The sequence below is a fragment of the Callorhinchus milii genome, unplaced genomic scaffold, assembly GCF_018977255.1.
Source record: "Callorhinchus milii isolate IMCB2004 unplaced genomic scaffold, IMCB_Cmil_1.0 Scaffold1, whole genome shotgun sequence".
In the NCBI taxonomy this organism is placed as follows: Eukaryota; Metazoa; Chordata; class Chondrichthyes; order Chimaeriformes; family Callorhinchidae; genus Callorhinchus; species Callorhinchus milii.
This window is the reverse complement of record NW_024704742.1, coordinates 116,127,738-116,194,916: the sequence shown is the minus strand read 5'-3', so window position 1 is coordinate 116,194,916 and position 67,179 is coordinate 116,127,738. Positions and strand designations below refer to the sequence as shown.

The 67,179-nt window shown below is 40.5% G+C and overlaps 1 protein-coding gene across 1 annotated transcript; it reads right to left on the bottom strand.

Annotated features, from left to right (window-relative positions):
- Positions 1-13,279: 13,279 nt before the first annotated feature.
- Positions 13,280-39,703, bottom strand: LOC103182718 (rho guanine nucleotide exchange factor 28-like). Its single transcript, XM_007899813.2, has 8 exons — positions 39,677-39,703; positions 39,456-39,469; positions 37,885-37,928; positions 25,084-25,377; positions 23,969-24,152; positions 18,618-18,807; positions 16,297-16,384; positions 13,280-13,395 (listed from the first exon to the last, which is right to left on the bottom strand). The coding sequence occupies exons 1-8, from the start codon at positions 39,701-39,703 to the stop codon at positions 13,280-13,282; spliced, it is 957 nt and encodes a 318-aa protein (XP_007898004.2).
- Between the last annotated feature and the right edge of the window lie 27,476 nt (positions 39,704-67,179).

The window sequence follows — 67,179 nt, the reverse complement described above, 5'->3', positions numbered from 1 at the left end:
CTCTGGTGAGATATTCTGTTGATTCTACAAGACAGAGAATGATCCCTGGAATCTAAGTTATCCTTGCAATTAATTTTAAATTTCTGCCTCAAACAACAAATATGTATTTGTATTTTTCCGGTGGCATGATCTCACTTTCCTCTGAAGTTATCATAACATAGAGGTAACACGTGCATTGTGATCTGGATCTTATCATGGGTACATTTCTATCTCGTTCGGTGCAAAACTTATTTAAACACCGAATCACACAAACACCGGGTGTGTTTTCAATTTCTAATTAAAGAGATTAGGTACCTACAATCCAGGTCATGCACAGAATATGGTGGATATAGGATGCGACACAATCCACCCCTCTGTGTCGAATACTCCATATAATCAGTGTTCTGTCTTAAGTGCTGTTCCTGAATCTAAACTTTCCATTCACTTTTCCCCTTAACAAGTTCAACATGTGAACCTTTTTTGCAGAGTTTGTGACCAAATTAAACATATTACTGTTCTAGGGTTTAGTTCATTTGCATTTCTTCCTGTCTTCTCCCTGCCAGTGGACAAGTATCTGAATCTGCTCAGCTTGCAATTTTTTCCACCATTCAAAACACAGCTTGTTGCTATGATGGGAGTTATGGTTGGGTGGGTATTCAGCAAAGATGAGATCAAATGAAACAAGATGAGCCAAATGGCAAGGTAAGCTGTAAATTTCTAAATTGGCTGTAGTGTCTTCTTCATCCAAACCAATCTTGTGATCTTATAATTGTTTACATCATAAAGGCCAAAGTATCTGTTTGCTTCAATTTGAACCACATTTCTTTCCTCATTCACCCTCAATGATTGACATACAATTCTCCAGCTGTCACTTTTTAGGAAAGTTCTATTCGCTAATGATCACACCGTGATTTCCTGGGCCTCCTTTCCACAGAAAGCTATTCAGCAGAAGAAAATACCGCTCCTCTGATCCATGTAGCACTTTTGTTGACAGGGAAAAGATTTATTTGGCTCCAGTCAGTAAATTTTGCCAAGCTCTCACAGTCCACTGAAATAATAATCCTTGATATAACTAGCGTCTTTCATATCAGGATGCATCTCAAAGAACTTCACAGGATTTACTGTAAAGTGTATTGACTGCGTGTTTTGTGGACAAACACAGCGGCCAATTTGTGCACAGCCATGTCCCACAAACAGCCAGGAAGTGAATGACTAATTTTATTTGGAGGGGAATTATTGGCCAGAACACCAAAAGAAACTCCTTTCTTTTTTCGAGTAGTGTCATAGCATCTTTAGAAGGAACAGTTGGGCTTCCAATAGTAAACATTATAAAGGTGAATTACAGCAACGTACAAAACTCCTGTTCATAATTCATAGCCTGAACACACTGCACACTTACTAAATGTTTAACTCTGGTACTCGAATTCCACTGTGAATCTTAATTTAGGTTTAATGGAAAATGCTAGCAGAGGACAATTAGTTCAAGCTCCAGGCTGACAAGCAGTTTATAGACAATAGGCTTATTGAAAATGTACATAAAAGTACATCATTTACAATCCAGGGGATGTCCTTTATTTTTGCACTCTAGAATATATCAAATAGATCAGAACTGAGATGAACCATTAAATAGATCAGATATGACAGAGGCCTTTCCTGCAATTTTCAGAACCCTTTGACCCTTGCCCTCTCCCTCTCTTTTTTTCACTCTCATGCACTCAGAATAGGACAATTAGCTTCATCATCCTTAAAACAGACTGAAGCACAGGCCCTGAGGCCAAAGCCAGCAGTTGCTGGAGAAAATGCACCTCTAGATCCCAGAGCATATCCTATTTCCGAGACACGATTTTCCCTCCAATCGGACGGGGCATAAACATTCATTTGAACTATCAGCCTTTTTGAGTAAATAAACGATTTGGTTGTTTTGCTCCATTTGCATTAAACCATATTATGCTATCCCCAACTCACAGTTCAATCCAACTGAACTATCCACTTGACCACTGAATGAACACAGTGGATTTCATTTTGACAGAGACAGTCTGAGCCACTGAAGCTGTATTATTCACATTTAACATGCCAAAACTCAAGTGTAGCCTCCCCTCAAACCTTACCATTAAAATAATCCAGAAAGAAACGAAACCATTACAATTTTGCCATACTAACAGTTTCACCACCAGTCAGTTCAGTTACAGCTCTGTGATTGAAAAAAAAGAACTTTTTAAATAAGGAATTAATGGAGAATTTCCATTGTCCTACAAAAATAAAATGGATTGAAAATGATGTCAAATAAATGCTGAGTATCTAAATGCAAGACATGAGAAAAATCGTGGAGTCCTGTAGCTCAGTGGTTAGAGCACTCGCTTTGCAAGCGAGAGACCCGAGTTCAATTCCAGGCACAGGGCGAAACCCTGGGCAAGTTTCCTTACTCCACACAGAGCCTAATAATAATCCCTCCAAAACAAAACAATAATAAATTGGTCATTTTCAATCTACGACTGTTTGTAGGACATTGCTGTGCGCAATTGGCTGCCGCGTTCGCCCACAAATATACAGTCAATTTACTTTACAGTGTGTTCTGTGAAGCACTTTGGGACGTCCTCCCGACGTGAAAAGCGCTATATCAAATGCAAGGATTATTATTATTATTATATGTTTTCAAGTGAAGCTCAGTATTGATACAACAGTACGAGGTTCTGAAACATACAACAAAAAATACACAAAACATACAGTCAATTCACATGACAGTATATTCTGTGAAGCTTTTTGAGATGCCTCAAAGACGTGATAAGGCGCTATATCAAATGAAAGGATTATTATTATCATTATTAACTTAGTTTAGCTGAAGAGCTCACATGCCTGGGTATCACCAGGTCTCGATCCCACCATCAAATGTACTCACTCGATGGCCCCCACTTCCTATTGCTAGCTGTGAATGCTGCACCAGAAGAAAGAAGGTAAGAAAGAACCCTTAAAGTTAGAAGAAAGTAGAACGAACCGTTCTGAATCGGTAGAAAATGGTTCAAGAAAAATTATAAAACAGAAGGGAGAAAAATAAAGAAAAGGTAAAAGAAAGAAAAGTGAGAAGGCCGGCATAGGTGCTGTGTTTATTTTACTTATGCTTTATTTTAGTGGGTTAGATTTAATACTTCAACAACAGCAACAACTTGCATTGATATAGCTTCCCTCACAGAGGCAAATGCACTAACTACTAAGCTACAGGACTCCACGATTCAACAATACTTCAATAATACTTCAATAATGCTTCAAAATACTTCAATAATACAGCTATTCCAGCGCTTGAGAAGCTTTCTTACTGTAATGCTATGGTTTATTTCAGGTGTCACAGTGAGTTTAATATGTACAAAACCTGTCCCAGGGTTCAGTAGACTAGGTAGCATTCAAAGGATTAAGATATACAGTACAGTATACAGTAATCCAATTAAGCAAAATGTATGCGTTCTGACAAAGGGTAGTGGACCTGAAACGTTGATTCACTTTCCTTTCTCCATAGATGCTGCCTGACCTGCTGAGTGTTCCCAGCGACTTCTGTTTTTGTTTAAGCAAAATGTATCACCAATAACTAACTAATCCTATAGGAAGATTCAAGATTTGGTGGAAAATGTAAGAGTTTTGTAATAACAATTTAAGGTCCTGATTGAACAGTTCAAGTAGTACTTTAGTAGTGATTCATGGTTCACTGTTGGTTCTCTCTCCCTTCAGTCTCACTATGTACATTAGTAGCTATCTTATAATGGACTGCAATATGCTTATATGAGTCGGGAGTCCTGTAGCTCAGTGGTTAGAGCACTTGCCTCGCAAGCAAGAGACCTGGGTTCGATTCCCAGCTGGGAGAAACACTGAGCAAGTTTCCTTACTCCACATGCCTAATAATAATCCTTCAAGNAAAAAACAATAATAATAATAATAATCCTTACATTTGATATAGCGCTTTTCACGTCGGGACGACGTCCCAAAGCGCTTCACAGAACACACTGTAAAGTGAATTGACTGTATATTTGTGGGCAAACGCGGCAGCCAATTGCGCACAGCAATGTCCCACAAACAGCCGTGGATTGAAAATGACCAATTTATTATTGTTTTTGGTTTTGGAGGGATTATTGGTGGTGTGTGGAGTAAGGAAACTTGCCCAAGGTTTCGCCCTGCCTGGAATTGAACTCAGGTCTCTCACTTGCAAATCGAGTGCTCTAACCACTGAGCTACAGGACTCCACATAATAAATTAGTCACTTCAATCTACGACTGTTTGTGGGACACTGCTGTGCGCATTTGGCTGCCGCATTTCACCCACAACTATACAGTCAATTCACTTTACAATATATTCTGTGAAGCGCTTTGAAACGTCTAGAAGACGTGAAAAGCGCTATATCAAATACAAGGATTATTATTATTATTATGAGGGTAAAAGGGTCAATTGCATTTCCAGCCATAGTCTCAGTATCGTTAAAATAGTGTCCCTAATAAGATTAGTATCTCTGATAAATATAGTAACAAACTTTGTCACATTGTGTTCTTTGCTGCAATTTTGAAAAATATTAATAGTTATTCTGGTCCAAACTGGTTATTTATTTACCTCAGTTACAAAGCATTCCAGTCAATCATATTTCTCAGTCTGTTATTTAAGGTGGGCAATATTGGGCAATCCCCTTTCTGGGAGGTTATAATAATAATAATCCTTGCATTTGATAAAACGCCTTATGGCTTCGAGATGTTTCAAAGCGCTTCACAGAATATACTGTAAAGTAAATTCACTGAGTATATTAATAATAATAATAATCCTTGCATTTGATATAGCGCTTTTCACGTCGGGAGGACGTCCCAAAGCGCTTCACAGAACACACTGTAAAGTGAAGTGACTGTATATTTGTGGGCGAACGCGGCAGCCAATTGCACACAGCAATGTCCCACAAACAGTCGTAGATTGAAAATGACCAATTTATTATTGTTTTTGGGTTTAGAGGGATTATTATTAGGCTCTGTGTGGAGTAAGGAAACTTGCCCAAGGTTTCGCCCTGACCTGCCTGGAATTGAACTCAGGTCTCTCCCTTGCAAAGCGAGTGCTCTAACCACTGAGCTACAGGACTCCACACCCATATTGTGGGTGAAACAGCCAATTGTGCACAGCAGTATCCCACAAACAGTCAGGGATTGAAGTGACCAATTTATTATATTATTATTACAGGAAATTTGGTGTAATATCAGCGGTTCCATTTAGCAAAGGCAGAGTTTCTGGAAGTATTGAGAATGTAGTATGCAGTGATTCAGAACTAGTTTAATTGGTTCTCAATTTGGTCCACCAGGGATGTGATACAATTCAGACACGAATGGCCTTCTTCTGTGCTGTTACATTTCTAAAGGTCAATGGTTTCTAAGCAATGCCCAGGTTTATTAAAACTGATCTTTTCCAATTTAAACCATACAGTGCTCTGGTCAGGCCACGTTTGGATTACTACATACAGTTCTGGACAACAACAACAACAACTTACATTTATGTAGCTCAATTTCACACAACAACAAGATTGCATTTATAGAGGGCCTTTCACATTAGGAGGACATCCTAAGGGGCTGGACAGTTGCGTCGGGACCCGATCAGGGGAGAAATGGTCAGGGTGAAGGGAGGGAAGGGAGGGAGCGAGGAGGGGGTAGAGAGTCGAGAGGGGAGGTGAAGGCACGGTTGAAGAGAAAGGTCTTGAGACCGGCCTTGAAGGAGGAAAGGGAGGAAGCAAGGCGAAGGCACTGGGGGATGGTAGGGCCGATGGTAGGGCGGTTGCGGCAGAGGATGTGGAGCAGACCGGAGCCAGAGGAACGGAGGGTACGGGCAGGTAGGTAGGGGGATAGTAGGTCGGAGAGGTAGGAGGGAGCGAGGCCGTGAATGGCCTTGTAGGTGAGGATGAGGATCTTGAATTCGATCCTCTGGGGGATGGGGAGCCAGTGGAGGCGAGCGAGGGTGGGAGTGATGTGGTCCCGAAGCCTGGTGCGGGACAGTACACGAGCTGCAGAGTTCTGAATGACCTGCAGCTTGTGGAGGGAGGTGGCGGGAAGGCCGGCGAGGAGAGAGTTCCCATAGTCCAGCCTTGAGGTGATAAAGGCGTGGACCAGAGTTTCAGCAGCGTGAGGGGTGAGGTAGTGCCGTAGTCTGGCGATGTTCCGGAGGTGGTGGAAGGCAGTGCCAGCTGTGGCGCGGATGTGGGGAAGAAAGGACAGCTCAGGGTCGAACAGAACCCCGAGGTTCCTGACTGGCTTTGAGAGGTGGAGAGTGCAGCCTTGGATGCTGATGCTGTCAGCGCCTGAGGTGCGGAGGCGCTGACGCGAGCCAATCAGGAGGGCCTCAGTTTTGCGCACGTTGAGCTGAAGAAAGTTGTCTCTCGTCCAGGATTCGATGTCGGACAGGCAGGCTGTCAGGACATCGGTGGTCGTGGAGTTGAGGGTAGAGGAGGAAAGGTAGAGTTGGGTGTCATCCGCATACATGTGGAAGTTAACCCCATGTCTGCGGATGATGTCACCAAGGGGGAGCGTATAGAGGGTGAAGAGGAGGGGACCGAGGACAGAGCCCTGAGGGACACCGCACGACACAGTGCGGGGGCGGGAGGAAAAGCCGTTTGCAGAGACAAAATGAAGACAGTGGGAGAGGTAGGACCTAACCCACTCAAGGACAGGGCCTTGAAGGTTGAGGTGGGAGGACAAGCAGTGGAGGAGGATAGCGTGGTCGACCGTATCGAATGCGGCCGATAGGTCGAGGAGGACAAGGAGGCAGAGGGAGCCCTGGTCGCAGATGGTCAAGATGTCATTAGTGACCGTGACCAGGGCAGTTTCTGTGCTATGGGCAGCACGGAAACCCGACTGGAGGGGTTCAAGAAGTGAGTGGGTGGAGAGGAAAGAGCGCAGCTGGGAGGCGACGACTCTTTCGAGAACCTTGGACAGGAAGGGGAGGTTGGAGATGGGCCGGTAGCTTGATAGCTGCGACGCATCAAGGGAGGGTTTTTTCAGTATGGGAGTGATGGTGGCAGTTTTGAGGGGAATGGAAACAGAGCCAGAGGAGAGGGACAGGTTAATGGTGTCTGTGAGAAGTGGGGCAAGGAGGTGGAGCTGGGAGATAAGGAGTGGTGTGGGGATGGGGTCCAGGGAGCAGGTGGTGGGTTTCAAGGACAGGATGAGTTTGGTGACAGAAGGTGGGGAAACGGGTTTGAAGGTGTGTAGGGGAGGATGGGTAGGAGTCGGGAGTGTGGGAGGGAAGGGGTGGTGGGTGGGTGGAAGTTAGAGGGGTAGTGACCGCGGAGCGGTTTCCCTTGATTTTGGATTCAAGGAAATCCAGCATCTCCTGAAGGTTGGAGGAGATGACACTGCGCGGGGTGGCGGGGTGGACGGAGGATTCGGGATGTCGGAGAGAATAAAAGCCTGGGGTTGTTCTTCGCTCCAGGATTATCCTGATGTAGAAAGATGACTTGGCCGAGGCTAGAGTGGAGCGGTAGGTTTTGAGGAGGTCCAGCCAGATTTGCCGGTGGACCGTTAGGCCAGATTTGAGGCAGGTGCGTTCAGCGGCCCACACCTGGCTCTTCAGTGAGTGGAGGTGGGTGGTGAACCAGGGGGAGGAGCGAGAGTAAGAGACAGTATGGGAGGTGATGGGAGCAAGAGTGTCGAGTGTGGAGGAGAGGGTGTTGTGGAGGAGGGTGAGAGCAGAAGAGGAGTCAGTGGGGGATGAAGGCCAGAGGGAGAGGAGTTCAGAGGACTCCAAGGCAGCGGTTAGGGATTGTGGGGGTAACTTCTTCCAGGGGCAGTAGAAGATGGTGGTGGGTCTGGTGGAGGTAGGGAGGCGGGTGGACGTGGTGAAGGAGATGAAGTGGTGATCGGAGATGGCCTTATCGGTAATGGTGACATCCGAGACACTGAAGCCCCGGGTGTCTCAGGGGTAGCGTCCGGGTCAGTTGGCCAGGGCAGCTCACTTGTGTCACATTTCTGGCCACTGTGACACAAGTGAGGTGGCTTGGCTTAAACCCAGTGCAGAGGAGAACAATGAGGCTGATCTCTAGTGTTAGAGGGACGAGCTAAGAGGACTACTAAATAGCCTCGGAAAGAGATATTTTAGAGAACTTTACAGAAGTATAGAAAATGCTAAAAGTGATGCAGAAAATAAATAGATTAATACTTTGAGAGGACAGAGGGCACAGGTTCAGTGAAGGGGAACTTTAGGACTGACACCAGTAATCAACAACTGGAACAGGTTACCAGGAACGATGGTGACTAAGACACTGCAATTTTAAGAAAAAGGTTTATGCTGGGGGGAAATCACAAGTGGACATTGCTGGAAGTTGCGAGGCGAGAAAGAAATTACATCCTCTCTAGATTCATAAATCCAACAAAGCAGATATTATGTATACAGGTTTGTGTTTTGTATCAATGTTATTGAAGCTTAAATGATGATCTTTCAGAGTCCAAGGGAAAGACTTACGTTGAGTAGCTTTATATCCCTAGCATGGAGGGGGGTGATGGGAGGTGTTCGGGACTGCTATTGGGTGAAATATTTAAAAAATGTCAAGTAAAAACTGGTTCATTATTTCCTTTAGTTACAGAATGTTCCTGTTAATTAAAGACAAAGTGTTGGTAATTCCAGTTTCGCAATCACGTAGCTCCTCATGGTGGGAGGATCATATAGGTCATCGCTGTCGTCTCTGAAGCAATGTTGCTGACATCACCAGGTTTGTTAGACTATTAATGACTTATAACACATGATTTAAGGTTTCTCACTTCGATGGTCATTCTAGATTAGAAACACGTTTAGTTAACGAAAAAATATCAAAACTACAAAACGGAACTATCCGTACACAAAATCACAAAAGTCAGTTATGCAGAAATACAGTATTATATCAAATGCAAACTCAAAAACATCCTGCACTTATTTAGCACCTTTCATACAGGAAAACATCTAAAGATTATTGGCAGATAAGGATTGGTGGCCCAAGCAAGTGCCTCTTTCCTGTGCTGTATCTCACAAGTCACCAGGGCTATCCTGACTCCCAGTTATTTGGTAGGTCTCCAGACTGTCATGCTCCAATCAGTTAGGAAGACATCTATCTGGAGAATCAGGAACCTGACTCCTCTCGACTTGTGAGACATACTATATTAAAATCAGCCGTGCCTCTCTGTCAGCTACTCAAACTCATTCTTTCCTATTATCTCAATCCTACAGATTTCCTTCTTTACGTCCTCTTACATTCTCTTCTTATGGTCAGCGGGTGTCTGACACGTGCGGAAACCCATCGCTATGCTTAAGTGTATCCAAACAAGAACATTCTACATCTTTTTCAATCCAAGACATGCAGAGTTTCCACATGTATAGAGAATTACGATAAAATGCTCTTCAATATCCCTGTCTGGTTGATTGCTCTTCCTTACCTGAATCTAGTGAGGTTGGATCATCTTCATCCACTGAAAAATCTGCTTCATCTGAAGCACAAATACTCAGCAACTAAAGAAAGGGGAAAATGGAGATGAAATTAGTTATATAAAAGATGATAGCAGGTCTTCTTAATCCATGGCACTGAGTGCCTTTAAGCGCTCTGAGATGCTATCCTGCGTGAGGGTGCCATATAAGTGCAAGTTGTTGCTGCTGTTGTCTTAATCATCACTGTGCTGAATCATCTTGGACCGAAAGTAATTAAAACTCTGCCCGAAATATCACAACGTTGAGTCCGATTCTACAGCCTTAGTCTCTTGAACGCCCTTTCTCGATCCCCTGCCCAATCGCCTTTCCATCAACTCATTCCCATCACCACCTGTCTCAACCCCTCTCTATCATTATTCAAGTTCCGCATTAAAACCTACACCTTTGACCATATGCGATGGGGTAAGGAGTCGGTGGAGACACAATTCTAAAATTGTGAACCCGAAGTACAGTATTGACTTTCAGCACAATTTCATATACTGCAGAGTATATACTACAGCAAATGGGAATTATTCTATGCACAAAACAGTTGACCTTAAATAGGATTTACCATATCAGTATTGATCTCAAATGCGGTTTATTCCAATGGTCACATTAATATGAGCAACTTGTATGGGCGAGTTTTCCTTTCAGTTTTTTTTTACCTTTCGCTTTGTTGATTACATCTAAAAACATTCTGACAAACAAAGGCCAAAGCAGCGCAACCCTGTATTTAAGGAAATCCTGGCTTCACATCTGACCTGAATTACTTGCGAGTTTCAGTGTTCTTGTCCTAATTGTCCTAATTACACCTTATCACCATTGATCCCCAGCTATGCTACAAACTGGGCTGCTTACTTTATTAGTTTATGTATTCTGAATAATTAAAGTCTGGACAAATCCCTTATCGTTTCATTAGTCAATTGCATCTTGTAAAGTGCTCCAGTGGCAACATCAGTGGTGGGATCAGAAAAATTGCTCACAATGTAAATGTTTCCTCCAGTCGTTCCATCGTATGGCAAGCACACTTGTGCGTCCCTGATTCGAACACTAGTTCTGATCAGAGCCAAAGTTTTGTACCTCTGGATGCTTGAACAGGGGAAAATGATTACCCCTTTATACAGCAAAGACCTATTACACGGCAGTGGATGGAGTCCATAAAATCTAAATATATTTTAAAGCATTAGAAGCTCAGTTAAAGAAATCCAAATGAATCGTTAATAGCCTGAAGAATAAGGCTATATATTGGACAAACACAAACATTAAGTAAATGGGCATCTCACCCATCAAGTTGAGAAAATTCACTGTAGCTAAGCCACACCGAATTGAAATGACCCAAGCTCGATTACAAATCTATACTGAGATAGCTAGAGTGATAATGCACAATTATCTTCAGTATGCTTAGGGTAGGGAGGGGAAGAATAATGATTCTCACTTAAAGGTGTGGATGAGAACAGGATCAGGCTTAGCTGTCTTGTCCCTTTAGTCACAAAGACTGCAAACACTTACTGTCTACATTTATCTATGGCAAATTCCCAATTAGGTAGGTATTAGAGGATGATCAGTCAAACCTACTGCATTGGACTGCCCAGTGCCTGTCCGAATGCCCCGACTCTGCCCCACCATTGCCAGATGACCTTTCAAACACTTTGCTCTTTCTCTCTGGAACTCCCCGCCTCTCCCTCTTGCCTTTCAAAACCTACCTCTTCAACTACGTCATTGGTTATCTCCCTTTTACATCACTCCTTTGCATGGTTTCCCACTCAGGTTTGGTAAAGTACTTTGAGATGTTTGCTTATGTGAAAGGTGCTATACAAGTCCAAATTGTCATTAAAAGACAATAACCCAGCCAGAAGGCAGTGTCTTCCAGCAAGTGGGTAGAAAATTAAAGGGAGAAAAACAAAATCATTTAAAAACTGCTATACTTGTGTCATTAGACAGAATCAGTAAAAAAGATAAAACTTAACTGCCCACAAAATATACAGTCAATCCACTTTACAGCATATTCTGTGAAGTGCTTTGAGACGTCTCAAAGACATGATAAGTCGCTATATCAAATGCAAGGATTATTATTATTATCATTATTAACTGGGGTCACAGGAAAGTTATTACCTCTGCACAGGCTTCCATGTCTGTATTTCCTGATAGTGCATCAGTTCCACTGGTTGAGATCTCTTGACAAGCTCCTGAGCAAGAAAAAAAATTGTAACTACTTGACAACACAAGGTTTAGTCACCGCCTTCTGTGGAGCTTGGTCAGTTTTTCTGCACATGGAGATTTTGCTGACTTTTTTTTAAAAAAACAATAGTTGCAATAGTTTCTGGTGCAATGTTATCAATGCGTACATAGAAAATGTGGAACGCAGCACAATACAGCCTTGAATAAATTACAGCACAAGTTATTTCAATCAATTTAACCTGTTCCTGTACAGACATTATAGGAGTATTGTTACTTTCAATATGTCGACTGGAATGAAACATGCTTCTCCAAATGGTTTTGAATTTATCATTGCTTGGTGACTTCTGAATTGAACTCGAAACCTACTGCATTCACTCAGAATGCACATAGAATAAGCACTTCGGGGAGTCTTCGACTTGCAGTTTGACTGCACCTTTTTCACCCAACGCAATGATGACAATTTTAATTATAAGCATCTCCAATCTCTGATTATCCCTCAGATTCAGCAGTTCACTGAGTCTAAAAATGGCAACTTCTTTTTTCTACGCGGATGAAGGAATTTGCTGATTACGTCATTAAGATTGAACTTTGATTTATAATCATTGGTCACTCCCCCATTGATTGACCTGCAGCAATGCTGAGGCATTCACAATAGGAGACCGACCACATGTTCAAATCACTGAACTGAGTAGTTGTTTCAACCAGCAAGGCAGGAGATAGAAACTATTGTGTCAATTTGGACTTAGCAACCCTGGGTTAAAAAGGGGAAAAAATCAGACGGAGTTCCTACTCTTGGATCGCTATCCAAATACTCTGAAAGAGAGGTGCATGTTTGAGGACACGATCACAGTTTGCCTGTGATGCCCACTGCAGTCAACAAAACTGGCAACTGTTTGTTAAACTCAACACTCTCTCACTTGGGCAAAATGCCAAAGAGCACCCAATGCCTATGTTACTGCATCCCATTGGATGACAAGTGAGGGGGCAGGGAAAGAAGGTGAGGGGCCAGGGGAGTTAGGGATATTCTGAACCTTGGCTCTGTAAATTGTAATTCAGATTATAAATACTCCAAAAACGTTGCACTGAGCTAGACTGAAACACAATTTTAGTTGAAAAAGCAAGCACATTGTAAATGATACAGTACATCCTTCATATTAAACATTTCAAAAGAACTGGATGATCGCAAATCAGTGAACCCCACAAGCTGGCTAAACCATCTGTAAAGCAATCTGTTAAAGCAAAGTTACAAAGAGTCAGACTGATCAGTTTATACCCTCACACAGACTACACTGAGCCTGTTGCTATGGAAATCATGAATGAGGATATAAGAAACATTAAACAATGTTTTGAAATAACTGTAAACTAGATCAAGCCCACTGAGTAGAGAACCAACGCACTTCATTTGTGAACAATGGCTGATTTAGAACAGCCAAATAACCTCTGATGATTGAGCTTCTCTGTATGTACACAAGGTAAGTGCAGACCTAGAAGACTCAAGTGCATCGCTTGCAGGTAAAATATTATCTGAGGATTCAGGCACAATGATTCTGCAATGTGATCCAATCTGTAGCTTGCTTGAAATGTGACACTATTTAGTTCAATGTACAAGTTTGTGAAAAAGACCCATTTTAACAAGAGTTCCCCATTCGGGGAAGACTGTTATAGTTTTTAATCCATCTCTTGCTCCAAGTCAGGACTTGAGCTCCTGGGCCAGACTCATACTCCGACACTCCAAATACAGGGCAAGCGATGGATTATCGGAGGTTCCGTCCTTCGGATAAGATGTTAAACCGACATCTTCATTGCCTATTAAGATGGATGCTGAAGATCTCAGGAAATTACTAGAAAAGAAAAGGGGTTTCTTCCAGTGTCCTGGCCAACAATCTCCTAGATAAAATTGGTCATTCACTTCACAGGCAGTTGTGGATCATTGCTGTGGGCAAATTAGCCGCCAAATGCACTTAAAGAATGCAGTCACTACACTTTATAGAAAACCCTGTGAAATGCTTTGATATTTTCACCTTATAGGTGCAATAAAAGAGACAAGGATTATTATTATTATCAGCAGTAGTAATGTATAAAACACACATCCCATTTACTTTACCCTAATGTCAGCTTCTCGCATGTGCATTGCAATGGAGTCACCCAGAGCATCTGAGACACACCAACCTCAGCAGTACTGCTGACAGCAATATAAATATATCTGTCCGAGCTGGTGACAGGTGTGAGTTCAGATAAGAGATACAGGGTAACCATTTATCCCATCTAGCCTGCTCACCCATTACATTATTTCAAATCAATTTATTTTTCTGATCTGATTTCTCTGTCTTTCTCAATCAATACCCCTTTTTCTCTCTTTCTCATAAAACAACAATTTATTCTGCATCTAATACCTTCTGGGACAGTACATTCTCCTATTCACATAATCCTCTGTCTGAAGAAAGGCTTTCTGGATTAACTTTTAACTCATTTAGCTCTAATTTAAAGAGTATGATTGCCAGTGAGTCTAATGGCCTTAACGCAGTTGTGGCCAATCTTTTTTTTCAGCCAACAAAATAAATTCTCTTGATTGAATATTTCTTGATTTATGCCATAGATTTACTATTAACTATAGAGAATGTATCCATAGGCAAACATGGTAGCCACTTTGGGCATAGCAAAGTCCCACAAATAGACAGGAGGTGAGTGACCAATTTATTCTGAACTAGGTTTTAGAATGCGATTAGGACCAGTGCAGGTTAACTCCTCTGATGAACAAGTTTAAAAACCAAAAGAGATCATAATATATATGTTGTCTTATCTTTTGTTTCAGATTTATAATGAACACTTGAATTTTTAGCTACACAGGAGATCCCCATTATAAGGAGATAGTTGGCAGGGGACAAGGGGATTTGAGAAGGGATCAATAAAATTCCACCCTGCCATATAATGTGAGAAGGAGCTGCCGCAAGTCAACACTTGTGCTTCTTAATGTCATTGATCACGATTGTTGACTCCACCTCACGTGTACAGAAAGCCAGCTGGCCATCTGCTCCCATGGCCACATCACACTTCAGATTGTTATGTCACACTTCTAAATGTGTTATTGTGCTTCAAATCCCATTGGAGTGCGATAAGGAGATAAGAAAAATGGTGGTGTCCACAACCCAATATGTTGTAAGGAAACCTGTATTACAGCTGTGTTATTTTGCTCTGCTCAGACTCAACTAACTTAAGTACACAGCTCCACCTGCTGTATTTCTGATGTATGTTAGAGTACTTCTCCGGAAATGGTTTATGGTAAGTTTTTGAAGTAACTCATTATTGCAACCCCACACTCTGACCATCTGATTCTGTAACGCTGATCAAGGTGGGAATAACGATCTAAATATCCCATCTGATGCAGATTGTTACTTAAATTGAACCAATATCAAATTGGAGGTCACACAATGTGTGCATGCTCCGGCTGGATCCATATGAGGTCAGTGTATCCATCAAGAACAGGACACATATATTAACAGATCAGATTTAAAGAACAAGAGCATCAATTATTATAAACACAGGGCTTTCAGCCACCAAGACAAGAGATGTTATTGCACTGACTCCTGGACTCTCAGGAGCCAGTGCAATAGCAGTGTCTAATTTGCAAGAGTTGTGAATTGATTTGTAACTAAAGAATTCTACAGATATTTAGATGTGTCGAAGGAACTCTATTTCAATGATGATCTCAGTTAGATTTCTGGGGCGGTCGGTGGGTTGAAACTGGGAAAGAGTGGCCGGAGGGCGACAGAGACTTTGATTTGAGAATATCAAACATATTAAGTTTTGTTTTCTTGAAGTTTACTGCATAGTTCTAATAATAATCCTTACATTGATATACCAGCTATCACAAAGGGAGGATGTCCCAAAGCCCTTCACAAGATATACTGCAAAGTGGAGTGACTGTGTATATCATGGATGGATGAATAAAGCAGCCAATTTGCTCAGAGCAATGTCCCACAAACAGCCATGAAGTGAATGTCCAATTTTATATGGGGTATTGTTGACCAGGATACTGGGAGAAACTCACTTTATTGGCAAGGCAAGGATAGCATCAAAGGCTGGCCTCAGTAGGATTTGCAGGTTAGGACTATTTTCCAGAGGTATTCAGCTCCCTCTGGACTAATGTACTACACCTGTCATCTTTTTGAATTCTTCAAGACAAAAGTAATGAATTCAAAGGACCCTCTTAAGAAAGTTCCATTGAATAGAAAATTTGATTGAAATACACAACAGAGATTTTCCGTAAAGTGTAGTGACTGTATTTGCCGACGCATAGTACTATGGGATCTGTAACATTCAGGCAGCCATGAGCTTGGTCTCATGTCTCGTCTGAAGGACCCGCATTGGAGTGTCAGCCGAGACTCTGAGCTTAGAGTTCAACATATGATTTTTTTTCTCATTCGCCCACAAGTGCTCAGGGGCACAAACACCTTGGTTGGTGAGATCCATCACAGAGCAAAGGCAGCAGTAATATAATTGAGCACAAACAATGTAACCCCCACCGGTACTGCATATAAAAATATAGGAGTGAGGAATTCTGCTGATCCCACTAAAAACTGCATGCACAGAAATGTCTGCATTCCGCCAATAAGCAGCTTAGATAGGATTTATAAATTAAATTAGAAGCACAACTTATTGTTGCACTTAACTATATAGCGATCCCTCTTTACAACTTGCAAGCCATACCTTCATCTGAATTCACTTCAGCACAAGCTTCCTCACTAGTGGGTAAATCCAGACTCAGTCCATCTTCAGCTGCTTCAAAAGTTATATTCTGAAAAATCATTTTGAAATATTAATTTCACAATTTGTTTTTCATGTGGTACAATAATTTTCATTAAAAAAAATCATTGTCAGGAATTTTTTAATTAAGAAAATGTTATTTAGTCCTGGGATAAAAGTAGAAACCCAAAAAGGAAACGATCAACAGTTTTAAGAGGCTGAAATCCAATCCAGCACATCCAACGTCAGGACGTTTTGGTATATATATCTGTTGGGGAATAGAGTCTAACAGTAAGTTAAGAAGCACCCTTCTGCTTTCAGAGTTATTATACTATATCACCTCTGACACTGATGTCAATGGAATAAACAACAGTATTTCCACAGAACACTGAACAGTATTAACTAGGCATTTATGTTGCTTCAATTTGTACAGTGATAAGTCAGCTTTTCCAAACTCAGCATTACTGACGCTCTCTGCCATTAGGTGACTTATTGTAATAGTGCAATGCAAACTCGACAGTTTCTCATGTGTTTATTGACAGTGGATGGAATCAAACAGTGAGAGACTGCTGTCAGCTACTACGGATGCAAATCCACAACAACCTAATCAAACAATCCCTTGCCAACCAGAGAGATACTGTAAACAACAACACTGGATTTCTTGGACAGATGGAAATCACTGTGAAGAGGAATTTCAGAGGAGAGCTCAGAATCATGTTTGCGACTAACACTAGGAAACTTTGTTTTAAACACAGAAGACAATCAACACCTAGAATGGATTATCAGTTGAGTTTTTAGTCACTATGTCGGGATGTGTGAACAGTGGCAAGACCAGCATTTATTACCCATCCCTAGCTGTGCTGAGAAGCTTGTTAAACCACCGGACTGCTTGAAGCAATGTTGCTCCCCTAATGTTTTGTTAAGTAAGGAAAAGAAATTGGGTTTGATGCCTGGGTTGCTGCTGATTAATCTGTCGATTTTTTTCAGTATACATTTTCGGAATGAATTCTCACAACAGAGTAGCTTCCTAGGCCATACAGTGGGTAGTCAAGAGTCAACTATGTTGTAAGGGTCTAGGATGGCCAAATTTGCTTTCCCTGAAGGACACTGATAAACCATCTGGGTTCCTATAGCTCTTCTGGTTCAAGCTCAAATTATCAAATGTTCTGAATGACTTACAGTTCGAATTCAAACTACACAAATGCCACAGGAGAATTCAAACCCATGACCACTGTATCACAGAACAGATCGATTTCAAGATTTTGACGTTCACATGCAAAAATCACTTCATGCCCTGGCACTATCCCCACCGTCTCTACCCGCCTCCTTTGCTCAGCCAGCTCTGGTCACCTGCATGACCTTCATTCCTTCGCTCCACCATCAGCAGCCGTGCCTTTAGTCACAACGCCCCAACTATGGAACTTTCTGCCTCAATCCCTCTGCATTGATCCCTCATCAAATGCAAAGATTATTTATTTAGAGCGCGCCTTAAAACTTTCATCTTCGACCATGCCAACGGTCATCTCCCCCATATCTCTGTTAAGCCTCTAAGATGCTATCCCACTGGAAGGGCGCTATATAAATTTAAGTTGTTGTTATGCCAATAGCATTACAACTTATGGGAAGGGTGATAGAAGCCAGAACACTAGATATAAGAAACAAATATTTTAGTTTGGAAAAATCTTAATTTGGAAGCAGTTTGAAGGTCTGTGCAAAACTGGTCTCCTTATTAAGACTGAATTTAGGAATTTTTAACATTTTGTGCAATCTTAAATTTTAAAGCAACAGTCTTAAAGCTGAATCCACGAGAAATTCTAAGCTTTTGGAGGTACATCAATGAAGGTTGATTTGTCCATCAAGCCCACAGAATCGTTTTAATTTCATAGCAACATTGATGAAGCCAATATAACAGGATGAGGTACTAGATTTATTTTCAGCTTTTAAAATGCAAAAATAGTACAAACCTGGAACTAAATAATCATTGCTATTTTTCATTCTGTCTAGTCAGTTCAGTTTTGATTTAATGCAGAGCTGGAGATGACTGCAGTGTACAGACAGTGTGATTTAAATTGGGACGGTCAGATACACTAGGTTTCCTTGTTTGGAATTAAACTATGAGGTCTAGACAAGTGCATCCAAGCTTGGATGGGTCTTAAAACCCTTCAACATCTATTTGCTCGCGGACAGAAAGTATTTCACTACATTCTGAGCAGATCAGTCAACAGTCTGTAATGATTCAAGTTTGTTTTTTTAATATTAAAGGAGTCGAGATCATTTTGTCTTACCCCTTTCTGTGAGTTGTCATCTTCTATGTGTTTTCTCAGGAGCTGAATGCGTGTCTCCAGTGACTGCTCTGTGCTGGTTTCCACAGTCAGTACAAAAGCATTTGGTAGATGAAGGCACTTCTGTACAAAGTAATTATCAGCAAAAATCGTAGAGATTCCGATTGAGGGAGTAACTTGGGAATTCTGTGAACTAATAAGGAAAAAAAAACTGAATGAAAAATACTTTTCAATACAAACATTTAATTTTTGGCAGTTTTGAAATAATTATTTAATAGCTCACTCTGAACAAGTCAGACAGCTAGAGGAAATTTATTGAAGGGGAAACCATCCAAAATGTTGTATTTTGATGGCTCTGCATGTAGAACTCTAATAATCGGTGCCAAATGCCAAATAGCTTTTTAATATTACTGAAGACCCATTCAAATAACCAGCTCTTTAAAATATTAAAAAAAACACCTAACACCAAGATCTGGAAGTACATTCAGTTACACACAAACACAGAACAAACCTGAGGCACTGACCAGTGGGATGAGGAGAGCAAAACATAGATTTAGCTCCACGCTCAATAATAGCTTCCAGCAGTGTAAGCAGCTCATCAAAGGAAGATTTTTTTGGGACCTCCTCAAAGAACTAGGTTCTTTTAATCTTAGCTGTATTTTATCTGTCTTTCCAAGTTTTATCAAATTAAATTGATGCTATAGAAAATGCACCACCTGCTTTGGGGTTGTTAAGTGAAGCAATCTGGCTAGAGATCAAACCAAGATATTAGGCTATAGTCCAGCCTTTCACAATGTTAGGAGCTGCATTATTCTCTATTGGCAATAATGTGCCCCCATTATATTTCTCAGTTCCCTTTAACAAGCATTTAATGCAGGTCCAAAAGAGCTTTCTTTCACATGAACAGTCTAAATTAATTGAAAAGTTTCATAAGTGGAATCTTGTGTTACGTGCACTTCAACATAGTTCTCACTTCATTGTTTTTCACCCACAAAATATACAGTATGTTCTGGAAAGCACAGACTTTCAAAGGTGTGATTAGGTGCTATAATCAAATGCAGGGATTATTATTATGTAAAAAAAAGGATGAGTTCCAAATTTTAGTATATAGTTTAGAGATTTTCAGAGCACCTTAATTAGAATTTTCTCTATTCTAGATGCTAGATTTAGTTTTTCTATAAATTTCCATGGGATTTAAATAGAACACAATTTTTCAAGTTGGTACATTGAAAATGAGTTATATTTTCTTCAGTTTAACCTCCATCAACCTTTTGTTCTTAAATGTAGAAATTCTAAAAATTCTTGGACTGTGTTGATTATGAGGCAATGTTATTGTTTTCAACATGGTAGCAAGAATTTGGAACATCAAAATAAAGAGGCTGCTGCACCTACGTTTTAGATTAAGTTATTGGCCTTCAGATTTCTTTTTCTTGCGTTTTGATTTAACGATGAAGATAGTCTGTTTCCATTTTGGAACAGTTGTTCAAAACAACCTACATCAGTTAGTGTAGGTCCTACTGTTAAATCAAGGCTAGAGAGAATTAGAGAAACAGCTATGTTCATGGTCAAAACAGCAGAGATAACAGACCCATGCACAAAGGATTTGAGGCTGAATTAATGCCGCAAAGATAAAACATATTTCAGCGGAAACTTTACTTTATTTATTGAGGCACTCAAACTGCTTGCGTGTAAAAATAAGATACAAAGCTAGAAAACAAAAAAACTCCTTCAGCTGGAAATCCAAGTCAATTCAAAATTAATCAAATTTTCAACAATATAAAAATAATAAACCTTGCATTTCATATAGCGCTTTTCACGTCTTCTCGACATCTCAAAGCGCTTCACAGAATAGACTGTAAAGTGAATTGACTGTATATTTTTGGGCGAAACACGGCAGCCAATTGCGCACAGCAGTGTCCCACAAACAGTCGTGGATTGAAAATGCCAAATTTGTTATTGTTTTTTTTATTTTGGAGGGATTATTATTAGGTGTGTGGAGTAAGGAAACTTGCCCAAGGTTTCGCCCTGCCTGGAATTGAACCCAGGTGTCTCACTTGTAAGGCGAGTGCTCTAACCACTGAGCTACAGGACTCCACAATATTAAACCAATATACTTTTTTCTCTTAATATCTATGAGTTTTTGTGTTGATTAAGATGGCGAATGGAGCAATTTCCATGTTTTTATATCAGTATTAAGCTGAAATAGGATTAGGTGCAGAATAAAGTTCAACTTTTAAATTACAGAGCTAAGAAGCTGGAAGAGGGGAATTCAGAAAATATTTCTTTACACAAAACATTGTGAAGACATGAAACAGCCTCTCTCAAAAGGCCATAGATAGAGCTAACAAAGGCACTGAAAAGAGGGATAGTTGCTGGAATATAAGATAGTAAGGGATACAGATAAAAGGCAGGGAAACGGAGAGCTGCCAAGGGTTTAATGGTAATGTCATAACAGGTTCAATGGACCATATGGCCAAGCTGTCACCTCCATCCTTTGGATGACATGTTAAACTGAGGTCGAATTCCAGATCCTCATCCTCACCTACAAGGCCATTCACGGCCTCGCTCCCTCCTACCTCTCCGACCTACTATCCCCCTACCTACCTGCCCGTACCCTTCGTTCCTCTGGCTCCAGTCTGCTCCACATCCCCCGCCCCAACCGCCCTACCATCGGTGGCCGGGCCTTCAGCCTCTCAGCCCCGAGGCTCTGGAACTCCATCCCCCAGTGCCTTCGCCGCTTCCTCCCTTTCCTCCTTCAAGGCCGGTCTCAAGACCTTTCTCTTTGACCGTGCCTTCAGCTCCCCTCTCGACTCTCTACCCCCTCCTCGCTCCCTCCCTATACTCCCCTCACCCTGACCATTTCCCCCCTGCTCGGGTCCTGACCCAACTGTACAGCGCCTTGGGACGTCCTCCCGACGTGAAAGGTGCTCAATAAATGGAATCTTGTTGTTGTTGTTGTCCTGTTTGTCTGTCCAGGGGGACGTTAAAGATCCCATGGCAATATTTTAAAAAGGGAGTTTATCCTAGTGTTTTGGCCAACAATCCCCCAAATAAAATTGGTCAATCACTCCATGGCTGTTTGTGGGACATTAGAGGCAGATATTGTTTGTCGAGTTTGCCCACAAAAATAGTTATCCAACTCTACAGTATATCCTGTGAAGTACTTTGAGATGTTGAGATGTAAAGATGCTATATTAAATGCAAGGATTATTATTTATTTATTCCTTCCTCCATGCTGGGTGTCTGGCACTGAAGCGAGCTATAATATTATTAAAAGTAAATAGAAACATAGGAACGTAGGAATTGCTCGATGAAAAAAGACTAAGATCCATTTAGTTCGCCTTCCACCATTCTGGTAGTCGCATGCTACAATAATGGAGATGTTGATAGCAATTACTGGTGAGTGTCAAACACTACCATGTGTTCAACACTCACCAGTATCCCATATGAGCAACTTCAATGCTCAAATTCACTCAGAGGCATAATACTTAATGAAAAGGTTGTGCAATTTTTATTGTTGGTCTCCAGTTGAATACATTCAGATTGTTAAGTTTTTAAATAATAACTATACAAACATTGTAGTAGTCCAATGTTCTCATAATACTGTCCAAATAACGGAAGGTTAAATGATGATTGTAAGGGCCGTGAAAAGGAGGAATTGCTTGTACAACTCAAACAATTGTTAAACATGCAGGAATGCTGCAGTTTCCTCTGAGCAGCCCTGTGCTACCTGCTGTGTGTGAAATTTTGCAAAACAATCAGTTTACCGTCTGGAAATTAGCCTGTTGACCCTTACAAGGAACAATGTTAATGTGCTGATCAGAAACTTCAAAGATATGGCTCAGAAACCATTAAGAAGGACATATTTTGAATATACTGAGATGTCAATCATTATGGATGAATTTTTTTGGGTCAGCCACATGTGGAAACTCATCAGTATGCTTAAGAGTATTTGCAAGTATTTGCAAACCATACCATTCAGTTGCCTTTCACTGCTGTCACATGTTGCTATAGTCAGGGTAGACAGGGGTATTGTCAGAACATGCTAAGTATCATGTGTAGTACATTACAGGAGGTGTAGTTCTCAGAATGCAACTTGGTGCTACATTGAGTCTCGTGTCCAGGGAACAAGGGTCTGAATTATTATGTGGTGCTTCCTACTTGCACAATACACAAGTATTTGATAATAACACTCACCAGTATCCCATATGAACTATTCCAATATTGAAATTCACTCAGATGCAAAATACTGAATAAAAATATTGTGCAATTTTTTTGTTGGTCTCCAATTGAATACATTCATATTGTATTTCACAAAGGACAGTCGCTACAGAGATAGAACCACAGCACTGAAGAAGGCCATTCGGCTCATCATATCTGCTTCAGATCCTTGAAAGAGTAATCGATTCAGTCCTGTTTCCTTGTCTTTTGCCCATACCCCTGCAGATTTTCTTCTTTACATATCTACTTAGTTGCCTTTTTGAAAGCTAGCATGGACCGTCACTCCAAGAATGGCATTCCACAGCCCAACAACTTTATGTGAAAAAAGTGCGTCACGAAAAAACACTGTATAAATTGTATCATAAGGCAGCCACCTAACAAAAGCAGTTGAGGTAGGGACGATTTAAATGTCTTCAAAAAAATACATATATACAGGGAACCCTCATCCACAGCACTGTAAGCTGAGTTTAATGTCTTACTGACAGCACTACAACCAAAAAATGGTTAGCTTCCAGGTCGTCAGATCCCACTGACATCACTTTAGTGGCACTTCATGTGCATAGTGCACAGCACGCAGGAAATAAACCCCACTTTCAGTTAACATAATAAAAAATCCTTGCCTTTGATATAGGGCCTTACCATGTCCTCAAAATATCTCAAAGTGCTTGCACTGTGTGTTTTTTGTGGAAGAACGTGGCAGCCAATTTTTACACAGCAATGTCTCACAACAGCCAAGGAGTAAGTAACCAATTTTTTTATTTTGGGATTGTTAGACCGGACACTGGAATAAACTCCTTTCACTTTTCAGATAGTGCAGAGGTCCCTGTGTGTGTGGGAGAGAGGGAGACATTTGTCTGAAGGAAGCAGAAATCTGAGTTGAACGATGTATATTCAAGTACAAATGCATGATAATCTGGGAGAGGAAGGGGCTGTTTATCAAAATAAATTCAGCTAATCTGTATACACGTTAGGTAGAGTGTGTAATGATAACAGTTGTATACAAAGGCCTGTTCTCATTCAATTATTCTGTCCTAAATAAATCCTACTACAATGTAATTAGAAATGGAAATCAGGGATACTTCACATCAGGTCAACACTATTCACTATAATCTCTTGTGAAGGAAATCACTTACTCTTTGAGAATTTCAGCAAGTTCCTGCATCCCATTCTGCAAAGCGAGGCCCACAGGTGTCTCTCCTTCCTCGTTGGACACAATAGCAGCTTGGATACCACCAGGCTGGCACAGCAGAAACTGAGACAATTTAGAAAGGCCCAAACGCACTGAAACATGCAGCAGGGTTTCCCTACAGATCGACTCTGGGAAACAAAGAAAGACAGGCAAACTGAGACAGGTTTTCATTTTTATTTTTTAAAAATATATATATATGTGTGTGTAAAATAATACTCCATCTCCACTGCTCTGAATGTGTGTTTCACATTATGTTAACCTACAAGCATTCTGAGATGCTGCTCTGGGTGATGGAGCTATATAAATGCAACTTGTTGTTGCGTGAAGAACATTTTTCAATCGTGGTTTCTAACTGTTTTTGTTCCAATTTTAAGATTATGTCCCCTTATTCTACATCTCTCTACCAAAGGGAAAAGCTGTAGCTCGTCTATTCCATTCACTATTTTAAACAACTCAGTCAGCCCATCCCTCAACAACAATAACAAAATTACATCGGACCCGAGCTGGGGGTCGGGATCGGGGAGGGTGAGGGGCAGGGGTGGGGGAAAGGACAACCTTAACTACGGGAACACAAGCCAAAATTTACCCAGTCTCTCATAACTGGTAAACCTATTCATCGCAGGTATTAATCTAGTGAAAAACTATTGCCCTCTGACAATAGTGTATCTCTCCTAAGGCTGAGCACCCAAAACTGAATACTATAAATGAGATCTAATCAATGTTATTTATTGCGCAAGAAGCAGCACCAGTGGCAACCTGATGTCCTGAACTTGGGTCTACAGGAGGTGAGCCAGCTATGGTACACACAAATACCATGAAACCAGGTATCACAGCCATTGTAAAGACTGGTTGGAATTTTATGGATACGCAATTATTGCCCAATAACAATGAGGCTCCCAGACACTACCACACGTGAATGGCACTATATAAATGCAAGTTGTTGCTGCTGTTGCTGAGATTCTATTCTATTAACCCCAGATGGGATTTTTATATTAAATAAAAAAAGAACGCCTTTGGTAAGTATGTAGAATCATTATAATAACTGCATATATGCTGTACCTTGTCCTGCCCACTTTCCAAGGACGTTCCAGTAAGGTGGCATCTCTAAGTGTCCCATGGCTGCTGTCATTTGGTCATCTAATGCTTGCATTTCCTCTACAGTTAAGCCATATTGCTCAAGTATAATAAGGTGACTGGTAAGGGCAGTTGTGTCAACATGTTTAACCATAAACTGAGCCAGTTCACATGCTAAATCCTGAATGTAGGTGACATCACTGTGGCCAAGGACAGATATTGAATGCTCCTTTGTGTAGACGCAAACCAAAAATGTTACGTTTTCCAAAGCATCGTGACCTGTAAGCAACACAATTAAAATATAATATTAATACTGTAAAAGAATAATCAAAATCATATGATATATTTCCAAAACTACCAAGTGTGATGGCAAAATAAAGCAGCCATCTTAGAATGATGTAAATGCAGTTCATCAAAATATAAGCTTATTCATACTATTTTCTGAATTCAAATAGTAGAAAAATCAAGATGTTTTAATTCAACTGGTTTATGATTATTAAACAAAATTACAAATTACTTCCCAGAATCCCAACAATGATCTACAATTTACACTGAATTTAATATAAATCTTTGAATGGGTTAATGGTGTCACCCATCCACATGGGAACTTCCCAACAGGTGAACACACTGTGTCATGATAACTGCTGTGGATGCGTCTATACATTGAAAACCCCCCACCTCCAAACTAAAGGTGGATTAAAGGCAAGAAAAGTCTTGTGCGGAGAAAAACAGAGTTCTGTGTAATAGGATCCTCACTCATTTTTGGAACAATTAATACAGTTAGAAATCATAATAGACCAAGTTTGATCCATTGGTCCATCTTTAATCCCCTCCTCACTTCGTAGCATTTCACTGTCCTTCACACCCAGGAAGATGCCTGATCAAAACTCTGGCTTTCTCCACAGCCCAACAGTGACCTGAATGGATTGATTATAACATGATGTGTGGGTCTCCTCACAGGCTACAATGATGGTCAGACAGAATTCATTACACGCAACTGACAGCTTGAGGTTTTAGCGTGGGATTGAAACCACCAACTTTTTTTCTCTCCACTGAATACGTTTATCCTGTGCACAAAGAACATTATGGTTGGTATGTGTAGCCACTCTCCTAAAATGGAGATCACAAGCCAAGTCTTGATATTCCTCACTGTCTGTAGCAGGAATTGAAGAAACAAAACCTAAATTCACATTTCAGATGCTTGCTTAGACTTCAAATGAAACAAACCTTAGGTTAAAAGAAGGTATTTTTACAAGCATTTTCTTCAGTACAGAAAGTGAATGCATGATCCATTCTGCTTGTGTGCACTCACCTGGAATAACTGACTCCAGTGTGTAAGCATTGAGTTGCTGTGCCATGGCCACATGCAATTGGTGTGAACCCTCATACACAAAGAAAAATTCTGCATCATCAGGCAAGAGGCAGGCCTGGTCAAAGACTGCTAACACAGGCAGTTGCCCCTGTGGGAAAAAAAACAAAGATGATTTTATCTGTAATCATAGCGGCATAAACCACTTTAAACAGATTTAAGAATTCACTTCTAAAATCTACTGAATGAGCTGGCTCACTTGTATGCTGCACTAGGAGGTTCCATGCACAAGTGTTCAGATATATAACGCTAATGCAGTAGATCCCGCTTTAATGTGGTAGTCACAGTATATATAAAAAAATACAGGGACTGCATGCACACACTGGCCAGCTCACTTGCACAAAAAACATCCAACTTCCAGATTATAAGGTTGTTGCGGTCATTTATAATCCTTACATTTGGTATAGCACGTTTCATGTCGAGGGGACATCCCAGAGCTCTTCACAGGATAGACTGTAAAGTGCAGTGACTATGCATTTTGTGGGCGAATGCAGCACAAACAGTCATGAAGTGAATGACCATTTTTGGGGGGCAGATTGTTGGCCAGGACACTGGGAGAAATTCTGTTTTCTTTTCAAATAGAAAATGATCTTTACTGTCCATCTGGATAGGCAGACGTGGCCTCGCTTTAACGTCTCATCTGAACAACAGCACGTCCAACAATGCAGCACATATTCAGCACTGTATTGGAGTGTCAGCTACTGGGACTACTCTATCCATAAGGCATTAGTTTGCAAGGTTAACAGGAGAAAACCTAAAACATGCAACTTAAATCAACTGTGCTCTGTTCATAAAGAACATGTAATTTCAATACTGATTATAAAATCACATTCTAATGTTAAGTTGCATTTTTCTCCAGAAAATACTGCATCAATTTCTCCTATAAGAGGGAGAAGAATTTATTTTTCCACATTTTAACTAAATTGAATATTTTTTCCAATATCAGTCTCCATGATTGCCAGCTGGTTTAGAAGTTAAGCATAATGTGCTGAATACCATTGCGGACACCCACATTTTTCTTCCGCGTATCAGGCATCTATTTTTGTCTGAGTTAGGAATCTCTTTCCTCTTCCTCTCTGGCCCAGGTAACAATGAATCATTTCCAAAGCAAAGAATCGAGACGAATAGCCCAGTGCAATTTCCCTTCGTGGTTTTGACTGCAAGTCTACTGGAGAAATTATACGAAGGACTTGCAATGCATGGAAGCTTTTATCTATCAGTTGTATTGAAAGAAAATCAGAAGCAGACTCACTGAATCAGCTGAGTGAGGAATTTGTTCTGTAAAAAGCAGGACAATTTACCCGAGGAGGGCAGCATGAACCCATTCACTTCATTTCCTTTCAACTAACAATAGAGTTGCTGAGCATGTACATTTCAGGAAAGAACATTTCAGTATTAATTCCTGCCTCCAATTCAACACAGCAGTAATTTAGTACAGGCCCATTTTGGGAACTGGATTTAGAAGAGGGGAATTTATATAGGGCAATACCACATTATGCGATGGTGAGATTAAGCCATTTCTTTGAAGCGACAACAATAATAATGTAACAATAGGCATTACACAACAGTTTTTTTTTGCATTTATTATAAATTTTATTCCAAGTTTCTAAAACGCTCTGTTACCAAGACTACACAAGTTAAGTGTAGCAATAGTCTTTCTGCAGTATAAATCTATGAACGTGTACTTTAAAGTCAGTTGACTAATAATGAAGTAATAATGATGGGAATGGGGGGGGTTGGGCAGGAGAGAAATGTAGCAATGGAAAAATACTGCTATTTTACGGCTGACAGCAATCTTTTGATGTAATCTTTTCAACCAAAGTACGGTCAACTATAAATACTTCCAGACACAGTGCATTTAAATCTTGTCATAAAAATTACTAAAATGTTCTAACTTACAACACGCTTATCAGCTTTTTGCATAATTATACTTTGAAGTAGCCTACGTCTTTCAGGACTAATATTGCAGCTTCACTTTAAGCGCCATTCAGAGGTAAAGCTGGCTAGACTTTGTCTCCATCCGTGCTTCCCGCTCGATAGAGTCAGACATGCCAAGAAAAATCTATAATACAATGGCTTCAAGAGAACACAGGAAGACATGCAAAAAACATCAACAAACAATAATGGCACAGCAACATGACTGGGCCAGGAAACTGCTGAGATCTCACTTCCTGAAAATATTTCAGTTGGTTTCAAGGTTTCTATGGTAACTAATGATTAATGCCAGACGGAGATGTACAAACTCGGAAGCTTAGCACCGGCAAAACGAACGAAACCTGCATAAACACTTGAAAATATTTAATACATGGCACCTGCTGTTGGAAACTTCAGGTCTTTATAATTCTTCATCCAGCCTATTAATTGTCCTTAATGGCATTCAAATGAGAGGTTTCTGAGCCTCTCCATATGTTGCCATTACTTGAAACGATCAACCTGTGTGGACTGTAAATATTTTGCAAACTTGTTGTTAGCTCAGTAAAACCACCTTGTCCTATGAATAAAATTAATTATAATCGAGTGGCTACATTATCCACTCATCGCTTGGTTATGCATTTTAACTGAAATCAGTACATTAAACGTGAATAAATAATTCTACTCCGTACTTGCATTTTATATAGCACCTTATCATGACAAAATATCTCTGAATGCCTCTCGCAATGAGTTACTTTGAAGTGTAGTGGATTGATTTTAAGATCCTTGTTCTCGCCTTCAAATGACTTCATGACTTTACCTCTGCAATATCTTGTGATCCCAAAACCTGCCTAATCTCTCAGCTCTGCCAATTCTGGCACTAACCACTTTGGCCACCATCGGTAGGTGAGGTTTCAGTTACTATGCCATCACTCTCTGGAACTCTCTTCCAATGCCTCCACCTCAGCTTTTAGAGCCTCTCCTTGACTGCGTCTTCCACCAGGTTCCCCTAACCTCCCTCCAAGCTCGTTTTCCCACTCAGACTTCTAAAATGCTTCAGGATATTCCACTATGTGAATGGTGATTTATCAGTGTAAGTTATTGGGAAAAATAAAAGTTAATCTGCACCACGATTAGCAATGGGATGAATATTCCATTTTTCTATGTGTGTGGGGGGGCAGGGGGGAGAGATTTGGGGCAGAGAGGAATTGTGGTAAGACCTCCTTACTCGTCTTTCAAATAGCAACATGGGACGGTTAATGTCTATCTGAACAACTAGAACAAACAAATGAGTATTTAAAAAAAACACAAAGTACTGCAGATGCTGGAAATCTGAAAAAAAACAGAAGTCGCTGGGAATACTCAGCAGGTCAGGTAGCATCTATGGAGAAAGGAAAGTGAGTTAACGTTTTGGGTCCATGACCCTATTCTGATGAAGGGTCATGGTCCTGCTGAGCATTCCCACCGACTTCTGTTTTTGTTTTTAATGGGTATTTAGTTTAACTTCCCATCTAAAGGACAAAACAGTCAAACATGTAGTATGTCCTCGGTCAGTTTAGGACTTGAATCTACAACAGTTAAGACACAGAGAACAGAGAGCTGCCAATTGAGCCAAACAGATGTGTTTCTAGATCTAATTCCAGCTTTTGTAAAGCAATAAAGTAAACTAATGTTAGAGACTAATTTTACACTGTGAGGAATCTGTAGCTTATAAGCAAGACTTTCCAATATAACGATTTTTTAAAAATCATACTGAGAATGCAGGTCAAAGCAGACAAAGTCGAAGAATTATCTAAATATACCAAGTGCCAATTTGTTCTCATTTAAAACAACTGGGTAATAAAAGAACATTCTGACAAACCAAACTCACACCTCCTGGGTCGAGAGTAAGTGCCACATCAAATTTGATTCTGTTTTATTGTAGTGTCAAAACCAATAAATATCATTTTGAAGGTTAGCATTAAGTCATAGCTAGCAGTTTGACAATTTTACAAACAGCAAAACACAATGAAATAATTCATGTTTTTTTAAATATAAAACCACAAATAAAACTGAAAAATCAGCATTTTAAATTCTGGAATTAGGGTATGGGCAAATTCTTATGTTAAATGTTTTTTCTGCGCCTGAAGAAAATGCAAAAATAAAATCAATGACAGTAAAAAAATAAATTTGTCCCCCTACAAATAAAATGCCACGTGGAAAACAGACTGCACATTTTCTGTAGTCTATCTTTCTTCAGTTCTAGTTTTTGCTTGGTTTCTCAGTCACTCTTTTATACTGTTTCATTTGTGCATCTTTCTGTTCATTTAAATTAGTTCCCAGCTTAATACAGTATCTCCATCTGCCTTTATTCAATTTAGATATCCCCCTGGCTGTCTTCCTGATTTTCTTGGGAGTTTGCTGAAAAGAGTGATACAGTTACAGAGAAATTAACAGAAAAGGGAAACACAGGAACAAGACAGAAAAACAAATGGAAGATAAACACACTGTATCCCAGCACCTTGAGATGTCCTCCCGACCTGAAAGGCACTATATACATGTAAATGTGTTGTTGTTGCATTCTCAATTCTTTCTTCTCTCCCATTCTCTGGCAAGGAACATAGGAAAACAGGGAAAGGAGGAGATCATACAACACACCAAGCCTGTTCTACCAGTTTATTGGAACTTGGAAGATCTTTCAATCCGAATGACCTAACTTTCACCAGGTCCTGAATACCTCTACTACCCAAGGCAGAATCAATAAGGATGTTTAAAAGAGCAATAGACGGATATCTCTCTTTTAAACATCCTTATTGATTCTGCCTCTACAGCTTTATGAGGCAGAGCATTACATGTCTTCATAACCCTCTTTGTGAAGAAATGTATCCAGACCTCAGTTCTAATTGTCTTGGGTAATTCAAGTCTATGCCACTTGTAATGGATCCCTCCACCAAGGAGAACAGCCATCCATTATCTTTCAATTCTTTTCATTCTTTTAAATACCTCGATCAGATCACCCCTTAACATCCTCTGCTCTAAGTAATAAGACCCTGGTCTATCTTGCCTCTCATTACAGCTAAACCCCTTCAGGCCAGGTATTAGTCAAGTGAACCATCATTGAACTTCATCAAAGTATAAGGAAGGATGGGAAAATCCAGCTGCGATTGATCTTAGAAGATCACCACATCCCTGCTTAGTAAACCAGACTAAAGGGAAGCATTTGTGTTTTGTGCCTGGGAATCTTTATTGCAATTTTGAAAATTACTGTAATAAAAATCTGCAATATCAATTATTTTGTCCCGCCAGGCACTTAAATCTTCCCAAAATTCAACTGATTTGTGAACTTAATTTACCATCAATTTGCTTCATTTTACCCACCAGATATCTTTATGTACATACTCCTGAACTCAATACTTTGAAAGTAACCTCACAGCTTTTCTCTCTGGTTTACAGTTTACAAGAATACATCAAGCCACAGTTTACACTGTGGATGACAGTTTCATCTTTCATTGGTTTGGCAGAGCGGAAAACAATCTTACCCAAACATCACATTTTACTCCAAAATGTGCCGATTCCACTCTAATCTAATCCACTAGACATACAGTGTTAACAAATCAGTTACGTGGAAAGTAGGAACATTGAATACAAAAGCACAACAATAACGCTGAGTTTGTAGAAATCACTGGTTAGGTCAGAACTGCCATACCGTGTTCAGTTTTGTGCACTTCACATCGGGAAAGATGATTTACAAGGATGATCCCAGAGAATAGGGGTTTTAGTTATGATAATAATCCTTGCATTTGATGTAGCGCCTTATCAAGTCGTCAAGACGTCTCAAAACGCTTCACAGAATATACTGTAAAGTGAATTGACTGTATATTTTGTGGGCAAAACGCAGCAGCCACAAACAGTCGTGGATTGAAGTGACCAATTTTTTTTGAAGAAATTATTACCCTCGGAAAAGCGATCCGCCAATCAACTAACAACCGTCCTACTTACTGCTAGGTAAACAGAGCCCTGTGGAGTAAAGAAACTTGCCCAACATTTTTCCCTGCTGGGAATTGAACCTAGGTCTATGAGTGCTCTAACCACTGAGCTACAGGACTCCACAGTTATGAGGAGAGATTGGAGCAGTTGGGTTTATTTCCACTGGAGCAGGCAAGGTTGAGAGGTGACATGATAGAGGTGTACAAAATTATGAGGGGTTTTGGCAAAGTAAATAAGGAGAAGCTGTTTCCACTGGTAGAGAAATCAGTGACTAAGGGCCATAGCTATAAGAGTCACAAGAGGAATGAAAGGAGAGCTTGGTAGAAAATGTTTTCTCTCAAAGTTGTTGGTATGCCCAGCCAAGTAAAGTGGTAGAGACAGAGTCCATTGTGGGTTGCAAGAGGGCAGTTATATGAGAGATAGAAGCTTGAAGTGCTATGGGGATAAGGCAATGGGATTAAATGAACACCTTGCTCTGAGAGTCGGTGCAGACTTGATGTGCTGAATGGCCACCTTCTGTGCTGTAAATTGCTATGATTCCACGAGGGAATGCAAAGTGGAGTCCTGTAGCTCAGTGGTTAGAGCACTCGCTTTGCAAGCAAGAGACCTGAGTTCAATTCCAGGCAGGTCAGGGCGAAACCTTGGGCAAGTTTCCTTACTCCACACGCCTAATAATAATCCCTCCAAAACCAAAAACAATAATAAATTGGTCATTTTCAATCTACGACTGTTTGTGGGACATTGCTGTGCGCAATTAGCTGCTGCGGTCGCCACAAATATTCAGTCAATTCACTTTACAGTGGGTTCTGTGAAGCGCTTTGGGACGTCCTCCCGACATGAAAAGCGCTATATCAAATGCAAGGATTATTATTATTAAAGGGAAGCACTTGCAAGGGTATACAACATTCACTTATTATTATTAATAATATTAAGGATTTAATAGGATCCTTCATAGGATTTTATTATAAATGCAGTGACTCTGTTTTGTAGGTGAACGGTCTAGCCGATTCATGTACAGAAAAGTCCACAAGCTACCTAGAAGTGAATAACCAATTTTATACTCGGGGGGGGGGGGGGGGGGGTGGCTGATAGGGGCGGAATTGGTTGGCTAGGCCACTGGGAGAAACTCCTTTATTATTATTGATTAGATAACAAAATCATAAGAATGTAAGAAAGTACATAAAAATGTCTTCTCTCACGTTTCCCTGATACAATTGCGACATGCAACAGACAATCTACTCCACTATGGATTCAGTCCAACCTAGTCTCCCAAAGGAAAGTTCTGTAATAATGACTTCCTTATGTCTGAGTGTAATCAAGCGGAATATTCATTCATCACCATATCTTCAGAGTCTAGCATTGATCTAATGACCTCCACAGCCTACACCCAGTCTTCAGCAGCAGAGTACTTTACAACCTCAGTATATTTGCCTAGAAATACACTCACTGCACTTTATAGTAAAAAAACTTGTGTAGCGCTTTGAGACATCTCTCATGCTGTGCACAATTGGCTGTTGCATTTCGCCCACAAAATATAGTCAATTCACTTTATAGTATATTTTGTGAAGCACTTTAGACGCCTCAAAGATGTGATAAGGCGCTATATCAAATGCAAGGATTATTTTTACCTTAGCCTCCAAAAGGAAGTGGATAATTATCAGTATAGGGATGAAATTGAGGTTGTAAATTAATAATTAATCTAACTGCTTTTTGTTAATGGTATGTCCCGCATATCCACTACCCCATCAGATATAAACTTGTAATCTCTAGTCCTGCCTCGTCTTTTGGTAAGTGTTAAATTTAATCGCTAGTTCTGTATTTGTGGTCCAAATTAAGTAGCTGCCTTACAGTTGCATTGGCCTCCCATCTTTTTAAACACCTAGAACTTCCTATCCACCCAAAATCCAGTTAATCCAAAACTCGCCGCCCATATACTCACCCACACTAAATTCCGTACCCTCATCAGACCAGTTCTAACCAGCCTCCACTGGCTCTCCATCACCGAACAAATTGAGTTCAAGATCCTAACATTAGTCGTCAAATCCCTTAATTTCCTACCATCTCCCAACTGTTTACTTCCCAATCCACTGCCCAGTATAGGGATGAAATTGAGGTGCACTACCTCTACCCACTCCTCCACTCAACTGTCTCAGGCCTCCTGCTTGTCCCTCGTATCCTCCATTCTACCATCAGTGACTGCATTTTCAATTACTATACCCCGCAACTCTGTAACACTCTTCCTCTATCCCTCCACCTTGCCCCTTCCTTCATATTTCAGTGCGCAAAGCAGTTATTGACTAATAATATAATTTTCCAAACCAAGCGTGGTCATCTTGTGTTCTAGCTTTTAGACCCTTTTGGTGAAAATATCAGACGTAATCCAGACTTTGGCATTGGCTCCATAATCGACTGGTAGATGTTTTACGTTTTTGAAGCATTGCGGGTTTTTGACTTTCCTATTATGAGAATCTGTAGCTTATCTGTTCCAGTCATGTTGGTGATGACCTTAATTGAACCACAGTCTTTAAGTTGGTTACCCTCAATACAGAGTTGTCCCTTAATGCTGTAAGTTTTTGTCCCGAGTACACTTCGAACCAAAGTAGTTCATCCGCATTTTAAATACGGTCCAAGTGATAGTCCCACAGAATTTCCTAGAGTCAGGTCTTTCACTCTTCAAAGCTAGAACGTTGGCGGATTTAGCCTCACCACAAATTTTTTTATACACAAGAACATACTGAACATTCAAGCAACTAAACAACTCATTACTTGTGGTGAAATTTTCCATGCCTAGCTGATCAGTAAAAGCCCTGGCGTTCTCATTGAACACATCACAATTAATTGTGATAGTGGGATTTTCGGTGAGTGTTTGATTAAACCATGTCGCTAATGCATTCTAAACATCTTCATATTTTGCAGTTTTTCTTTTCCTCAGCTGGACGCACATGTCCCTGCTTCTTACTCGGCCTTTATGATCGCGGCAGATTATAACCAACAATGTAGGTTTGTTGTGCTTCACTGAGAAGGTTTCGTTAACTTACTTTTGGACTTTCCATTCTCAATTGCTCCGACTGCGCAATATTTATCCTCCATCACTTTCAAATGAAGTTTCCGTTTCATTCCAGTCATCGTGGTACAGCAGTGTGAACGGCACTCACAACATGGCTACTTTATGGGCCTAACCACCCTAACACTTGCCAGACACCCATGTGTCACACACATACACATGTAATCACTCATGCACACACGACTGACCCACTGACTCACTGGTCACACGCAACAATCAGAGCCTGTCGACGCAAGTGGTAATAACGCAATATACATGGGGACTTTGTCGTCATAAGTGTTTATGTTGAAGTAGACATACATGGTAATTTTAGTGGGTTCTATGCGAGGAAGGAGTGCAATTTTATGTCGACATAAGTGGGTTTGAGATAAGTGGGTAGGGCTGTACAGTATAAAATAATGAATGTAACAATATTCAAGGAGTCAAATGATCTTTAACAAGTCAGTAACCATACTTCATTAGGCATATATTTTTCACAGGGCTATATTTCAATGAACTGCAAATAAAAGATTTGCTTCCCCTGCATACAAGTGATTGAGCAATTCAGTTTTGAAAAATAGAACAATTTTTTGGAATATCCATCAGTTTTTATAATAAAATTTGTTTGAATATTTTCCGGTTGCTGGTTAACTGTGTAAACTGATAACGTTCATTTCTCCTCAGACAAGCCATTTGGGTTATAGTCGTTTCCGCTCACAAAATCCAAAACACCAGCTTATCTGATTGCACTCATTGCCTGTAAAACTTCACTAAATAGAGAGGAAAGTTCAGTGTCTGAAAAGGTTTGAGTGTGTAACAAGGGTGGAACATAATCAGGAAGGAGGGGTGGTCCTTCTGATTTAATAAACCATATGAGCACTTTCTGTAATTCTCGGGCAAATATTCAAATATTGTGTTCTCTTACGATATTTCCAATAGTCCTTAAAAGTGTTGTGTGAGTGTGATGCTTTACCCACATGCAAGTCAAGCAATTATACACAAATCAGTTACAAACACAATAGCTCAACGTGTTGGGAGACTTCACTGCCAAATACTGCAGTAAGACCCAGTGTTTTGCCTATCTTCTCTTACACACTCAACTTCCAATCAAGAAGGGAATCAGGGACCGGGAGAGGATTAGGATGGAGCAGAGACTCATGTGGATTATAAATAATGGTCCATTTTGGTACTGTAACTTATCACAACCACCCTCTTATCAAAAGGCAAAATAAAGCACAGAAACTTTCCCTTATCCAACAGAGAAAACATTGTTCTGAAACAGATCCGTGTAGATTTGCAACTGTGGCAATGTCCACAAAGGATAACACATTTAAATTGATTTGAACTTAAAGATGTTTTTTGTCCTCCACAGGTATTAGAAAATATATCCCTAGACTTTCCTTCCTCTTTAAGAGAAGTTTTCAAATTTTGCTTAGGTGTTTTAAATTTTTACAGTGAATTTTCTAGCAAATGGCATATGGCTCAGGCTTCTACAAACATGCACCAGAGAAAAAACACCCACTATTATATTATAATATGTTATGGTGTTAGCATATCAATCATACTACACTAAGTACTTAGTCATTCCAAAAGGCAATACGTAACAAAGTTGGAAAAAAGACTTTAAAGGTGTACTTTCTGCGGGAATACTTAAATGACCTACTTCATGTGGTTGCGTGACGTTAAATAAAAGCTAATTTGTAGATGACCCAATTTCAGAATAAGGCAGTCCATTGTTTCTTTAAAATGTTTTTTCACATATAAAGGACAGTAAGGTTAGATAAATGATCCCAACAATGACTTTAACAACTTAAAACTCTACACTTTTAGCATTCAATTTCACAAGACAAATCCAACAGGGAAAGTCATCCTATATAAAAAATAAAAGCACCAATGCCTTTGTGTATAAAATAAGTTGTGTCGTAACAAAATGCAGCAAAATTAAACTATCTATACAAACATTACTTTCATAATACACATAAATAGACCTGGGAAAGCATTCCCTACTTCTACAGAATTACCCTCTGGTATCTTTCAGCTGAAAATGCAGCACAATACAGTCGGCTCTTGTAAAACTCTTGTTTGCATCTACTTTTACTTAAGAAATGTTTCAGGACAGATTTTTACCCAATATGCACACAAAAATAAATTCAATAAACTGCACTGCTTCCATGCAAGAGCACACTGCAAGTTATATCAGGTAAATGTTATATCAACACAAACACAGCTTATATTAATAAAAACTCAGCTGGATGGGATGTTTACACAAAGAAATTATTCAAGTAAATTGCACAACAATATTTCATTGCACTCTACGAAAAAATGTATAGATGAATAGGAAAAGCCTTAATATTTATAAATGCAGAAGACATACATCTATTCAGCACACACTAACAGTTCATGGTTTGCTTAGATCAGGTTTAAACAAGCAGTTGCCACATAGGTAGAGACAAACAAATAGCGCAGATACGCAAAATATGAACGCTAAAGTACTTACATAAATTGGCACTTTGCGGTGACTTAGCTCCATTTCTCCTGCATCTGTGTATAGGAAAAAGAAAAGGGTTTACAATTTGTCCAAATAAAGCTACAGACTGGATTGATGCTGGTATCTTTGTACCATATCAAAACATATAAAGCTTTTTTGAAGAAAGAAGAAGCTCTAGAGGATACAAAAGAACTCACAGTTAGAGAGAAGAATCAAGACCTGCAAACAGTGCAGGTAATATCACAGCTCAAGCCTCTTGGCATTCAATTTACCAAACAAATGCACTCTCTCTAGCCTGCTATAGTAACCTAATGTAACACGTGCTCTCTTCGAGGAGAATCAGAGAAGTAGTCTGCAAAGCTTTGTGTCGTTTCCGGATCTGCAGACGATTATATAATCTGAACAGTTAGGGGAAATCACATTGTTTTTTCTCCACTTTAATCATCAACTGAATTTCCAAAAACTCAACTGTGGGGTGGGAGGGGGAGTTGGGGGGGGGGCATCAGTGGAGCACTCTGGCCGCCACAACTATAGGTTAAGCTCCCACGATCAGCCAAGCTCACCTTATTGTAAACGTAAAAAGAGGGCATCATAGGAAAGGAGGCACTCTCAGTATATATACATATATTTGTATGTAGACAGGATGACCAAAAAGTTATGATATCATGACAATGTCTAATAAGTCTTAAAGAAATGATGATTTTTTCTTAGATAATAAGGTCGATATCACGACTTTTTGGTCACCCTATATATATTGGACTTTGACTGTGAAAATACAGGGCATACCCATTATTAATGATAATAATAATAATCCTTGCATTTGATATAGCGCTTTTCACATCGGGAAGACGTCCCAAAGCACTTCACAGAACACATTGTAAAGTGAATTGACTGTATATTTGTGGGCGAACGCGGCAGCCAATTGCGCACAGCAATGTCCCACAAACAGTCGTAGATTGAAAATGACCAATTTATTATTGTTTTTCTTTTGAAGGGATTATTATCAGGCGTGTGGAGTAAGGAAACCTGCCCAAGGTTTGGCCCTGACCTGCCTGGAATTGAACTCAGGTCTCTCACTTGCAAAGCGAGTTCTCTAACCACTGAACTACAGGACTCCACGTTATTAAGCACTTAGCTGAAGCTTGGTTCCACTTTTAAAACATAAGTACCCTATGATTTCCATTCTAAAAAATCACTATCTTCTGAATTGTCAGATCACTACCTATGTTACTTCCTACACCTTGTGACATCATCGTAACCAGGTTGACCTCTATTCTAATTTTGTTAACAGTGAATGATTAGAACAAAAAATTGCTTGCAAAGAGTGTGAATGTGAAAGCTTTAATATGTCATGGCTATGTTCTACTCTTAGTTTATCACAATACTGCATTAATAAACAATTTGAAGGGAATGGAAGGGACTGACCTTCTTTGAATGTCAATAATCACGAGACCAAGACTAGCATTTTGCCCGCAAAGCAAGCTTATATTGTTTTTGTATAAACAAATCCTTCACCATCAAGACCCTGCCAGAACATTATTTCCTGCAGCTAAGAGTCTGCTTAATTGATCTTCCCTTACTTCTTACACAGGAACTAGTACAAAAATCAACACATGATAACAGATTCAATCTTAAATGGTAGCACACCCAGCACTAAGAGCAACATCACAAGATTCATCAGAGCTATTTCCTAAAGACACCAAATAATCTTTCCCTTTGACTTCACACAGAAGAACAAGAGAAACCTACCAGAGTTATTATTTCGTACGCACAGCACTCAGTACTGCAGTATTTAACATACTTTGTCCATGTTGAATGAAGCAGCCATATTGTAGTCTGGCTATAATTCTAATACAAACTGACTCAGTATATGAGCTGGCCCAGTCCAACAAATATTTCCAAGTCATTTTTTATTGAAAACGTTTGATAATAGCACTTCAAATAAAGAACAGGTCAAAGCACTTCACAAAGCTTATGTAAAATGAAGTGACTGTGCAATTGTAGGTGAACAATATAATTCAAAGTTTATGTAGCACTTTTCACGTTGGTTGGATATCCCAAGTCACTGGACAGTTTAGGGTTAGGATCTGGGGTTAGGATACCATCACAGTGCAAGTAGTCAATATATGGCAATACAATAATAATAATATTTGCATTTGACATAGCGCCTTATCACATTGTTGAGATGTCTCAAAGCACTTCACAGAATATAATGTGAAGTGTAATGACTGTGTTTTTTGGGCAAAAGTCATTTGTACAGACAGGTACGGATTAGCCACAAGCTTTCCTTTGGTAAGTACAGGACTTGTCAAACAGTGTCCATTTTTTGGTGAATTATTTGATAATCGATGCCATGAGGCATGCTTGCCTGCAGATAGACCTTTGGGCTTGACAAATCAATTTGGCTGGATCCCATTCTGAATAGTGCATGAGAGCCTCAATGTGGAGTCCTGTAGATTAGTGGTTAGAGCACTCGCCTCGCAAGCCAGAGAACCTGTGTTCGATTCCAGGGCAAGGCAAAATGTTAGGCAATTTTCCTTACTCCACATGTCTGTTTACCTAGCAGTAAGTAGGAACCCAGTTGTTGGTCGATTGGGGAATTGCTTTCCAGGGGTAATAATCCCTTCAAAAAAAACATAATAATAATTTAGTCACTCAACCCACGACTGTTTGTGGGATATTGCAGTGAACATTTAGCTGCCGCGTTTTGCCCACAAAATTTACAGTCAATCCACTTTACAGTATATTTTGCGAAGCGCTTTGAGATGTTTCGAAGATGTGATAAGGCTCTATGTCAAAGGCAAGAATTCTTCTTATTACTATTGATGAAACTTACAAGAATGTTCCAATCATCGCAATATCGCAAAAAAACAAAACTAACCCATCACGTGAACAGGTTTTGCAAAAATTTGTCAAAAATTATACTATGATAGAATGAATGAATCCTGGGCTGCACTGAGTTTGTTGGTCTCAGTTGGGGTTGCATGGGGAGGTTAAATAGGCTGTAGCTTTCCCAGGGTTAAGGAGAGGAACGCCAGCCCCAATGCCAGGAAGGCTGGGGCCAAACACCCTGGTTCCTGCTCCTGATACATCTATTTTACCTCTCATGTTGTTCACAAATGTGGTAGTCGAATGGGAGCGCTCAGGCTCAACTGTGACACTGTCTGCAGTCGAGCACCAACACTCACTACCAAGCCTCTCACCTGAACAATGGCCATTTGGGGGTGGGGTGGGGGGAGATACCAGAGGACCCCCAGTGCCCATGGTGGGGGTGCAGACCAGGTGCAGAGGGGAAAATGCCAATGGGGAAAAAATTCTAAAGATAATTGGAGCACGTGAAAAAAACATTAATATGATCCCATTCTGCGTCTCAGGATCTTCAACGTTTAACAACATAACAACGTGTTTTGTTACTACCTCCACAAGTATATCCCCATACACATGAATACCAAATAGTATTTTGCAAATATCAGTAACAGCCACTTAAAAGTCTGAAGTTCGAGGACAAAGAGTGCTTGGAGGGAGACTGCAGGATTGAAGTGCTCCACTGTTTGCACAGAAAGAAAACAGAGGGAAAAAGTGCTGATGGAGTCAATGTTCTAATTCAAACCATTTTTACGCTTCTGCAACAAGAAAGGCGTCAAAGTAAACAGTGTATTTTGCTACATAAGCAGAAAGCAATGGTTCAAGATGGTAAATAATAAAGTACAGTATTAGTTTCTTTATATATCCATTGGTGAGATTCAGACTTCCTCAGTGACTAAAACCATGAATGGTACATGCATGAAAACATGTTACCATGTTTGAGAGTCTCCAACTGGTGAAAACTTTCACACTCTGCATCCTTCCCCACACCCCCTAGATTTCCAACTCCTGCTCAAAGACCTGCCCCCACACCCACTGCCACCACACAAGTTGGGCATTAGAGTATTAAGTAGAAAATCAAGTTGTTGGCACTACCCGTACCACCTTAATGATAATTTTTCTGTCCCTGCCCTCCATAGCACAACAGGGCAGAAATCCTGCACCGTTTCTATTTATGTGGATTAGTATTATGTTTGCATATTGCAAAAAGTGATATCGTCAAATCTCAATTCAGTGCTGAACAAATGTAATAAAAACCAAGGTGGAGGATAAACAAGGACACATGGAACATGAAAGGCAAAGATTCCACCTTTGACAGAGTGACATAAAGCAAATTATTGTGTATTATACACGTGTACTGCTGCTCTCCCTTGAAATCGTACTGCCATGCCTTCTCTATGAGAATCGTCATAGCTTGTTCACCAAACAACTGACAAGCATGTCTGACTCTTGTCAGATTGGATAACTGATACCAGCATCTCATCCCGAGACATACAATGATCAAAACACCTGCACAGAGAGTGTGAATCCAATGCCACCCTCCTCCAGACGAAAACCATGATATAAAGTATAGAATGATAACTCGTAACAGTTGGAGGTGGAAAGCTTAAGCAGTACTTGCTTAGAAATCTCCGTACATACAGTTTCCAGATAGACTGAACAGGTGAAGGACTCCTAGTTAATCTTATTTTTATTTATTGTTTGTGGGGCCCTGCTGTGCATAATTAGCGACAGCGTTTCGCCCACAAAATACACAGTCAATCCGCTTTACAGTATATCCTGTGAAGCGCATTGAGACGTGTCAAAGATATGATAAGGCACTATACCAAATGCAAGGATTATTATTATTATCATATTCAACCCGGGCCATCTGTGAATCTGGACACCTCAATTAGAGCACTCTTGTACCATGCTCCAGTAGACCAACTCTCTTACTTACTCCAGTGAGGAACATTTAAGGCTTGTTTTCTTTTAAGAACTACTGAAATTTAGATATGCAACAACTTCTGTTTTTGCTTAAGATTGCCTTTCTGAATTGGCAAGTAAGATAAATAAATAGTGCAAAGCTCATAAACTTTGCATACAGAATCAGTAGGGAGAAGCATAAATAAGTTCAGAGGAAACAACGATCCCAAGAAAAGTGTTAGATGCAAGAAAATTCTAATTCCAGGAAAGCAATACTTGTCCCAGAAGGATTTGCTATTCTAGGCACCATTTGATGGAGCCAGAAACTGTGGCTTCTCTCCAATAGACTTTCCAGCCAGAGAGGAGAGAAGGACTGTAATACAGGTGGACCCTCAATGAACCTGAATGACAGATCCTGAAAATGCAGTAATTTTCTATACTAATAAAACGACAATGTCTGTCTGTGCTTCAAGAAGGATCTCAATAACCGATTGCCATAGAGACATGATTTATACCTCATCAGAAAGATCTTGCTTCTAGAAGTGACATGGGCATATTTGTTTTCGGATGCCTCCTATCGTTCATGAGTTATTTTCAGTTCTGCGTTTTTCACTGCAGTTACACCTGGTGGTCACCAAGTCAAAGTGGGACTGTGGCATCCTACGTCACAGAGCATGCACGTAGCCAAGCGTCAGGAACAAAATAAATAACACAGACAAAGCTAAGCCACGGCAACAACAACAAAATGACATTTTAAAGCACCAAGTCCTCCCAAAAGGAATCCTCCCACAGGAGTATAGATAAAGATGAAATGTCTGTCTGTTGTCAATCTACATTCCATATTGGACCCTTTGGTTGCAAGCGAAGCTGCAATGGGTACAGCTAGTTTTAAATAGATGGGAGATAGTTGGAACAAACTTTGGAGGACTGAAGCCATAAAACTACTAAGCAAATATTTCCATGTGATATTGTAGGCAACACTTTCTGCTGGTAACAAAGCCGCCACAACAGAAAATACTGCCGCAGAGCTCGGCTAATCCTCTCAGGAGACACACTGTCGAATGAAGACACTGAGTACTGCGCTATATTTAGTCTTCATTTCAGACAAGGTGCTGCTTGTGTGAGATCTTTATGGTCCAGTCACCATCTAGTTCCAGAAAATCAGAGATTAGATTACTCTGATCAAGATCCAGACTATCAGAGGAATTGCCAAAATGAAGCTTTCTCACTCTGGAGATGAATCCAGTAGAAAATTCTCATTAAATTGTCAGTTTGAAAGCTGCCATAAAACACAAGTAAACGTCAGCACATAGCCACAGAGCTTGGAGCTGTGATACACTTGGGTTTGTCTGCAGACTACTTGTGTATCTAAATAGCAGTAGGGTGTATGCTTGTCCTCCTGACGTGAAAGGCGCTTTATAAATGGAATCTTGTTGTTGTTGTTTACTTCTTTTGATAACCTGGATGCTTTTGCTTCTAGAGACGGAGTGAAACTGCCTCCAGAGGCAGTAGTGCTGCCTTGTTTATGATGCAGGACTGCAACCAAAAGCAGTACAGCTAATTTAAAACTGCCCTCAACATGTACTAGAACATATACAATACAAAATTATATTTGTAAAGCACCTTTCAGATCGGGAGGACGGGGGACATGGAGCAGGACGGAGCCTGCTGAGTGGAGGGAGCGGACAGGTTGATAAAGGGTTAGCAGGTCAGAGAGGGCAAGGCCATGGAGGGCCTTGAAGGTGAAGACAAGAATTTTTAACTTGATCCTCTGAGGAATGGGGAGCAAGTGGTGCCGTGCGAGAGTGGAGGTGATGGGGTCATGGAGCTTGGTGTGTGAGAGGACACAAACTGCAGAATTCGGGATCTGCAGCTTGTGGAGGGAAGAGTTGGGAAGGCCAACAAGCAGCGATTTGGCTAAGTCAAACCTGGTTGTAATGAAGGCATATGTATGAGGGTTTCAGCAGCCTGAGGGGTAAGGCAGTGGCAGAGTCAGGCAATATTGTGGAGATGGGGGAAGGCAGAGCGGGTCACAGCACGCATGTTGGGGAGAAAGGACAATTGAGGGTCGAACAAGATGCCCAGGTTCCTGATTGGCTTGGTGGAGGCGGAGCGTGCATCCATGGAGGCTGATGCTGTCAGTGCCTCAGGTGCGGAGGCGCTGGCGTGAGCCAATCAGGAAGGCTTCGGTCTTCCTGGTTCAACTGTAGAAAGTTGGCTCTCATCCAGGACTTGATGTCTCACAGGTCGTTTGTCAGGACATCAGTGGTCCTGGAGTTGAGGGTGGAGGCAGAGATACAGAGTTGAGTGTCATCCACATACATGTGGAAGTTGACCCCATGTCTGCGGATGATGTCACCAACAGGGAGTATGTGCAGGTTGAATTGGAGAAGACCGAAGACAGAGCCCTGAGGAACACTGCACGAGACGGTGTGGGAGCTGGAATAAAAGCCATTTGTGGAGACAAAGTGGAGCTGGTGTGAGACATAGGATCTGAACAATTCAAGGACAGAACCTTGAAGGTTGAGGTGAGAAGAGATGTAGTGGAGGAGGATAAAATGGTCCACAGTGTCGAAGGCAGCAGAGGTCGAGGAGCATGCGGAGACAGAGATGGACAGAATGTCAATTGTCACCTTGACCGATTGGAGCAGTTTGTAAAGGGAGTGGCAGGAGAGGAAGGAGCAAAGCTGGAAAGTAACAACTCTTTCAAAGACCTTGGAAAGGAAAGGGAGGTTGGAGATGGGCACTAGTTTGTTAGCAGGGATGGGTCCAGGGAAAGTTTTTTTTAAGGATAGGGGCGATGACAGCTGTTGCTAGGGTATGGGAACGGTGCCAGTTGACAGGGAGAGGTTGACGAGGCCTGAGAATAAAGGGGTGAGGAGGTGGAGCTGAGAGGTAAGGAGAGGGGTGGGTAGCGATTGGTTTGAAGGAGCAGGTGGTGGGCTTCATGCGGGTTATAGTCGTGGTAAGAGAGGAGGGGGAGACCGTTTGAGACAAGGAGACAGTTGCCTCAATATCTTTGAACACTGAATCATATCATAGTCTGTGGTGGTTATGAACAGTTTTACACCGAATTGCCAGAAATCCTACAGAAAACTGTGGTTTTGGCAATGAACATCAATATTAGAAGCAATTCAAGATCCTGATGGGGATACGACCATTTGGGGTTTGTATTGGCTACAATGGGATCAGGGTTGATAAACACAAATTGCAATGTTTGATTAGAGTTTGTCCATTGTGTCCATGGATCAAGGAGATGATTGGCTATATGATAATGTAATAAACAAGTTCATTTTGATTTATCAAGAACATGTAAATAACACATACGGAAACCCATTACCATTGCTTAAGAATATTTAAACCAAGCTGAGATTTCCATTTATCCCACCCTACACATGGAAATTGTAGAGTTAGATTGTTGGAATGGAATGTGCACTCTCTCCCTGGAGGGATGCATTCTGCTTACCTATTTCCAGAAAGTATCAGGCACACATTGGCAGGAGGCACGGCTTGGGGACCACAGAGTGTGCATTGGAGTACAGCTGGAGTTCAATTAGCTAAAACCGCAGAGTTTGCCATTGATATCACTGTCTGGCAAGCTATCCGTCTGCTTGCCCAGTTAGGACCGCCCTACCCACTAGGACTTTGGATTGCAGGGTTAACAGGAGCTGAGTGCAATGACTCCCTGACCCCAGTGACTGGTCTGCCTTTCCAGGTCCTGCCGATGAGCCAGGCTGGCTTTGCTATCATCAGCAGTGCCCTGGAATACTGCAGACCCACTTGGCTCAGGAACCAGACTACTGAGACACAATACTGAGCCTGTTCAGATCCAAGGAGAGCCCACTTACTAAATAACAGATGAAGCATGCATCTAAAAAATAGAACATCTTGCCCACAATTTAGAGACTGGTAGGTGGGTGGGACTCAGTGTTGCAAGGACAGTACAAGTGGTACCATTCTCATAAAATCACAAATCACAAAGACAAAGCCTTGTAACTTGCATGGTCATAACAAACTTTTAATATGCTGCAGCCTGTAACAATCAGTGTTTCTGTAATCTAGTTTTCTTTGACTCTTGTTCCAGTTTTGCCACTTCTGTTTCATCACTGCTGCCAACCATAGAGGTTTACGGAATGTTTTGTGTGCGTTTTTTTCTAAACCACATAATCAGACAGAACTGTAAAAGAAAATATAAATATATGGCTTCATCACACCACATGAAAAGGGAGGTTTTACTGAAAAGTAGAGGATGAATTGCCCAAATGTCTAGGATAGTGAGCATGTTCAGCAGATACAAAAGTCTATTTTAAGCAGAAATCCAGTTTTTGACCCAATTTGCCCAGCACTGTACCAATTGTCGACCATGCTAATTAGCAAGATAAAAGTTACCATTATTAGCCAATATTTGGTGGGCACATCTAAAAGGATTTTAAAAGATTATCCACTTTGGAGAGAAAACATGCCCGAGTAGGGAAAACCGCAGGCTTAAGCACACACTCACTATAGGGAGTTACTCAAATGTGAATGAATATTTATTCTCTAAAATATTTCACATTCATTTCCTTCCCACCATTATAAATACACATAGCAGTAAATCATTGCGAGTAATATAGTTTTACAACATGTACACTTAAATAACTAAAGAGGATGGACAGAGCATTCTCGAGTGGACGTTAAAGTTACAAGAAACAATAGCCATCTGCGAGGTGGTTTGAGTGAAACCATAATGTTTTAACGTTTGTGTGTTAATGTTTAAATGAAGACAGAAACCACTGAATAAAAGAGCGGTATGTGGATTGAAGTAATCTAGTAATGCCTCAATAACCACTCCTCAGGCTAAATATGACTTAAATAGAAAGGCAAAAATATAACTGCCAAGAAGACAAAAGGGATCCAAGTAAAGTCATGATCAATACAAAAAGCTTTTTAGTTTGGGTGGATAAATTTTGCAATAATATATCCATTATTCGTATCCACAAAAAAAATGCAAGTAATACCAATCTTAAATATCACAATATAATTTTACAAAATCAATGCAATAGCCTAAATTGAAATTATGTAATTCTAAATGTATCTGTGTGATAAGAACTGTGAAGTGGATAATGGTAACGTTGAGAAAGTTTAGACTAACAATCCTATGTATTTTTTGCTTAGTGAATGCTGCACAGGTATTTTTTACTGCACAGTGCCTTCAGGAAACAAGATGTGCCTTCCATATAATCATGCTCGGTATAAAAAGACACATGAGCAACAGCGCCACGGGAACATGCCTCAATTCTTAGGTTACAAATATGGAGTATTGATAGATGACAGATCAAGTCAATTCGACTAAGTAGCTGGAGTCTGATTCAGTGGCTTGACACCTCCTGCTATATCGTTCAGAACAAACAAAGCTTTAACAAACCCAGTCTGCAGAACATCAGTCATCTGTATTCTCAGACACTGAGCTGTTTGCAGATGTTTTGAACTGAATATACCTTGTTTGAGGTGGACGGCAGTAAGATATTTTGCTGTTCACAGATTTCATTTCTGAAGCAACATTTGCTGGATTTTGAAACTAAAGACTTTATGGATTTAAGTAAGGAGTTTGTTTTACCCATTATTCAGTCGGTTGGCAATACCTTTGAAATTGATGCCTCTTATCACTGACCTAACAACCAGTGGAAATAATTTCTCACTATTGACTCTATCAAAACCCCTCAGAATTTTAAATGAAGTTCAAGATCCTGGTCCTATGTATTCTGACAGACTGCCTGTCGGACATCAAGTCCTGGATGAGGGCAAATTTCCTACAGTTGAATGTGAACAAGACTGAGGCCCTCCTGATTGGCTCGCGCCAGCGCCTCAGCACCTCAGGCTCTGGCAGCATCAACCTCCATGGTTGCACACTCCAACTCATCGCCAGTCAGGAACCTAGGTGGCTTGTTTGACCCTCAACTGCCTTTTCTCCCACACATTCAAGCCATGACCCGCTCTGCCTTCCCTCACCTCCGTAACATCGCCCGACTCCGCCACTACCTCACCCCTCAGGCCGCTTAAACTCTTGTTCATGCCTTCATCACCTCCAGGCTCGACTATGCAAATGCCCTACTTGTCGGCCTTCCCAACTCCTCCCTCCACAGGCTGCAGATAATCCAGAACTCTGCAGCCCATGTCCTCTCCCGCACCAAACTCTGCTCTGTGACCTCATCTCCCCCACTCTCGTCCGACTCCATTGGCTCCCTATCCTTCAGAAGATCCAGTTCAAGATCCTGGTCCTTACATACAAAGCCCTCCATGGCCTCGCCCCACCCTACCTCTGCGACTTCCGAACGCCCTACCAACCCACCCGTTCCCTCCGCTCAGCCATTTCTGGCATGCTCCACGTCCCCCGACCCACCCTGGAGTTGAGAGTGGGGCAGAAAGATAGAGTTGGGTGTCATCTGCATGAATGTGGAAGTTGACCCCATGTCTGCGGATGGGCTCCAATGAAGTGCTGGGGTGTCACTGCATGGAGGTGCTGTCTTTCACCTAGGACATAAAACTAAGATCCTGTCTGCCTGTTCAGGGGACCTACGTATCCCATGGTACAACTCAAACAAAAAGTTTCTCACAGTGTCCTGCCCAACAGTCCTTCACATAAAATTGCTTATTCATTTCATGACTGTTTGTTGGATACTGCTGTATGCATATTGGGTGCTGTGCGCCCCACAAAATACAGTCACTGCACACTACTATAAATCCTATGAAGCGGTACAAGCCATCCTGCTGACTTGAAAGGCGTTACATCCAATACAATTATTATAATTAATCCAAGAAACTTTTTTGGATGCCTTTATAAATGACAACAAGTTCCCTTAAACAGCCTTTAATGAGGAGATTCAAAGTATCAGCCTCTGAGTCAGAAGGTGCTGGTTCAAGCATCACATTGGATCTTGAACTCACCTAGTCTAAGCTGACACTCCAATGCAGTTATCAGAGGTACCGTCCTTCGGATGAGATGTTAAACTGAAGTCCCATCTGCTTATTCATGTGAACGTTAAAGATCTCATTGCACTTTGAAAAGAGAATGGAGGTTGGGACGTTCTCTCGACATGAAAGGCGCTATATAAATGTAATTTTGTTGTTGTTCCCCCATTGTCCTGGCCAACAATCTCCCAAATAAAATTGGTCATTCATTGCACTGCTGTTTGGAGACATTGCTGTGCGCAATTGGGCAGCCACATTTGTCTACAAATACACAGTCACTCCCCTCCAAAGTAAAATCCTGTGAAGCTCTTTGGAACGTCTTCCTGACTTGAAAGGCACTATACCAAATGCAAGGATTATTTATTAACACCCACATAAAGGAATGGTCTGGTATAATTTCATAAGCACATGTATGAACTTGACTTTACTAGAAAGATAACATTGTGTCCCATCACATTGCAACAAGCATACTTTTTAAAAAAAACTCAGCCTAGAATAATACTAATAATCCTTGCATTTGATATAGCGCTTTTCACATCTTCTAGACGTCCCAAAGCGCTTCACAGAATATACTGTAAAGTGAATTGACTGTATATTTGTGGGCGAACGCGGCAGCCAATTGCGCACAGCAGTGTCCCACAAACAGTCGCGGATTGAAAATGATCAATTTATTATTGTTTTTTTTGTTTTGGAGGAATTATTATTAGGCGTGTGGAGTAAGGAAACTTGCCCAAGGTTTCGCCCTGCCTGGAATTGAACTCAGGTCTCTCGCTTGCAAAGCGAGTGCTCTAACCACTGAGCTACAGGACTCCACTAGAAGTCTGATTTTGGGCCAAAACCTTGTTCCCCAAGTAAATAACTTCACCATTCTTATTTCAATTTGTTTTCCTTGAGCACAGATCATTTGATGTCTGTCAAACAAGCTGACAGACATCAGCAGACTGGGAGTTGCAGCTGGAGGAGAAGTAGATTTGGGTGTCATCTGCATACATGTGGAAGTTGATCCCATGTCTGTGGATGACATCACCAAGAGGGAGCATGTGGATAAGGAAAAGAAGGGGGAAACAAAGATGGAGCCGTGGTGAACAAAAGCAACAGGAAATGGGAGTGGATGAATTTCCTGAAGTTCTGAGTTCAGAATATGAAGAGTGAAGCTGAATGAAGCTGAAACAAACTGGGTGTAGTCAAGTAAAGAAAAGTAAAGTAAAGTTGGAAAAAAGGGGGAAAAGTTATCAGAAGGAAAAATACAGAAAAAGAATCAGAAGAGCATCTGATCTTCTAATAAAACGAAACATAAGTTTAAAGAAGAAGAAATGAATAGGGAAACAAACCAAACCAGAAAGTGTAGTGGAACAAGACTAGAGAAAAAAATAAAGGAATGGAAGATATAGGCTCTTGTTTTAAGAAGTTAAATGACAATTAAAGAGCCAATTAAATAAAAGCAGCATGTATAAAAGGATCCTGGGCAGGGGACCCAGAATGTGTGTTTATGGTTGGAGTACAGGATTGCTGGGAGCAGAGAATAAAGGATTCACTTAATATACCAGGCGTGTGGATTGAGAATCATGACAGACCAGTCTCTCATATTCTTGAGAAAATTTGTTGAATATGTTTTAGCTAAAATGTACCAGCCACATTGACAATCTCACCTGTAGGCATGTGGCTGCTTTTGCCAAGAAATAAAGCTTTGCATTTGTAAGCTAACAATGGGCACAGGAAGTTGAAAATGTGGCTTTCTGCCACGAGCTGGCAACTCATTGCTATGTTGAGCCCCGTCCTGCCTGAGTGGGAAAAACAACCAATTTCCATAAGTAAAGGAACTCGCACAAAGTAGTTCAAGCTGCTATTTTGAAGTAGTTCAGGCAAATGGGACAATTTAGCTAAAAATCAACAAACTTGAAAAGTATCATCTTGATGGATGATACAGCTGGGAATAGCCATTCAGATTATTCCCCTTAAAACCAGCTTCCTTGCATCCCTATCCCAGCCACAAGCTAAATGAAGCAACCTAGGTTTCTCAGTGTAAAGTCATGGCCAGTTTATATTATAACTTCACAAATATTAACCAGAAATTATTTCCATTGGTCAGCAGGTCAGTGACTAGGGCCATGAATTTAAGATAGAAACAAGCAAATGAGGAGGTTAGGAGAATCTATTTTTCCTCACACAGAGTAGTTGAGATATGGAATGCCCTGCCAGGAGGCATGGTTGAGACAGAATCCTTATTGGCTCAATTGGAACTGGATAAATAGCTTAAAATGAGTCAGCTACAGTGAACAGTGTAAGGGCATGAAAATGGGACTGAAAGGATTGCTCTTAAAAGGACACAATGGGCTTTCTTCTAGGATGTAAATATCTATGGTTCTAAAAGGGAATTTTGTTTTTCTGAACACATTAAGCTCAGGTTATATAAACCATTCAGCCCAACTAGTCCATGCCAGTGTTTATAAGTGTTTATAAGCCACACAAGCCTCATCCTCTATGCTATATACGCCTCTATACCCTCAAGTACTTCCAATTTGATTGACAATTTAAAATCGTGCAAGTTCAGAACTCATCACAATCACCTTAGGATCAAACAATAATGATTTCCAAGCCTGCCTCACTTCAGTGTGAACAGTGAGCATTCCTCCTCCCATATTAAACGAGCATGTGTTTTGTGCTGCTCACCCACATCTAATCATATCCTATAGGTCTCACTCTGGAGATGGTGCAAAGTGAAATACATTGGCCAGGACTACACTGTTCAATCACCCTCCAAGAACAATACAAATTTACATTTATACAGTGCCTTTCACGTCAGGACGATAATAACACCACTTGCATTTGATTCAGCACCTTATCACGTCTTTGAGACATCTCAAAACACTTCACAGGATATACTGTAAAGTGAATTAACTATTTTTGTGGGCAAAACGCAGCAGCCAATTGCACACCACAGTGTCCCACAAACAGTCGGGCATTGAGTGACCAAATTTTCATTTTTTAATTTATTGTATTTTTGAAGGGATTATTACCCCCAGAAAAGCAATCCACCAATTGACTAACAACCAGGTTCCTATTTATTGCTAGGTGAAGCGCTCTGAGACGCCGTCCGGCGTGGAGGGGCTATATAAATCCAAGTTGTTGTTGTTGGACAGAGGCATGTGGAGCAAAGAAACTTGCTGAATGCACGACTGTTTGTTAGACAGTGCTGTGCGCAATTGGCTTACCGTATTTCGCCCACAAAATATACAGTCAATTCAATTTACTTTAATTTGCACCCATGTGCACTCTACTTCATGGATCCAGTGCATAATCTTATCTGACCCAAGTGTCTTTCAAATCCCAGTTGCATGCTCTTACCCGCTCAGATTTTCCTCACCTGCAAAACATTGTTAACTTCTGTCACTTTGTCTCTCTCCGGTCACTGAGAACCTCATCCACACTGATCACATTTAGACTTGATTACATCCAGCTCTTTCCTACAGAAGCTGCAGACTCTCCAGAATTCTAAAGCCCGAATCGTCTCCTGCAACAGGCTCCTGCACAAGCTTTTCAATCCCATTCTCGCCCGACTCCATTAGCTCCCAATCCTCTCAATTTCAAGATCCTCGTTCTTATTTCAAATCTCTCCATAGTCTCACCCTACATTACCATTGAGACCTCCTCCAACCATGCAGTCCCAGACACAAACAATAGCCCACTTCATGTTCCATACCCTATCTATCATCGGTGGGCAGGCTTTCAGCAACTCTGCCCACTCTCTGGAACTCCATCCAGAATCCCTCCATCTCACTCCCTCCCCCTCAAGGCAAGTCTCAGATGACCTCTTTGTACTTCATGCTTTCAGTCATCTTCCCTCTCTCCACACCCATCAACACCCACTCTCAGCTCAGATGCCCATCCAGCTCTATGAATCGCTTTGAGATGTCCCCCTGATGTGAAACACACTATTATTATTATATAAATGTAAATTCTGTTACATGTAGTACACCCCAGGTTAGAACAGGAATGGGGCTGCCTTGTGATGCCTTTTATAGGCAATAACCTGTCAGCACTTTAAGTTCACACATAAATAATAGCCATTAGGGTTTGGAGGCATGAGAGCTCTCTTCCTGTGGAACCATAAATCAGAACAAGATGTTGTCTTCAAAAGGGTATGGGAAGATTTCTTTTCAAAAAAGGACCACAAGGCAATTGTCTGTCATTTTAGTGAAGTCCCCAGTTGATTAACAAAATTCACACAGTCCCTGCAATGGAAGCTATTCTCGATTGTATTTTTACAGTTTGTCAGAAAGCCAGAGAAATTTTCCTTACACGAACATCTGTTTCCAGTTAATGTCGTTGCAAAACAGATTCTGATTAGATGCAAGAATAGGGCCAGTCACACCGTGGCACATTATTATACCAGCCATTGGCAATTAAATTTTTTCCTATCTTTGCTTTGCTATTTACAGTTATTTAAATTGCAACTAGTCATCCTCTTTCCTTGATATTTTGACTAGATGCAATGACCCCATCGCAGATACATTGGACGTGACTCAATCAAGGAGAATTTGCATTTTAACAATAATTTATGTATCATCTCAAAATACTTTACAGTAATTATTGTCAAGGAAAGAGACTTAAAGAATTATTTTTATAGGTAAATGTTGTAGCTATTTTGCTTGCTGTAAGGTTCCGCAGAGAGTCTGCACAGCTGAAAGTAATCTGGAGGATTGTTGGCCAAGACCCTAGAAGCAGCTCTCTCTCTCTTTAACAAATCGAGTTATGAGATTAATAATATCTACCTGAAGGACGGGCACCTCCTTAACATCTCTCAATCTAAGGGCATCAGTTCTGGCAATGCAGCTGTCCGCCAGTACTGTGTTGGAGGGTCAGTCTAGGGTTACAGCTTGAGCCCACAACCTTGACCCAAAGGTGAGAGCATAACAAACTGGTTACTTAGCATTTGTATCAAAGGTAATTAACTTGCCTGAGTAATGTTAACAGGACTAAAATTATACAACGTTGTTAAATTTATTGACATGCATTTCCGTGTAATAAAGAACTGAATGAATTAACATAATTCATGACCTTTCTATAGCCCCCTATCTGTAAACTCCGAGCTAAGCTAAGATCCGTTCAACATGGGTAGGGGGGGGGTCTGAAGCACCTAGAAAATCGTGTTGATACCACTACCTGTACTGCTGCTTTAGTGACCTTTCGCAGTCTCTGCCACTCCATAGTAATAATATTTGATATAGCGCTTTTCACGTCTTCTTGACGTACAACAGTACCGAAATCCTGCACCGCCACGAATAATGCCACTGATTTTGTATTCTGTTTGCACATTGTAAAAAGTGTTAGCATCAAACATGTATTCAGTAAAGCAAAGCACATGGAAAATGCAAGTCTAAAATGCAATTTCCACTGTTGCCAGCATGATGTAAAGCAAAGTCTATATATACAGACGGTTGCTCATTCCCTCATCACTTCAATATGCGATTCTTCTGACTATAATTTCACCCCTTCTTTAATTTTCCCTCCACTAATCGAAGTGGATACAAGGTAAAATTGTTGATTTGGTGCTAAAAACAAGAAGCATATCTTCCCTCTGCCCCTGCATATTTGTAGGCAAATGTGGCAGCCAGTTTGCATACAGCAAAAGCCCCACAAGTAGCTATGGTTCAATGATAAATTTATCTGGAGGATTGTTGGCCAGCACAATAAGAGAAACTCCCTTCTCTTTTGAATAGTATCATGGAAATTTTAACATCTACCTGAACAAGCAGACAGGACCTTTTCATGTCTCTGGTACTACACTGGAGTATCAGCCGGAACAATGAGGCCAAGTGCCTGAACTTTGTGACCCACAGTTGTGACCAACTGAGCCAAGCTGAGAGTGCGGCAGATAACTCCAGTTATCTACCAAACAAACACGTCTGGAAAATGTTTTTTCTATGTAAGCCATGCATAGAGACTACAGAATATATCACTTTGATATTTGCCTTTTCGACTGCGTGAGAATAATGCAATCAAATAAGTTTCCAAGGACATTTTCATATTCCCTTATTTCTAATTGCTTGTTAGGACCATGAATGTATAAGGGTTGAATGGCCTCCCTATATGCTATGAATATTCTAGGTTCCTATGAATTTTAAAATTTATGTCAGGTGAATTGAAGAAAATGCCATTCAACCCATCAAGCCCACTCTCCCACAGAACACTTAAAACCTATGCTAACACAGACTTTAATCTTCTGGGAAATGTTACTCTCCAACCCCAAAGATCATGATGCAAAAACTGCAGAATATTCAGTCATCCCCACATGTCCATTTTTCAAAGTCAAATAACCTACTTATATTTATATCAAGTATGACTCTTATTACTTGAAATTCTCCACAATATTATTTTTCTAATGAGAACAAGTTCAGCTCTGTGAATCTCTCCCCATAAGAAGCTCTAAATCCTGGAATTATTCTCATTTTTCTCTGAACTCTTTCCAACATTTCAATATCCTTTTGAAGCTAGAGTGCCCAAAAGTTGCATTACATTTAAATCCACACTCCTTAACCAATCTGCTTAACTGGTCCAGATCACCTCAAACGCTACTTATCCTCCTCATATTATTCAACTAGACATGCAAATTGACACTTGCTCTTTGCATCATAAGCAAATTTTATAGAATTACAAGAAGTGTTGCCTCCAAGTGATTTACGAACAATGCAAAGACCTGCTAGCAGCTGCTGCCAGGCGGAATGGTTCTCATTAATCCTCACCACCTGCCTTGTGTTGCTACTTTGGTTTTCAACCTAACAAGGTCCTTGGGGGGAGAAAAGGGAATGGCTCAATTCTCACAAAAGTCAGGTATGTATGTTACAGCAGAAAAACTGTCTTCAAGAAAACAAACCAAGACTTGTGCGACAAGATTATTTTAAAGTCCGGGACGCTACCTCACCTGAAGGGCGCTATATAAATGCAAGTTGTTGCAGGCGACCACGATAGCCAATTTTGCACATAGCAATGCCCACAAAAAGCCATTAAGTGAACCACCATTTTTTTAAATCTGGAGCATTGTTAACCAAGTCAATAAGTCAAACAGTGTCATACGTTTCGAAAAAACAACAACAACAAATTACATTTGTATAGAGCCTTTCACATCAAGAAGACGTCCCAAGACACTGGACAATCAGGGATCCAAACCTAAGCTGGTGGTTGGGATCAGGAGGAGTGGAGGGCGAGGAGGGTAGGGGTAGGATGGTGACCAAATGCACAGTCAAAGAGGAGGGTCTTGAGACAGTTCTTGAAGGAGGCAAGGGAGAGGTGGGGGGGCGAGGTGGAGGGACTGTGGGATGCAGTTCCATAAGGTGAGGACAGACAGTCTGAAGGCCTGCCCACCAATGGTGGGGCGGGCAAGGCGGGGGAAGTGAAGCAGGCTGAAGCCCCTTGGGCAGAGGGAGCGGACAGGTTGGTAGGGGGTTAGGAGGTCACAGAAGTAGGGATGAATGAGGCCGTGGAAGGCTTTGAAGGTGAGAACCAACATCTTGAACTGTATCCTCTGAGTGAGCCAGTAGAGCCGGGCGAGGATAGAGCTGATAGGGTCACCTGAACAGGCAGACGGAACCCTTGGTTTAACATTTCATCTGAAGGATAGCACCTTCAACAAATCAGCCCTCCCACAGCACAGTACTGAAGTGTCCAGACTGTTTTCAAAGTCCTAATGTGCAGTTTGAACCCACACCCTTCTGACTCAGAGGTGAGAGAACTACCAACAGAGCCAAACTGAAATCTCAGGAGAAAGAAGGGACTGACAAATGGTTGGAAGCCAGGATGTGAGGCAAGCTTGTTTGGTCTAAAAGCTTTTGCCTGTTCCTAAAAAAAAGTCTATGTCATCTGGGAACAGTTTACAACAAAAGTTCACAAACAATTAGTAGTAAAGAAATATCAAAATGCCCTTGGAAATTTGTTTGATTACATTGTTCTCTTACACAGACAAAGAGGGAAATATCAAAGTGATGCAATCTGTAATCCATACGCATTGCACACATAGAAAAAGCATTTTCTAGAAGTGTTTATCCAAAATTCTCTCTCTGCAACTCTATAGGTGTGCCTTTTTTGTGAATGAATATAATATATTGGGGAAAAATACATTTCCATAAATCATTAAGACAATTGAAAACCTGTGTTTTGCCAAATTAACTCATATGTTCTGTTAATGAATATCTGTGTTGTCTCAGTGTGTGTGGATAAAGCTAAAATGCTATATTTGTACCCTAAAAGGGATTTCCTTTAGTTCAACAATCAGTGTTGTTAAAACAATCTAAATGGGGTCTGGATTGTATTGAATTTTTTTAAAAAGTACGAGGAAACCTCATTATAGGACGTCTGGGTCCAATATCTCAGGCCCTGTGTTATGTGAGGCATGAGAAAATGGCCAACTTCAGGTCATCGGGTTAATGATCTCACCTCATGTTCGCTGCACATGTGCACCATATGCAAGAAGCACCGCTGATATTACTTCCTCTATGAAGTGACGTCTGTGGAGCTTCTTTCACAATGCACAGGACGCAGGAAGTCACATAAATAGTAGCAACACAATCTGTCAGTCAGTCGTCTTTTATCACAGGTAACCAGCTTATTCAGCACTGGAAGCCAAGTATTCAGTTAGCATAGATTCACAGAATCAAGCCAGAGCTATATTGAAGGGTATTCTAACAGGTGTCTAAAGGAACGGGTATAAAGGAATATGGAGAAAGGCAAAGGAATGGGGGTAAAAGAACTGCCAAGACCTAATAAAATGATGGCATAGGCTCAAAGCAGTGAATATCTGAGACCTGCAGAATAGCGTCACATTTTTGATTACTGTATTATTTTTGAACCAGCACTAAACACACTGANTTTTTTTTCGCTGGTCTCTAAATGATGTAGCAGAAAAATGAGATTTAGAACTTGATAGGAAATACCACAAATATTTCAGAGCCATTTACCAGTGGTTACAGGACCAGACATTTTAAACCTACATGTTTATTTATCACAGTCGTATCTTTAGAATTTCTATAAAAAGAAATCTATTTAACTGGCACATTCACAGTGCTTTTTAAAATGTTTTCAGTTTCAAAAGCCACTCAACAATGGTAGAAAAAGCATCAAGGAAACAGTCTTCCTGAACTGCTCTTTGAGTGCCCTATTCCTCCATGCAGCTGCGGTGAAAAAAATACAGCAGGAGTTAGGGACTGGAATGTAGGAAAAGCTTAATTATGCCTTCACGTAGACACTCAAAATGTGCAAGTTTTTGCACAGTACAACATTTTAAAAGTGCAGAAAACATTGGTCATGTGGGGGCTATTACCCCCAATAAAGTCGGATTTTTTCACATAAACATGTTTTGCTATTGCCTCAAAACCCTGCCATTAAATATTTAGGTGCTCTAGCCAGACCAACTGCATAGTTTTTTTTAATACGTTAAACTTGGTGCAGATGCAAAAAGGGAATCCATGCCAAAAAGCTTTATTAATGTCCTTCACAGCCATAACACAAATGCCAGAATATTTTTCGGGGGGAGGGTGGGGGAGAAGAGACGTGGTGCAAGGAGAGAGTTGGTACAAGACTCAGAGAATTGGCACTCAAAAGATACCAAGCCCGAATTTTCTTAAAAAGGCTTTTTGGATGATAGGGAAAGGAAAAAGTTGCACAATACAATTTAGAACAAGGCGTTTTGGTGTAGCCAGGGCACTCAGCCATTAAGTTAGTTTTCATCCAAGGCTCACCTAAAAAAAATCTCAACTACACTAAGGACTCATTAAAAAGATCCAGGGTCTCTTAAAAAGATGTGATAAAAATATCTTATTTCAGATCTGTAAGACTGCTGCACTTATTTTCAACCATTTCAACTAATTTCTAAGGAATCCTATGCAGAGTTCAGTGGTGAAAATTCAAAACTAAAAGCTATTGACATTGTCGCCAATGTCACAAGCTTTCCAGCAGTCAAATAGGAGGCTTGGACTCAGCAATACAATGATGCAGCTCAAACAATTTGGATAAAAATCTTCCCATGCTGTTTCTGTTGTTACAGGACTGATTGATCATTATAGTATTGTCAAAGGGGCACTTTCCATGTGAATGACACCTTACATCATACTTCAAGCAAACACTTTCACAGCTAGATGAGACAATTTGAAGATGTTCAAATGCTGGTTTAGATGTCGCCCTTTTTCTCTATTTTGTTTGATGATATTTAATGTAATATTAACATTCGCTTAACATCCTTCTTCTTGGGGCACTCAATTTGCACAGTATGCTCAGGATCCCTCTGACAAATATATTCTTTTTAAATTACCTTGCACCAAAGGCCACAACTCTGTGCTAAAAATATATACTCGCACTTTGCACACATCAGAAAGGGTTCCATAAAATTTAGCATAAATCTGAAACAGCTGTCCTCAGTAATGTGAAACATTATGCAATCCCTAATAAAATTGTGTAGCTGGAATTGCTCTGTGCCCATTTCCATCAAGTTACCTCTCGCTCCAAGCAACACAACTGAAGTCATCCAACTCCTTTGGTTTGAGGGACCACTGTAGCAGCCCATAACATTAAATCATTTTCCCTGGCAGCATTTGACTCTTAAGAAATACACAATTGGGAGCCAGGTTTTAAAAAGTTCAACACAAAATGCCAAGTGTTTTTGAGATCAATGTCTACTTGACCTACCAATGCAACTTAAATTTTGTTGTATTTAAATCATTCTGCAACTCAAATCATAAGAAATATATACTTACCTTCTATGATTGGTTCATTAAAAGACTGGGAGTTAAATTTCAGAAACTCACTTTTATGCTGCGATTGCTACTTTTATACTGCGCTAACTGGGATGTGACCCAAATGAAGAGAAAATCCTGCCCACTATGGTATGATAGGTTCAGTGTAAAATGATTGACACTCTAGACAGATATGAAGTAGTCATGCCTGAATTGGGTCACTTGCAAAGATAATTAGCAACAGAAGGTCATTTGGTCCATCAAGCCTGCTCCATCACAGACTCGATCACGGTCCGTGGACCAAAAACCTCCCCTAAATACTCCTTCCTGAATAATTTTACTACCCAAGTACTGATCCATCTCGCTCTTAAAACCATCAACTGATTTTATTTCATCTAAAGACTTATTCCAGATTCTTATTAATTTCTGCATTAAGCAATTTTTCTTCAGCTCGGTTCTCATCTATTTTCCCTTAATTTTAAGGTTCTGTACATTCCTAACGAATAGATTCAGAAGGAAAAAGTCCCTCACCATTTATTTTGTGAAGCCCATTTCATAAGTTTAAAATTCTTGGATCAAACTACTCTACAGTCTCATTGGCTCCAGAGAGTAGATCCCCAATCTATCCAGCCTTTCACCACAGTTCAGGCCCACTCTCCCCATCCCTAGTAACATTTTCGTGAATTTGTGGTCTCTGCAAAGGCAATACATCCTTCCTGTAATGAAATGTCCAAGATTGCACAAAGTGCAGTCCAAGTGCAATTAACTTTGGGATATACAATATCAAAAAGCACTATTTATGCTGAACAATTCAAATAGAAAAACTATTTCTGCTTGCAAAATAAAGCTATGCAACCATGCAAAATATTTATCAAGTTTCCTCTACAACTAGAATAATGAGAATACACAATGGAATATAGAGGAAGCCCCATTTTGTTCTTGTAAGGAAAATGTCACTCCCGAGTCAGAATGCCTTTCTCACTGTAGAACAGTCACAGTATTGTCCAGTCTTATTCCACTGGGCATGGTCTAATCTATAACGCACAGTTAAAGTAACAAAGCACTGCCAATCAGGCAATTAATAGCAATGAATCACATTAAAGTGGACTAGATATTACATTGACTGATATCACTCCAAGGATCTGAGAAGTTTGGAAAGCAATACATCAGATGAAATTTCTAATTCTCTTGAATAAAAACTTAGAAATCATCACTCACTGATGGCTTTTTGTGCAAATCTACTGCATGATCTTATAGTTAACACAGATAAGAAACATCCCAGATTTGATGTCTGGTGCTCATTACAGATCTCACTCACAGTAACAGTTGGGAGTGCTATAACTGACTTGTGTTCCAGGGAAGTCATAATAACATCATAATAATTTGTAATAACTCTTACATTTAATATAGCACCTCATCATGATCTTGAAAAGTCTCAAACTGCTTCATAGGATTTGTTGTAGAGGTAGTCCCATAATCAGCCATGAAGTCAATGACAATTTTTTTTCTGCACGATTGTTGGCAAAGAGAACAACTGGGATTTATATAGCACCCTTCACGCAGGGCAGCACTGCAGAGCAATTAACGGTGGTGGAGCCTGACTCCAAGCTGGGGGAAGGGAGGAGGTGATTGTAAGCATGGCCAAAGAGGAAGATCTTCCATCGTGATTTAAAAGAGGGGAAGGAGGGGGCAAAGTGGAGGGTTTGAGGGAGAGAGCTCCAAAACTTTGGGGAGAAGTGGCTGAAAGCGCAGCTATTAATGGTGGAATGGAGTGGACGAGGGACAAGCAGGAGGCCAGAGCCAGCCAAGCGGAGGCAGCAAATAGTGGAGTGGGAAGAAAGGAGGTCAGAAAAGTAGGAAGGTGCCAGGGTATGAAGGGATTTGTAGATGCGTAAGAGGATCTTGAAATTGATCCATTCTGTGATAGGGAGCCAGTGCAGCCTGGCAAGGTGTAGTTTGTGGGTAGTGGAGTTGGGGAGACCAGTGATAGGGCATTGGAGCAGTCGAGGGAGGTGACAAAGGCATAGACGAGGATTTCGTCTGCATCGGGGATGAGATATGGTCGGAGGCAGGCAATGTGACAGAGGTGGAAGAAAGCCGTGTTGGTTAGGGACTGGATGTGGGGGAGGAAGGACAGCTGGGGGTCGAACCCAACTCCCAGGTTACCTACAGGTTTAGTAAGTCTTCGGGAAATGCCGGGGAGGTTGAGGAAGTCAGAGCCACAGTAGAGAAGACATTGGCAGGGCTTTCATCTTGACGACATTCAGCTGCTGGACGTTTGTGCTCATCCAGGCCTTGATGTCTGACAGACAAGCTGACAGAACTTCAGCAGACCTGGAGTAACAGCTGGAGGAGAAATAGATTTGGGCATCATTCGCATATATGTGGAAGTTTACCCCATGTCTGAGGAAGCATGTAGATAAGGAAAAGGAGTGGGGCAAGGATGGAGTCTTGGGGTATTCTACGGGTGACTGGGCAGGAGGNAAAAACATTGGAGACAAAGTGATGACAGTTGGTTAAGTATGACTCGAACAAGTTAAGGGTGGTCCCACTAAAGTGGATGAGGGAGGAGAGGTAATGGGGAGGATAGCGTGATCGACTGTGTCAAAAGCAGCAGAGAGGTTCAGGAGGACAATGAGGCAGAGGAAGCCCTGGTCACTGAAGAAGGACATCATTAGTGACTGTGCAGGAGTGGGTGCTGAGAGACACAAGACAGGAAGAGTTTAGATGATGATTGAAATTGTCCATTATGAGCAGGCATTCAGTGCAGAGACAGCAGGATGAGAGGAGGGAGGAGATGTTCGAAAGGAAAGTTCAAAATAATAATAATAGCGCCTTATCATGTCATTGAAACGCCTCACAGAGTTTCACAGAATTTACTGTAAATTGAATTGACTGTATGTTTTGTGGGCGAAATACGGCTGCCTATTGTGCACAGCAATGTCCCACAAACAGTTGTGGAGTGAGTTCAAAGTCCTAAGATAGGGCTTGAACACACAGCCTTATGATCTAGAGGAATGAGTACTGCAAGCTGAGCCAGGTTCACTCCAAAAAGAATAGTCAGGGTTCTCACTCCAGGCTGCTATCTAGCGACTCCTTCTGGAGAGCGTGTGGTAAGATCAGGCTCAGTTGTAATGCTCTGCCTTGCTTCTCACATACAACCTTTTCCCTTTTAAATAGACTCCTGACATTCCCCTTCTAGGCTCACAGAGGTAGATTGGCTATTTGGGCAACATAAGTAACAGTTAATAGTGGCAATAGAATCGTCCTAACATAAGGCACTCTCTTCAGAAAATTATTGGGGGAAAAGGAGAATACATTTTAGTGTTGACAAAAGACAGACAGGACAGATCATAGAACTCTGGAGTCTAGAGATGAGCACTTGTGGTTTACCATACAATAGCAACAAATGATATTTGTATAGCGCCTTTCAGATGGGGAGGATGTCCCAAGGTGCAGGACAGTCAGGGATTTGGACCTGAGCTGGGGTTTGGGATCAGGACAGGTGTATGGCAGGCAGGTTAGGAGTAGGATGGTGACCAAAGGTGTGTCAAAGAGGAGGGCCTTGAGACAGGCCTTGAAGGAGGTAAGTTCATCCTACTGGGATGCTGCTGTGCTAAACTCGTCTCCCAGCAATGTATTCCTCAATATTTTACAATCGTAGAGAGATTACATGAGGAATTCTATAGTTACCTTTACATTGTCATGTGGTACCCATAATCTGCAGAAACTGGCAACATGCCTCGCGATAGCTGTCTCAAGAACAAGGTTTTGTTTTACAGGACAGTTCATTTTTTGTGTTTTCTTACGCGTATCTCAGACTGCAAGCAAGTGGCACAGCCAGCAGCTAGCTACAAGCAAGTCATAAGATCCATATGGAGCATCACACAAGCATGCCAGCGATGACAAACAAATAATACATGTAGTTCATTCCCACGCTTCCGTATTTGTACTGTGATCAGTGAAAAATTGCATATTTAACACAAGCAAGAAAATCTATGGTCGACTTCTGACAAAAGGACCTTCCTGTACTTCCAATCATTGCAATCTGGCAATAACTTTAATGACTTTTAGACTGTTCTTTGAAGGCTAACTCATGTTATGTTATGATTGATTTGAACATTTAACCCTCTAGATGCTTAAACCCATTGCTGAATTTTGAATAAATGCTCATGCATTTAGTTATTCAATACCCACAGATAAACAGAGAGATACAGATAATCCTAATGGTTTCAGTCATGCTCATGATGTAGTACCAAGATCAAGGGACATAATAAATGTGTTTACAGAATTTGGGATTATTTTTAGAAATCCTCAAGCACTTGAGGAGAAAACAAGCGATAATTTTGTTCAAAGAAAACAAATTCAGACAGATCACAATTACTAAGGATCTTGTTACATCTCTTAAAAGGAACTAATTAATTAAAGAACTGGGAAATGGGATTAGAAATTAACTCCAGTGGAGGGAGACCACATCAGTACAAATGCTGTGAGTCTGAATAGTGAACACTGGAAACTTTTTGTCTATAAATTTGGTAATCTCACTTAGATAGAGCCCCAGGATAGCTTGTGTAGGAGGTGAATGATGGTAATGCAATAGGAGGCACACGTTTCATTATCTGTTGTGTTGTACAATTTTCACTTCCTTTTGCTTTATTTTCTGATCTATTTCCTCACTAAACTTTAAGCTCAAGTTTTTGGCCTGTACTTTCCACATCTTTTAAAGAATCAAACTGAAAAACTGAAAGATATTCCAAGGAATTATTTAAACCACGCCTTCCTGGTTAGGAGACATTGAATCCATGACTGTCTGTGGGACACTGCTGTGCGCAATTGGCTGCTGCGTTTTGCCCACAGTATATCCAGTTAATTCACTTTATAGTATATTCTGTGAAGCTCTTTAAGACATCTCAATGACATGATACGGTGCTATATCAAATGCAAGGATTATTATTATTGCACATATTTAGGGCTACAAAATAACTCATAATGTGCATTGCAATAACACTGCAAAATATTGTACACCTATATATTATATGAACAAACTATAATAGCCCTTTGATAAAATGATAAAATTTTAAATGAAGTATTGAAGAATTATAATCATTTTATGTTTTCAATGTTAAACTGTCTTTTTAAATCTGTATTAACTTTTTCTGTTTCATCAATCAAATTCTTCAGTTTTCTTATTATTCTAGTGATTTTATTCTTATTATGCCCTTACATTTAAATTCTTTATTCCTTTTAAATGTCAAATCTTTTAAGTACTTTGCCAGCAAAAATAATGATGTTCCAAAGTGATGCACTGAAAAATATTTCAATCAACAATGCATCAGTTTGGTGTTCTATTATGAGGCACAGTAATTTGTAAAATGACAGTTCATGCCCAAAATTCTTCACCCGATGACAATTTTCACCTTAGCCATCCCATCAGGGAGAGACACTGAGCAAAAGCAGCACCTATGACGATTTAAAGGAGAATATGTGTATTGTAGGTAACTCTGAAGCTCTCCTAAAACTTGACTCAAAAAATAATATTGACAGATGCAAGCAAATAATATTGACAGATAAAAACAAACAACAAACAAACAACAATAATTTCAGCACCCTGGGATGTTCTCCCAAAGTGAAAGGTACTATGCAAATGTAATTTTGTTGTTGTTGCTGTTGTTGGAAATGGTGTTGTTGACATATAAGATGACAAAAAACAAACAATTTGCATTTAAGAACATTCAAGATGTTGATAACTTGGATACATAAACCCAAGTACTTTCTCCGCAATACAAGGCTTTGTAATTTTAAAAATCAATTCTTAAATGGTTCATTATCTTTCTTTCTTCCTGCTATTGCAGTGAGTTGTATCAATTGTGACATCAGAGAAAATGCAGATAAATAGGAAGAAAGTGATGAGAAATTGAAGAAAAAGAATGACAGTGAAAGGCAAGGATAAACTGCAAAATCCAGCAAAAGATCAGGGAAGGAGAAAACAAGGGGGTGAAGCAGAGCTGTGGAGTTAAAGAGGGGTCATATAGATTTTTAAGAGCACGAAAAGCATGGAAGCAAGAGACAATTAATTCCCTGAACCTCAATCTTTCTGCAGCCCAGATCATGTACAATACACTTCACCATGGACTCTATCTAACCCATGTAATCTCCTGGGTAAGAGTTCTGCAAAATTTCCCACTGCCCCCAAAACAATAAAGCAAAATAAGAATTATATGATTATTTTAGCTGGTTGACTTCCTTGGCATGTCATTTCCTTGGTCCCAGGAGTTCATTAACCATGTTTCCACAAATGAATGAACCAATCATCTCTAGCTATACATTTCACTTTAAGCCTCAATTCGGTCTCCTTGGAGAGTGGAAAACCTTCCACAGTAGGATTCATCACGTATCCATCACCAACATTTGCATTTAGTCGTTCCTGTTGCTACTTTTATCATGGAAATTCCCATTACGAATAAATGGTAAAAAATGTTACCTCCTCCCCAACCAACACATAGTGAAATTTATAATAATCCCTGTATCCTCTCTGAATACCCACCCTACTGTCCCCTCATCACAGCACCAAGCTGTCTTTCTTTTAAATGAGTTCAGTGTCCTGGCCTCAACCACCCCTGGCAAACATTCCATTCATCCATTACCCTCTGTGTAAAGAAAAACTTCCTGGTATCTGCCTTTGCCCTTTAGAACTCTAAACATATGTCCTCTTATTTTACTGTCTTGTTGCATCCTAAAGTATTGTTTTGAGTTTACTTTTTCAATCCCAATTAAAATTTTATACACCTCAATAAGGTCTCTTCTGAAATATCTTCTGTCAAGACTGAAGAACTGTCCCTTGTTGCTAATACCTCATTCATCTAAC

Excerpts from the sequence above, each read along its gene's own strand:
- LOC103182718 (XM_007899813.2), bottom strand. The coding sequence starts at position 39,703 with ATGGCTGCTTCATTCAACATGGACAAA. Across the intron at positions 24,153-25,083 it reads TGGAAAGTGGGCAGGACAAG|AGTCGATCTGTAGGGAAACC; the intron begins GTACAGCATATA and ends TTTGTTTCCCAG. Across the intron at positions 13,396-16,296 it reads TGAAGTGAATTCAGATGAAG|GCAATGAAGATGTCGGTTTA; the intron begins GTATGGCTTGCA and ends CCATCTTAATAG.